The 71713-nt window shown below is 46.2% G+C and overlaps 2 protein-coding genes across 4 annotated transcripts; one reads left to right on the top strand and one right to left on the bottom strand.

Annotated features, from left to right (window-relative positions):
- Nucleotides 1-5796: 5796 nt before the first annotated feature.
- Nucleotides 5797-31163, bottom strand: LOC119953750 (E3 ubiquitin/ISG15 ligase TRIM25-like). The gene is made up of 6 exons (XM_038778333.1): nucleotides 30318-31163; nucleotides 30135-30230; nucleotides 28269-28502; nucleotides 15688-15710; nucleotides 10453-10601; nucleotides 5797-6495 (listed from the first exon to the last, which is right to left on the bottom strand). Exons 1-6 carry the CDS (start codon nucleotides 30873-30875, stop codon nucleotides 5951-5953), a joined length of 1605 nt encoding a protein of 534 aa, XP_038634261.1. The 5' UTR covers nucleotides 30876-31163; the 3' UTR covers nucleotides 5797-5950.
- Nucleotides 31164-47347: 16184 nt separating this feature from the next.
- Nucleotides 47348-64694, top strand: LOC119953428 (cystinosin-like). Of its 3 annotated transcripts, none has more exons than XM_038777694.1 (11): nucleotides 47348-47474; nucleotides 48778-48854; nucleotides 51312-51387; nucleotides 51486-51570; nucleotides 56090-56190; nucleotides 58826-58963; nucleotides 59906-60005; nucleotides 60594-60713; nucleotides 61650-61820; nucleotides 63251-63368; nucleotides 64201-64694. In XM_038777694.1, exons 2-11 carry the CDS (start codon nucleotides 48794-48796, stop codon nucleotides 64362-64364), a joined length of 1134 nt encoding a protein of 377 aa, XP_038633622.1. In that variant the 5' UTR covers nucleotides 47348-47474; nucleotides 48778-48793; the 3' UTR covers nucleotides 64365-64694. The 3 variants fall into 3 exon arrangements, with proteins under 3 accessions (XP_038633622.1, XP_038633621.1, XP_038633619.1); XM_038777693.1 differs by having other exon boundaries at nucleotides 51309-51387; nucleotides 56090-56187; nucleotides 58823-58963; nucleotides 64201-64693; XM_038777691.1 differs by having other exon boundaries at nucleotides 51309-51387; nucleotides 64201-64692.
- The last annotated feature ends 7019 nt before the right edge of the window (nucleotides 64695-71713 follow it).

Consider the following 71713-nt stretch of genomic DNA (forward strand, 5'->3'; position numbering starts at 1 on the left):
CTACCTGCTTCACCATTCTCGGCTACGTTGTGGAAAATGGAGTCCTAGGGCCCGACCCCGACTGCATGCGCCCCCTCCTGGAACTCCCCCTCCTGCACTGTCCCAAGGCTCTGAAACGACGCCCAGTGGGTCCCTAATTATGCGGACAAGGCCCGCCCACTCATCAAGTCCACCATTTTCGTCCTGACGGCTGAGGCCTCCCGGGCCTTCAACCACATCAAGGCGGACATCGGCAAAGCCACGCTGCACACGGTCGACAAGTCCCTCCCCTTTCAGGTGGAGAGCGACGCATCGGACGTGGGTCTGGCCGCCACCCTCAACCAGGCGGGCAGACCTGTGGCTTTCTTCTCTCGCACCCTCCATGCCTCCGAAATACGGCACTCCTCTGTCGTAAAGGAGGCCAAAGCCATTGTGGAAGCTGTGTGACATTAGCGGCATGACCTGGCCGGCATGAGAGTCACTCTCCTCACTGACCAATGGTCGGTTGCCTTCATGTTTAGTAACTCACAGCGGGGCAAGATTAAGAACGACAAGATCTTGAAGTGGAGGATCGAACTCTCTACCTATAACTACGAGATGTTGTATCTCCCAGGGAAGCTCAATGAGCCCCCAGATGCCCAATCCCGCGGTACATGTGCCAGCGCTCAAGTAGATCGACTTCGGGCTCTCCACAATTCCCTCTGTCACCCGGTTCTTCCACTTTATCATGGCCCGCAACCTGCCCTACTCCATTGAGGAGGTCAGGACTGTGACCAGGGACTTCCAAGTCTGCGCGGATTGCAAACCGCACTTCTACCGGCCGGACAGAGCGCATCTGGTGAAGGACTCTCACCCCTTTGAGCGCCTCAGCATTGACTTCAAAGGGCCCCTCCCCTCCACTGACCGCAATGTGGACTTCCTCAATATCATTGATGAGTACTCTTGTTTCCCTTTCTCCATCCCATGCCCTGACATGACTTCTGCCACGGTCATCAAGGCCCAACACAGTCTCTTTACTTTGTTTGGTTTCCCCACCTACATCCGTAGCGATCGGGGATCCTCCTTCATGAGCGATGAGCTGCATCAGTTCCTGCTCAATAAAGGAATCGCCTTGAGCAGGACGACCCCCGGGGAAACGGGCAGGTAGAGAGGGAGAATGCGACGGTCTGGAAGGCCATCCTACTGGCCCTTCGGTCTAGGAGTCTCCCGGTCTCCCGCTGGCAGGAGGTCCTCCCCGATACGCTCCACTCCATCCTCTCGCGCCTGTGCACTGCTACCAATGAGACCCATCACAAATGTGTGTTTGCCTTCCCTAGGAAGTCCACCTCCGGGGTCTCGCTCCCAACGTTGCCGACAGTTCCTGGACCCGTCCTCCTCCGGAAGCATTCCAGGAACCATAAATCAAATCCTCTCATCAAAAAAGTTCTCCTCCTCCATGCGAATCCACAGTACGCCTACGTGGCACACCATGACCGGTGACAGGACACAGTCTCCCTCCGGGACCTGGCACCCGCTGGTTCCCCATTCACAATCACCATCACCCCCGACCTGGTACCATCCCCTCTCCCTCCGGTTGCCACCCCCACTCCTGCACCGTTCACCCCCCCCCCCCCCCCAGCAGCGACTATCACCGCAACCCCCACCCCAGCAGCGCTCACTCCCCCACCGGATCCACTACTGGGTGAAGAAGGAGAGGACAACAAGCTCCCGGAGTTGCAGGTACCCACATCGGTGCCCACACCACAACAGGGACTGAGGTGAGCGCGGCGGAGGATCAAAGCCCCCAACAGACTCGACCTGTAACGTTGCTTCACCCCCGCTGGACTCTTTTTAAAACAGGGGGTGAATGTGGTAAACACCACTGGTCATACACTACATATATTACGGTACTGCCATTGTACTACAGGCATTACAGTAAATGCCGGCCTGCTGGCTCCACCCAGTTCACCATTTCATCTCATAGTCATTGATGGTACATTAATTAGTTAAAAAATCTAATTAATTTTTATCATACCAACTATTTACTGGAGAGGTTAAAATCTTCAGTTTGGTCTATGAGAGACAAGCTGTCAGTTGTAAGAAGACACCCAAAGGGCACCATCTGCTTGGGGCTAGTTCTCAGGCAAAAACTCCACAGGTGTTAGCTCTCAAGGCCTGTACTAACAATGTGGGATTTTCTACCATTTGCTCTGGTGCTGGAGTGTATGGAGATACCGGAAGGGAGGCGAGGATCTCATAGAGCTATTTATCTATTGCCGCATTCATACCTTGAGAGGAGCCATTAAACAGCAGGGCTACCTGGCAGGGAGGGTGATTGATAGGCACGAGCCAGATAACGGACCATCAATATAAATGATTGGATATTGTAATTAAGTCAGTGCGCACTTGCTGTAATTGTTTCTTTCCTAATTGATGCTAATTTCTTGTAACGGAATCTGAAGTATAACTGTCTGTACAATCCTTGAATCAGGGCTCTCTGGCGTGATAGCGTTGAATGTTATTAGCCTGTGCTATAGTTGTATTAAAGGCTTTGTTCATTACCGGGGCTGGTTTAGCACACTGGGCTAAATCATTGGCTTTTAAAGCAGACCAAACAGGCCAGCAGCACGGTTTGATTCCCGTACCAGCCGCGCTGGAATGTGGTGACTAGGGGCTTTTCACAGTAACTTCATTGAAGCCTACTCGTGACAATAAGTGATTTTCATTTCATTTTTTCATTTCATTACTCCAAGAGTCTTCATCTGGTTTCTTGTGAATGGAAGAGTGAAGTACACTATAGCCAAATAGCTATAATTTCCCCTCAACAAATAAAATGGATCGTAAACTTTGTTTATAATGACCCCGTTGTGGCTCAGTCAGAATCAAGAGATCATGGAATCACACTCCAGAATTCTGACCACATAATAAAACTCCAGTGGAGATGTTGCACTGGGGGCGTGCTGTGCTATCCAAGGTGCTGTGAGGCTACATCTGCAGAAAATTGAAATTATCCCTGGTGTCTTGACCGATCTACATCTCTGAATCAACATCACAAAAACAGATTACCTGCTCATCCTCTCGTTTCTGTTTGTGGGTTCTCTGTGTGCAAATTGCTTACCACATCTCCAGCATTATAACAATGACTATGCTTCAACACCACTTAACTGGCTGCTAATTGCTTTGGGACGTTCCAAGGTGCTATAAATGCAAGCCTTTCAGAAATGTTGACAAACCCAACTTCAAAATACCACAGAAGCTTTATATTTCAAATTTGCAAAATGTTCACCATTTCAGCAGCTTCTTAGTTCATTAGCAACAATACCCGAGATTACTGTTGCCATTCAGGCCATTCCGTAACAGAATAAGCGTGTAACAGGCACCAACACTGCAATCTGAGGAATTGCTATAACAAATTGTTGCACAGGCACTGAGAGATTACAGAATGTAAAGTCAGCATTTTTACAGATTCCAGCACATGATCAGCAGCCAAAAGATATCAGCTTTGCAATTAAAGAAAGCCACAACAGATGTACGGTGCAGAGCCCTGAGTGGCACCCATCACAACCAAAGCAAAATAGTCAAGATGTCAAGTAGCAGGGTTGGGTTGGAGTGGGTGAGGGGTGAAGGGTGGTCAACCAGAGAAGGAAAGTTAGAACACCTGGATGGAATAGGACAATTGGGAGGACGCAGGATTGGATTTCCCTTCAGTTTGTGGCTAGCCATGAGACATGTCCCCTGCCCACGCCTGTGGCAGCTTCAGTAGCCCACCGCTGTGTAGTCTGAGCTCTAATTGGGTGCATGGAGCAGCGGTTCCAATGCTGCTGGGAAGCGAGCGTGAAATTGTTTCCGCAATTAATGAAAGGCAAGCCTTGATTTTTCAGGAGGCCCAGAACCACGACAATGGAGTGACGAGCCGCTTCAAAGGAGGTGGGAGATGTGAGAGTGGGATAAGCAGTCGGAAGCAATCGCAGATACATCTATGGATGTTCCTCTGACAGAAGTGACACCCTTGAGGGTGGTTCCGGATGTCTGGGGACATCCACCGTCCCAAGAATTGGCACAGAGGGAGTGAAAATGACTTCACAAGGTCGGCCGAGGCAAAGTAAAGCTCTGTTGTAAAACCACGTCCTTTGCTAATCACACACTCACCTCCTCACATCTTGTACTCTTTTTCTTGTCAGAACTGCAGAGGGCGACCCCTGACATTTACAAAGCACAATCTGAACTCACAACACTCGGCCTGTCACAGGATCCACTGCTCGTCTTCAGGGACACCTAGTTTAACAGGATGATGCATTTGCACCTCTCACTGAGGTACTTTATATGGAAACCAAAGCAGTAAATAAATATATCAGTGCCCAAGTTCAACAGTAACCTTCAAAAGGGAGTTGGATAAATACTTGAAGGGGGAAAATGTAGTGAGCTATGGTGCAAGAGAAGGGGACGGGATTAATTGGATAGCACATTCAGAGGGCCAGCATAGGCCAAATGGCTAATGTAACATCCCTGGTCAAGAAGGAAGAGAGGCTGAAGACGGGAAATTATAGGCTGGTTAGCCTGACTTCAGTCCTTGGTAAGACTCTTTTGAGTCCATTATTAAAGATGGGATTGCGGAGTACTTGGAAGTGCATGATAGAATAGGACTGAGTCAGTATGGCTTCGTCAAGGGGAGGTCATGTCTGACAAATCTGTTAGCAGTCTTTGAGGAGGTAACACAGAAGTTAGATAAAGGAGAACCAGTGGACGTGATTTATTTAGATTTCCAAAAGGCCTTTGACAAGGTGCCGCACAGGAGACTGTTAAATAAGTTAAGAGCCCATGGTGTTAAGGATAAGATCCTGGCATGAAGAGAGGCACTTGGCATGGATAGAGGATTGGTTGACTGGCAGAAGGCAGAGAGTGGGGATAAAGGTGCCTTTGTCAGGATGGCAGCCGGCGACTAGTGGTGTGCCTCAGGGGTCAGTGTTGCGACCACATCTTTTCACCAGATACATTAACGATCTGGAAGAAGGAACTGAGGGCAATGTTGCTAAGTTTACAGACGATACAAAAACCTGTAGAGGGACAGGTAGTCTTGAGGAAGCAGGGGGGTTGCAGAAGGACTTGGACAGGCTGGGAGACTGGGCAAAGAAGTGGCAGATGGAATACAATGTGGAAAATTGTGAGGTTCAGCATTTTGGTAGAAAGAATGGGGGGCATAGACTATTTTCTAAATGGGAAAAGGCTCAGGAAATCAGAAGCACAAAGGGACTTGGGAGTCCTAATTCAAGATTCTCTTAAGTTTAATGTGCAGGTTCAGTCGGCAGTTAAGAAGGCAAATGCAATGTTAGCATTCATGACGAGAGGGCTAGAATAAAAGAGCAGAGCTGTACTTCTGAGGCTGTATAAGGCTCTGGTCAGTTCACAACTGGAGTATTGTGAGCAGTTTTGGGCCCCATATCTAAGGAAGGATGTGCTGGCCTTGGAAAGGGTCCAGAGGAGGTTCACAAGAATGATCCCTGGAATAAAGAGCTTGTCATATGAGGGGCAGTTGAGGACTCTGGGTCTGTATTCATTGGAGTTCAGAAGGATGAGGAGGGATCTTATTGAAACTTACAGGATACTGCGAGGCCAGGATAGAGTGAATGTAGAGGATGTTTCCATGAGTAGGAAATACTAGAACCCGAGGGCACAGCCTCAGACTGAAGGGACGATCCTTTAAAACTGAGATGAGGAGGAATTTCTTCAGCCAGAGGTGGTGAATCTGTGGAACGCATTGCTGCAGAAGGCTGTGGAGGCTAAGTCACCGAGAGATGGACAGGTTCTTGATTAATAAGGGAATCAGGGGTTATGGGGAGAAGGCAGGAGAATGGGGATGACAAAAATATCAGCCATGATTGAATGGTGGAGCAGACTTGATGGGCCGAATGGCCTAATTCTGCTCCTATGTCTTATGGTATGATGGGCTGAATGGACTCTTTCTGTGCTTTCTGTGTGGTTCTATGATTGGAAATTATTTGAGTGCACATAGGTTCAGTGATGTGGTAAAGTCACCAATCTGCAGGGCAGGATAGAGAGCCTCAGTAAATGTTTGCTCCTGGAAGGTGTGTGCCAGAGTGAGCTTCCTGTCAGACACACTGTAAAACAAGATTGTTCCAGCCTCAAAATCCACGTACACTCCCACCCTGGAAATATCCCCCACAGTCAGCTTGGTGTCGTTGTCATCATGAAGAGCCAAGACAGAGCCCACCAGTGAGTAGAGACACCATGACTTGCAGTTCCTCCCCAGTAAACACTCGGTCCCCTTGCCCCTGCGGCTGATGCTCCTGTAACAAAGCCCGACTTTCCACACTCCGCTGTCGCCCACTATTTCCACCTCCCAGTAGAAGCGGCCGGCCTTCACTCCCTCTGTACACAGTAGCTGCTGGCAGCAATCAAATCGCTCCGTGTTCTTGGGTAGCAGCTGCCTTTTGGGCGATAGAGTCAGAGTCCTATTACCGTCAGACAGGATGAACTGGGCATGGGCCGTGTCCAGATCCGGGGTCAGCCTCTGTCCATCTGTGAATAGAAGGAAATGTGTTACTGCTTTCTGCCATTCTGTCCCTGGGAGAGAGACCGTGGATATGTTTTTTTGTATTTGTTCATGGGATGTGGGCATCGCAGGCTGTGCCAGCATTTATTGCCCATCCCTAATTGCACCTGAGGCGGCAGTTAAGAGTCAACTACATTGCTGTGGGTCTGACCAGGTAAAGGTGGCAGATTTCCCTCCTTAAAGGACATTAGTGAAGAAGGTGGGTTTTTACAAAAATCAACAATGGTTTCCTGGTTATCATTAGACTTTTAATTCCAGATAAGTTATTGAGTTTTTAAATTCTATCACCTGCCATGGTGGGATTCAAACCCGGGTCTCCAGATCATCACCCTGGGTCTCTGGATTACTAGTCCAGTGACAATACCACTATGCCAGCGCCTACCCTCAAACAAGCTGGAGTGAACTAATCCTGCACTACGATGGGATAATTCAATCATATTTATTGATGGTATTTATATTCCTCCTGAGCTTCTTCCCTTCTTTCCTCATCCCAATCTATCAAGGTAATAGGCTCAGCAAGCCTCTCCTTAAATGCGTCTGTACTGCTCGCCTTCTTGTAATGTGTTCCACATTCTCGCCATATTCTGGCAAAAGACGTGTCTTCTGAATTTCCTATAGGGTTTCTTCGGGTCTATCTTATATCGATGGCCTCTCATTATGCTCTTCCCCCAGAAGAGAAAACATTCTCTCTGTATCCACTCTATCAAAACATTTAATCATTTCATAGACCTCAATTATACTGGGTGCTGGCTTAGCTCAGCTGGCTGGACAGCTGGTTCATGACACAGAGCTTGGCCAACAGCTCGGACTCAATTCCCGGCTGAGGTTATCCATGAAGGCCCCGCCTTCTCAACCTTGCCCCTCACCTGAGGTGTGGTGATCCTCAGGTTAAATCACCGCCAGTCAGCTCTTCCCCTCAAAGGGGAAAGGAGCCTATGGTCATCTGGGACTATGGTGACTCCACTATTACATCACCCCACAGACTTCATTTTTCAAGAGAACAGAGATCCAGCCTGCCAAACCTTTCCTGGTCGAAATAACCTTCCACACTCTGGTAGATCCTTTCAGCACTCTCTCCAGTTTTGCTACACCTTTCTTCTAAATTTTTTAAAACATATTTGTTCAGATATGGGTGTCACTGGCTGGGCCAGCGTTTATTGCCTGTCCCTAGATGTGCAGTCCAAAGATGTGCAGGTTAGGTGGATTAGCCATACTAAATTGCCCTTAGTGTCCAAAATTTCCCTTAGTGTTGGGTGGGGTTACTGAGTTATGGGGATAGGGTGGACGTGTGGGGTTGGGTAGTGTGCTCTTTCCAAGAGCCGGTGCAGACTTGATGGGCTGAATGGCCTCCTTCTGTACTGTAAATTCTATGAAATCTCTAATTGAGGTGGTGTTGAGCTGCCTTCTTGAACCGCTATAGTCCACATGGTGTCGGCACAGTGCTGTTAGGGAGGGGGTTCCAGGGAGACCAGAATCTGTTAGACAACATACTGCTCTAACTGTAGTCAAATTAAGTCTCAACGTAATTTTTGTTTCACCCCTTCACTTTTGTATCCCTCTAGAAACAAGTTCTAGTGCTTGTTTTTAATGGCCTTATCAACCTGTGTCACTTTTACTGTATTTTTGAATTTCCAGATCCTATTGCCGCTTTTGAAATCATGCTGACTATTCATTATTGTATACTTAGTTTTCCTTTGTCTCCTTTATAGGAAATGCATTATTTTCCCTGCCAGCTGTCATCAGATGGACTGTATGCAGAACAGTACTTTTCACTCGGTACACAACAATAATAACAATCTTTATTTTTGCCACAAGTAGGCTTACATTAACACTACAATGAAGTTACTGCGAAAGTCCCCTAGTTGCCACACTCCGGTGCCTGTTCGGGTACACCAAGGGAGAATTCAGAATGTCCAATTCACCTCACAAGCAGGTCTGCTGAGGCTTGTGGGAGGAAACCGGAGCAATAAATCTAAATCTAATCTAAATCAAATCATCAGCTTATTTAGTTTATAATTCTCTGTGTTTTAGCAACTCCAGCCAATATAATTCCTTGCAGGAAATGAATAATCACAGATGAAATTTGTTTGTCTCCACAAATTCAGCGATTTTGATAAAGGACAATTTGCTCATCCAGTTGTCTTCACTTTGTTTGTAGCTTCCACTCTGGTGAGTGCGATCTACCGGCCGTGTCGCATCCCCATTCGCAACAGGGGCGCAACGTGGTCGGTAGATGACGGGAGATCCCTTTTCCGGATTTATTTGGCCTGCCATGTCTCGTGAGATCTAACGGGATCTTGCGAGATGTCGTGATCTGAATCCCGCCCTTTCTGCGGGATCAGTATTTGGCATATCTGCATATTAGATTGAGTAGCTAGTCCCACTCTAATATGCAGCTCACCTGATCTTCCCGAGGTGTTGGGATCTAACCTCTTTGCCTCAGCGACCTTAGGCGAGCACTATTCAGTACTGGTCCCAACAAAAGGGGACCAGGTGGAATGGCACGGGGGGGGGGGGGGGGGGGGGCGGGTCTCATAGGGGGCTTGGAGGCCCCCCAGGTGGTTACCCTCAGAAGGGTGGAACCCTAGCACTTCTGATGCCACCTGGACACCTTGGCGCTGCCAGCCTGTCATCCTGGTAGTGCCACCTGGGCACTGCCATGATGCCCAGATGGGTTGGCAAGGTCAATTCCAGACTGGCAGTGCCAATGTGTCAGGTTATAATCATGACTATGCTGGGGATCGGCGCTCCCCTGCCCGTATTAGGTTAGATGCTGGGGGGCCCCAGGATTCCCTTATAGGTGAGTTGGGGCTTTGGGGCATCTAGAGGATACCTCAGGGTGATCGAGAGATCGGTGGTTCCTCAGGGCAGAAAATGAGACTAAGTGTGGCCTTGGCAGGTCGTTCCCCACGGAATCCCTGGATTGCAACCAAGTCCTGTTCAATGCCGTGGTATTTCTCGGTGCTTGCAATTTGGTTAGATCGTGCCTTTAGCTCAACGTACCATTCCTACAAGGAGCTTGCAGATCATGTTGCCATGTTACATTCACATTCTGAATATTGGGCAGTATCACTCTTTCTTTTTCTCCTGTTGTTTCACTTAACATAGTTTTCTGGACTCATATTTTGCTTTAGATTCCTTCTTTCCAGGTGCACAAACAAAAGTCTCACCAATCTTTCTCTTCCCCACACCAGGGATCTGTCCCATCTCTCTACCTTGCATTACCGCCAATGATTCAATGTCTTCCTTGTTCTTGGCGAACAGAACTGGACACAATTGTGGTCCCACCAGAGCACAGTGGATTATAACTTCAAATTTTACAATACAGAAGGGGGTCATTTGGCCCATTGTGGCCTGCCCACTCTTTGCAAATACTATCCAATTATTTCTACTCGCCTGGTCAATACCTGCAGCTCTGCAGATGTTTGTGCAGTTCAAGAGTCCACTGCCTTTGGTGATTGTTGCTCTGTAACAGTCGGTCATGTTTAACAACTATGTGATCATGACGTCTGGGTACCTTAAATCTATTTCAAAGGCATAGGTAAAGGATTTAGCCCCACGAGTCTAGATGGATTAGACAGCTTCCTCCTGTGCCCCAGTCACTCTATATTGTAACTCATGTGGTTCGATATTAGCATCATTGTTCATTTTGACATATTCATGACATGGACTTGGGTATAGGCAGCATACATTCAAAATCAGCAGATGGGATGGGTCTGGTAAACACTAAAGTGAATAGTTTCAAAAGGAATTGGATATAGACTTGAAACGGAAACATTTGCAGCGCTCTGGGGAATGGGACTAAGTGAATGGCATGAAGAGCTAGCATAGGCATGATGGGTTGAATGGCATCCTGAGGTGCTGAAAGCTCCCGTTATTACAAAAACAAGGCAACGCATGACCACTCATTTCATCCTACTTACACAAAGAGATCAATCTATCTCTGTCCCTTTTCACCTTGGAAACCAGCTCGAAATTCTTCTGTGTGTGATTCTTTATCCTATCCAGTTTTATTTTATCCAGGCAAGGCCCGGGATGAGAGGAGGTCAATGGTTCTGATGCATTCTTTATCCTGAAACATAAACACAACTTATTCAAATGAAATGAAATGAAAATGAAATGAAAATCGCTTATTGTCACGAGTAAGCTTCAATGAAGTTACTGTGTAAAGCCCCTGTGAAAAAATGAATAATGATCAACAAGATTGGCCATGATAAAATTGCCCTTACTGTCCAAAATTGCCCTTAGTGTTGGGTGGGGTTACTGGGTTATTGGGATAGGGTGGAGGTGTTGAACTTGGGTAGGGTGCTCTTTCCAAGAGCCGGTGCAGACTCGATGGGCGGAATGGCCTCCTTCTTCACTGTAAATTCTATGATAATTCTATGATAAAAGACCTACTGGTTAAAGAGACCTATACCACAGGTATGATGTATTTTACATCACAATATATAATCTCACAGGAGAGGCGAAAAACCAGATTAAAAACCAGTGTGGGGGTAAAAATATAGGAAAATGCAATCTGTCCCTATTGTAGTCAATTAGGAACTCCGAAAAGGTGAGTCAAAAGTAGTTTATTTCCTACTCACAGCTGGGAAATACAGCAACTAAGCAACAGTCCAAGTCCCATTTGGGACCATCTTAGATGCCGGCTCCGTCCTGGGGCGTCTTTTATCTTGGGGAATTAACAAGCCCGCTGTTGGGCCTCTGCCTCTTACTCCACGAGCCCCACGGGGCGATCAATCGGGTTGTCCCCTTGAGTCTCGTGAGGGTTATACCAATCCCCTTAGGTTACTCATGAAGGCCCACCTTTTCAATCTTGTCCCTCGCCTGAGGTGTGCTGATCCTCAGGTTAAATCACCACCAGTCAGCTCTCCCCCTCAAAGGGGAAAGAGGCCTATGGTCATCTGGACTATGGCGACTTTATACTTTTACAATACCAATCCTCCTCAGGCAAATGAACATAGTTCAGGAGATCACTCTAGTCATGATAGTTTTCTGCTGTGCCTACCTTTTATTGGTGATATGGTGCACTGGCAAGTGGGTGAAGCCTGGATTATCAGGTATTGTTCTTCCTTTCCTCATTACTGACTTTTGTAGAGTGGCTTCAATGGCGTCTGAAATATTCCAAAGAGCTTCATGGAAATTCATTGGATATAAGGAGATACAGGGAGGAGCGGCATGGTGGTGCATTTGTTAGCACTGCTACCTACGACGCTGAGGACCCAGGTTTGATCCCGGCCCCGGGTCACTAAATGTATGGAGTTTGCACATTCTACCCAGACTCTGTGGGTTTCACCCCCATAACCTAAAGATGCGCAGGTTAGGTGAATTGGCCACGCTAAATTGCCCCTTAATTGGGAAAAAAAAATGGTTGGGCACTCTAAATGTATTTTTAAAAAATGAGATACAAGGAGGTGACAAAATGCTTGGTCAAAGACATAGAGGATTTAACAAGCTTCTTTAAGGAGCAGAGTGAGGAAGAAAGGATGAGAGAAGGAATTCCCAAGCTTAGGTTGAGGCAGCTGAAGATAAGGGTCACCAATAATGAGGTGAAGGAAATTGAGGGAGAAGCTAGAATTGGAGAAGCGCAGAGAGAGCTAGGAGAATTTTAGGGTTGACAGAGCTTACATAGATAGGGAGGACTGAGATGAAGGAATTTGAACACAAGGCCAATAAATCTAAATCTGAGGCGTCATCTAAGACAGCACAGGGTGACGGGCAGCAAGATGGTGAGGATGTTCCAGGGAGCCGGATGGTTGGGGTGACAGTACTGGGGATCTGGTGTGTTGGTGGAGTGTGGTTAGTCAATGATGGTCCTTGGTTTTGGAGTATATGAAATAGAAATTAGGAAGCACGAAGGAATGTCAGGATTTGGAAAGATTGAAACAGCAGGATCAGAATGATGCCTTTGCACTGTGGAAATGGTGGAAGAGGAGTGAATGATGGTGTTATGATGGAGACCCTGCCCACGTTACACAGGAGGGCTTCATAGAGCTTCCTGCTCCTCCTCTGGATGATCAATGGAGTGCCGTGCTATGCCGCGACAAACTATTCCCAAGGACATGCCCGTGTTGATGCACAGTTTGGCGGCACGTTAGCACAATGGTTAGCACTGCTGCTTCACAGTGCCAGGGTCCCAGGTTCGATTCCCGGCTTGGGTCACTGTCTGTGCGGAGTCTGCACGTTCTCCCCGTGTCTTTGTGGGTTTCCACCGGGTGCTCCGGTTTCCTCCCAAAAGGCGTGTTGTTAGACAATTTGGACATTCTGAATTCTCCCTCCGTGTACCCGAAGAGGCGCCGGAATGTGGCGACTAGGGACTTTACAGAGTAACTTCATTGCAGTGTTAATGTAAGCCTACTTGTGACAATAAAGATTATTATTAAAATATGACTGAATGATGTAACAGGCCGGAGGGGCTGAATGGTACACCCCTGTTCTTTTCTTCTGATGCCACCTACCCCTAAATCACTGCGCAATTGGTGGGTGGATCAACTTGAGGTGTGGCAACATTAGGTGGGGGTGGCATTGTGAATGGTGCCACTGGGTGTGGGAGTATAGGGAGTGGGAGACATGTGTGAAAATCAGTTCACTCTGTTTAAAACGCACAAGTGGACTCGGTGTAGGTAGATTTTAAACAATTATTCCCTTTAATGGCTGTAGGTGGTAGACTGTAATAGATGAGATCATGTGATCTGAACTAAAACAGCGCACTGCCAAAGTGCTGACTATATTTCTGTTGCTAGGAAACCGCAGACCCTGTGAACATATTTCATAACAGCTCACTAGAAACCTTCCGTGCATTACACCGTCTCCTTACTGAGATATGAAACCCAAAGGGATGCCATATAACACACCATGGCCAGAACTTTACACTTTACACTTCCCCCATCCCTCAGCCGGTTCTGGACAGTAGAGGTGGGGGGGGGGGGGGGGGGGGTGCATGAAATTGCATGGACGGGATTCTCTCTGGTTTTATACTCACCCCAACCTGGTAGAGATTTTATGCTGGGACTCAGACAGAAAGTCCTCCCTTGCCGCAATTAAGGCCCTCAAAATGATCACTTCTGCCTTTTCCTGCCCAGCCTCAATTATGAGACTGACAGGTGGATAACAGCTCGGGGGAGGTATTTGGATCTTGGGGAGGTAGGGAAGGGTGGATGCCTTCATCAAAAGTCCTCTTCTGAGTGGAAGCCCCTCCCCTTCAGGCCTGGTGAGCTCCCACTTCCACTCCCTAGCTTATACCCCAAGACCCCAATCATGCCCCCTCGTGGGGGCATTCCAGGCGTTCCCTACCCTCCCCGCCCTGGGAATCCTGCTACTTACCTTGTCCTCCAGTTGCTGGGACTTAGTTCCAGACAGCTCCCTGTAGTGCCTCTTCCGGCCACTGCAGTGCTGTGCCTGGAGGGACTGGAGAGCTGCCAGCCAATCTGATTGACAAGCAACTCTCCACAGCGGGACTGCCTCCTGGATGAGGGACGGAGGTCCTGTCTTATGCCAATCAACGCTCGTAATATGGCATGAGGCTGCTGGAGCCAGTGGGGATGTGTTCCCTGCCAACCCTCCAGATAACGGAGTTCCAGCCCAGCCCAGCTCTCCAGCACCCTGAAAATTCAGGCCCATAGCCAAAACACTCTTTTGCACGATTATATAGAACGGTCTATCCTGAATCCCAGTATCTTAATTTCCTGAAGTATTGGCCAGTAAAGGAATGAGCAATATAGATGAGGAGAAAGGAATTTTGGGGCAGCACGGTAGCATTGTGGATAGCACAACTGCTTCACAGCTCCAGGGTCCCAGGTTCGATTCCGGCTTGGGTCACTGTCTGTGCGGAGTCTGCACATCCTCCCCGTGTGTGCGTGGATTTCCTCCGGGTGCTCCGGTTTCCTCCCACAGTCCAAAGATGTGCAGGTTAGGTGGATTGGCCCTGATAAATTGCCCTTAGTGTCCAAAATTGCCCTTAGTGTTGGGTGGGGTTACTGGGTTATGGGATAGGGTGGCGGTGTTGACCTTGGGTAGGGTGCTCTTTCCAAGAGCCAGTGCAGACTCGATGGGCCGAATGGCCTCCTTCTGCACTGTAAATTCTATGAAACCTCCCAAGATATATGTTGGTAGTCAGAACAAACATGAATAGAAAAAGGATTTGAATAGGGTTGCCAACTATGATTAAATGTAGTCCTGGATGTTTCATCACATGACTTGCTCCCCACATTCTAGTCATCAGTCGGCCCCACATCCAGCCCTTGTGATGTACGGTCTTCCTTCGTCAATCGGAAAGCAAAAAGACTCTTTACACAATTGGATGATGCTTGACTGTCAGCCAAACAGCCTTTTATGCTCCATTGTAAATCTGTTTTTATCTGATAAAAGAAATGTTCAAAGACAATAACAAAAGAAAAAAATCAAGTCTGGCTGATGTTTCTCCAGGTTTGCACACATCAGTGTCCTGGAGATTGATGTTAAATCCCAGGAGACCCCAGGCCAATCTGGAAGGGATGGTAAATCATCTGAATAATGGATAGGAATTCCCACTAAACATAGGAATTTGTTCCATTTTAAAGCACAGCACGAGCATTGTAACATTTTAAACGTGAAGAATTCAAGAAACCTATTGCAGCTGTCTCAGAAAATCTTACAGTGGACTAGGCCTCAAACAGATCTTATAGGTCCCTTATTTCCCTGTCCATAGAGGGCCGAATGCTTGTTTCAGGTGTGAACTTGACAGTCGGCACATCAATATTACTGTTTTTACCAGTATGATGGGCCTGTCATTTCCAATTAATGTATGCTTCCTGCCTGCCATATAGGCCATTTTAGCAGCTGATGTACCAGGCCCTGCATGGACAGATCTCCAGATTCAAGACTAAATCCAGGCATGAATAGACCCCAGAATGTCAATGAAGAAGCTAAAGTAGAACTGTGATTAAGGATTCAAAAATTGATCATCACACAGAGGAGAGCTTTGATTCTCAAGTAGTGGTGTGTATGTATTTAACACTGAATATGTGAAAATAAGAAATCAAACCCAATAATGACTCAATTATTCAGAACTGAAGTCTGCTAAGTGCCAGAGCCAAATCAAAGATAAATATTGTAAGGCTATTAATGTCAGGCTTTGTCTGCATATTTAAATAAATTATGTTAATATTATTGCCACTTACCTGGTTACCACTGAATTGAAGCCCTGTAAAAAAAAGACTGAATATGTAAATTTACAGGTTATAAAATCAGGGGCTGCAATCCTTGAAAACACATCAAAAATTCATGCAAGAAAGCAGATAAGTTTTTATTTATGATAGATATGTCCTCGATCACAGAATGCAAGCTGTAGATCGGAATTGCATTTCCCCCATGAGCCTGTCTTCCCACAACAGAAGCATTTACTCCATTCCAAGTATACGTCACAGTTCTGTTGTGACACGTTAATACCTCCTGTGAGGGTACTGAGTCTGCAGAATTGGCGTTTTACAATAGCAGACTTGGATGAGCATTCTACAGTAAGACATGGTTTAGCAACTGATTTACTAATACTCAACCACCCACGGTTGATGGGTCCGCCACTTAGAATGGCAGTAATATACTTATTCTGAGTATTTCTGAAATATCCTCATCAACATTTTCTCCATTGATCTACCCTCTCTAGTCTTGTATCCCAGTTCCTTTCTGAAGAGATGCTAATGATAGAATCCTGACAGTGCAGAAGGAGGCCATTCGGCCCATCGAGTCTGCACCAGCCTTCTGAAAGAGTATCCTATCTCGGCCCACTCCTCGCCCTATCCCTGTAACCCCATAATCTCACGTAAACTTTGGACACTAAGTGGCCATTATAGGATGGCCAATCTACCCAAATTCACTACCTCTAAGAAAATAAATTCTTCCTCAAATTCTGTGTCTTAAATGGGCGACCCCTTTGTCATGGGAGTGTCCCTTTAAGAAATGTTTAGTCTTATCACATGGCTTCAGTGATGTCATTGTGTGGGTGGAGCTGGGCTGTGGCTCTGAGTTTTACGTTCGCTTTAGTTTGAGGCTTGCTTGTGGCTCTGAGTTTTTGCTTTCGTTTTCACATTTGGCTACTGGATGCAGACAGAGAAGTCTTGTCCTGTCTCCCTATCCTCATTTTAGAAGCTGTTTCCAGATTGCTTGATAACTTGAAAAGAAATAATGAAAATGAAATAAAAAATGAAATGAAATGAAATGAAATAATAGCTTTCTGGAAGGAATTCAAACCTGCTGTTTTGGAAAGAAAACAAGAGCATACAGGTCTTGAATGCTGTGTGCTGGGCCACACCTTTGAAAAGGGGGTACTAGTTTATGGGATCTTGTTATTAAATTGGAACAGCTGAAGGGGGAAATTTATTAAAGGTGATACATAAATTACTGTAGCTGCGTGGGGTATTTATGTTTGCAGTTGATAAAATGCATATTGTGTGTGTTTATAAAAATATTAACTGAATTTGTAGAATAAAGCTTGTTTTTGATTAAAAGTGCTGAAGGCCTCTGTTGAATAACTCCTGAAAGGCAGGCCCTTGTGCTCATCGGAACCAAATTAATAAACAGTTGTAGGTCAGGTGAACTCCATGATATACTTTGGAGTTTTCTAAACCTTGGCCCATAACACCTTACTTTGAGATTATACCCTCTGGTCATAGGCTCTCCCATAAGGAGAAACAATCTCTCAGCGTCTAGCCTGTCAAGTCCCCCGAGAATCCTATATGTCTCAATAAGGTTGCCTCTCATTTTTCTAAACGCCAATGAGTACAGGTCCAACCTTCTCAACCTCTCCTCATAAGAAAATCCCTCCATCCCCAGGATCAATCTGTGAACCTTCTCTGGACTGCCTCCAATGTCAGTCTATCTTTCCTTAGATAAGGCAGGTTTTTTAAGCTTCAGCTGACCAGGGCTGGATCAGATAATGTTGCATCCTTGCATTGAGCCAGCGATAATAGTTTTCCACTGACAGGCAGGTCTGATAGTGTCTTCTCATATGATATGAGATGTCTTGCACCTAATCTGACTACACTGGCTGTTGATTTCACTCTACCGAGCCTCCTGAGAGCAGTGGGTTATTCAAACCTTCCCAAATCACAATGATGCCATTGAGTGCATTATGGCTCCGACATGTCTTGGAGCTTCTTCCTGCACAATTGTTTCACCAAAGTAAGATGTGCACAACTCTGTCCAGTGCTCGTATATGTGAAGGGACCAGATGGGTCCTGAACATCTCTGGTACCATCAAACACGTCTGGTATCCTTCCATTGGTCCTCAAATTTCAGGCTAACTCTGTACTGGTTTTATTGGGTTTTTAAAATATTTGTAGCAAATACTTAGTAAACTTTACGGCAATTAAGAGATGGTGGTATTGTGATAATAGCACAGGACCAGCAATCCAGACTCCCAGCGTCTGGGGGACATGGGTTTAAATATCACCACCGCAGTGGGGGGGGGGGGGGGGGGGGGGGGGGGGGGGGGGGATTAAACTCAATTAATAAAGTCGGGAAGTGTCAGTAATGGTGACCATGAAACTATCATCAAATTTTGTAAAAACCCATCTGGTTCACTGATGTCCTTTAGGAAAGGAAATCTGCCATCCTTACCTGGTCTGGCCTACATGTAACCCCAGACGCACAGTGGTTGACTCTGAAATACTGGCTGAATTGGCCGAGTCAGTCACTCAGTTCAATGACAATTAGGGATGGGTAACAAATGCTGGCCTTGCCAGAGATGACTACTTTGTATCAAAGATTAAAGAATACTATTCTGTCACTTGTTTTATTCCCATAGCTGACCTTTGATACTTAATTCCAGTGACCCTGGGCAACTAACACTAACATATGTGCAGAACACTGTGGATCATACATCCAGGTTTATTGGACATTGGCTGCTAATTGAAATGATGCCATGTGATCTGTTATGCAAGCTAACATAGAGAGCGGTAGAGGCAGGATCACTGACTCTATTTAAGGCAGAGGTTCATCAAGAATCGAAGGGTATTGAGGAAAGTGGTGTTCAGGCCACAGTCAGATCGGCCATGATCTTAATGAATGGCAGACTTGTTTCGAGGGGCCAAATGGTCCTATTCCTACTCCTAATTTGTATGTTCATGTTGCCATGGATCTGCTAGTAAGAGCAGTAAAGTGAATTTAACAAGGCAGCATGGGATGCAATCTGCCCAGCAATACGTCTGCCCAGAAACAGGTAAAAATCTGCCCAGTAACATCAGTAATACAATTGTAACAAGGCATAGTGGGAAGCGATCTGCCCAGCAACAGGCCTGCCCAGCAACAGGTAGAAATCTGTCCTGTACCAGCAGTAACAGTAGGCGGCAGGGTGGCGCAGTGCTTAGCACTACTGCCACACGCCGCTGAGGACCCGAGTTCGATCCTGTCTCTTGGTCACTGTCAGTGTGGAGTTCGCACTTTCTCCCCATGCCTGCATGACTCTCCACAAGCCAAAGCTGTGTAGGATAGGTGGATTGGCCACACTAAAATTGCCCCTTAATTGGAAAAAAATTAAAAAAGCAATACAATTGTAACAAGGATAGGTGCTCAGCAACAGGAATCTGTTTAGTGACAGCAGGAGCCAGCATTCAAAAGGCATGATGAGATGTGATTTTCCCAGCAACAATATTAGCAGGAATCCAGAACAATGATATAATTGCCGATACCCTCAGGAGCAGAAGGACCAGTTTACACTAATGGCGAGGGAGGTCAGTTTTACATCTAACAGCCTACCAGGCCAATTCACAATCTAACAGCCAGGAAGCTAGGCTAGCGTCTAAGTCCAAGAGCCGAGGTAATACAGAAACTGTCATAAAGGCAGTTTAAATATCTAGGCTGAACCAGGAAAAGATGTTTCCTAGCCTTGACTAATAGGCCTATATGGTGTGGTAACTGTAATCTGGATTTGACATAGATTTATTTAATTTGGATGTTGTTTGGGGAAAGGGGAAGTCTTAAGAAGTTCAGAGATCGTAGATATATATCGGAACAAGGGTGTGTTTAGTTATTCATAGTCTTGTAGTCCTGTTTGTGTGTTTTTGTCTTTCCTTTAAATTAATAAATAGTCTTTAATAATTGTTCTACGACGACTGGGCTTGTTATTCTAACTGGACTCCTCAAACCATTCCAAAATCAAAACTATACATCCTCAAGAATCGGTGTTTGAAGTTGGTACCTTTGTAGATACCATCAGCATGATACGTGACGATGTCAGAATGATCTCCGCCAAAATATTAATTCCAGTATTCCCTATAAACTTGCATAATATTTTTTTTGCTTTGTTCTTTCATGGAATGTGGGCATCACTGGTAAGGTCAGTAGTCTCCATCCCTAATTGCCCCTGAACTGAGTGGTTTGCTACGTCATTTCAGAGGGCAGCTAAGAGTCAACCACATTGCTGTGAGTTTGGAGTTACATGTAGGACAAACCGGGCAGGAGTGGCAGATTTCCTGACCTAAAAGACATTAATGAACTAGGTGGTTTTTTGTGATAAAAGGTTACTGAGATTAGCTTTAATTCCAGATTTATTAATTGAATTTAAATTCCACCCACTGCCGTGGTGGGATTAAAAATCATGTCTCCAGAGCATTGCCTTAGTCTCTGAATTACTAGACATTAACAATCAGTCTTCACCACCCCCATAAATGTGGCAAAATAGAGACAACAATGGTTTACACAATGTGATAGAACGATGTGGCAAATGTGGTCTCAGAGGAGACATGATAGAAGGGGAAGAGTGAGAAATGAAACCCTCCTTGGCTGTTACACTGGCAAAAAAGGGCAGTGCCTGAAAGCAGCAGGTACAGTAGAGAAAGGCATTAAATTTAGATTTATTTCTACATGTACCGAGGTACAGTGAAAAGTATTGTTCTTCGTACAGTCCAGGCAGATTGTTCCATGCATTAAAAAACATAGGAGATTCAATAAATATACTTTATGTGGCATTTATGTGACACAAAGATTAACCCGACCAAAATCGGATCGCTCATATAATGACTGAGTGGACCTGTACCTTCTGGCAATTTCCTATGGCAATTATAACAAACCTCATAGATTGACATCATTTGCATGGACAGTTCAAAATTAAGACTTGGGTTTTATTTATCCATCAGTATGAGGTAGGCAAAGGGATAGCAAAGGAAGTATAATCAGTGAGGTAATACAGGTTATGCAGAATGGTGGCACAGTGGTTAGCATTGCTGCCGCACAGCACCAAGTTTGAATCCAGCCTTGGGTCACGGTCTGTATTCTGTCTGCACATTCTTCCCACGTCTGTGTGTGTTTTCCTCTGGGTGCACCGGTTTCATCCCACAGTCCAAAGATGTGCAGGTTAGGTGGATTGGCCATGCTAAATTGCCCCAAGGTGTCCCAAAGGCTAGGTGGGGTTACACGGATAGGGCGGGGGATTGGGCCTAGTTTGGGTGCTCTTTCGGAGGGTCAGTGAAAACTGGATGGGTCGAATGGCCTCTTTCTGCACTGTAGTTGTTCTACCTAGGTGTTTATAATATGATAAATACAAAGAAACCAGAGGCAGTATCCCGATTGTGTGGCTTTGGCATCCTGGTTTGCTTCGTAAAACATTCCCATTTGTATCATAATATGTTTTTATACAGTCAAAGAAAATTCAAGCGTAGTCAAATTCTCATAATTAACAATCCCCGCTTCCCAAATCTTCAAGCCTATAAACCACAAGGGACTGTGAATTATCCTAATTGATTTAATTAGTGTCTATGTTGAGTTAATTAGGAGCTTCAAAAATGTTAACCCAGAAATTGTAAGTGAATGTCGTATCCTCGTTACACATGACTTTGCTGTTCTCCTGGCCAGTCTTATCCCATGGGCAAGGTTGCTCAGAGTCAACTGGAAATGTCTAGTTGGGCTGGAGGCCTCCCTCAGAGTTGGGAGCACTGCAACTACCTGGAGGTGGCCTCAGGACAAGAGGGCCATAGTGCTCCGGAGAGGTTTTGGGGCCATCCTGAATCTGGTTACAGCTGCTGGCTGACCTGAAGGGAGTGGCCTTTTATTATTCCAAGGGCGGGATTTTGAATGGGGGAGGGAGGGGTGGGAGAAGGATTGTATTGCTCCCCATCCACCCAGTAAAAAGGTTGGTTGCAAAGTGGCTGACTCAATAAACTAGGCGAGTGGAGGACATCAGTGCCGGAGGTAAAGGAAGCCCTGCCCTCATGAGCTGCCAACCAATCTCACTGCAGCATCGGAGGCAAGTCATGGGCATTACTGGGCCTACAAGGGAGGCTACATGAAGGAGTGTCATGGATAACAGGCTAAGGAAAGTCATGGTCTTGGGTGGGGAGGAATCGGGGACCTTACAGAAGAGGCGTTGAGTTTTGGGTGCCAAGGGAAAACACAGGGGTGGGGAGGTGCGGTGCGGTATGATCCTGGGTGGGAGGTGTCCTGGTGTACAGGGGTGCTCTTTTGGAGGGTTAGTGCAGACCTGATGGGCCAAATGGCCTCCTTCTGCATTGTAGGAGTTTTATGATTCTATGAAATGACCTGGAAATATATATATATATATATATTATATTTAAAGTGTCCAATTCTCTTTTTTCCAATTGAGGAGCAATTTAGTGTGGCCAATTCACCTACCTTGCGCACCTTTGGGTTGTGGAGGGGGGAAGGGGGAGGGGGGGGGGGGCACTTAGACACAGAGAGAATGTACAAACTCCACACGGACAATGACCCAGGGCAGGGATTGAACCCGGGTCCTCAGCGCTGTGAGGCTGCAGTGCTAACCACTGTGCCACCATGCTGCCTGTGACCCGGAAATCATAACTGACACCACAGTGTCACTGTCATCTTCTCAGCAGGAAGCCACGACTAGATCGGGAATCTGTGCTCCATTGTTGTGACTCAATTGCCTTGTAGGTGTGGTATCCACGGTGGGATCGTGGGGCTGTGCGGTCATCCCTGTAATGCCATCCTACTAAATGACTGTCACACGAAGCACGCTGGAGCTGAGGAACCTCACCGTTTCTGTGCAGTGGAGATATGTGGGCGGCTGAGGCAACAGTTCTCTTCTGTTACTTTCTTCCAGCTTGGAATGAAGGACGATCAGCAAACAATTCTGCAGCTCGCAACTGACTGTGTCATAAGCAGCAGATCAGCCAAGCAGTAGCATGCATGATGCAAATAGCGAGGTTAAGGAGGTGGCTCAGGGTTGACTCACTGTCTTGCTGGTATAAAGAAGTGAGTGGTGTTCGCTGATCAGAGACAGGCACTTAACTGGCAGGGGGTCCTGCTGCAGTACCAGGACTTGTTCACAGTCAGAGAATGCTGGCTGAGCCGATTTTAACCTCACTAATCCATGCAAATACATTGCTAGGTGTTGGGAAGACAAAAAAACAATCCTCGACCCAGATTTACTTGGTATAGGACAAACAGTTATACACACTGCTCAATGGAGAAAGACTGCAGTAAACTGCAACGCAGAGGGATTTAGGGATCCTTGTACATAAATCACAAAAATCCAACAAGCAAGTTCAGCAGGTAATAGGGAAGGCAAACGGCATGTTGGCCTTTATTTCAAAGTGAATGGAGTGTAAATATAGGGAGGTCTACAAGACACTAGTTAGACCAGGCCTGGAATACTGTAAACAGATTTGGTCCCCTTCTATAAGGAAAGATATACTGACATTGGAGGCAGTCCAGAGAAGTTAATTAGGTTGATCCCGGGTATGGAGCGAACTTCTAATGAAAGGTTGACTTGGTTGGGTCTGTACTCATTGGGGTTTAGAAGAATGAGAGGCGACCTTATTGAGACATATAGGATTCTCAGGGTGCTTGACAGGATTGATGCTGAGAGGATGTTTCCTCTTCTGGGAGAGTCTCGGACCAGAGGGCATAATCTCATAGTAAGGGGTCGTCCATTTAAGACAGAGATGAGGAGGAATTTCTTCTCTCAGGGGGTAGTGAATCTGTGGAATTCTTTACCACAGAGCGCTGTAGAGTCTGGATCATTAAGTATGATCAAGGTTGAAACAGACAGATTTTTCATCAGTAAGGGAATCAAGGGTTATGAGGATAAGGCGGGAAAGTGGAGTTTAGGGTTATATCAGATCAGTCGTGATCTTCATTTCTCCTCTTTCACTTGGCCGGACATCGTGACAAGCAACTGGGCTGAATAGCTACAAGGTTGAAATGTAGCCCTGGTGATGTACTCTCCCCCAATACTGCAGAATGGATAGGGTAGGATATTGACCAGAGTGGACTTTGCATATTGCAATGGAAACACAAATGTAATTAAACTTCATAGCCAGAGTCACCACGGAGTGTGTGGCCACTCCATGGAACCTGCAGCCCATGCTGACAAGAGTCATGGTCACAGCATCCTAGAGATACTTGGACTGCTCTTATAGAGGCTGCGACCTTTGGACTGGTTGGAGATTGGTTACAGACAACCTTGAGCCAGGGATTATAGAATTAAATTCCATACGTGGTGACTTGTCACCATCACATTCGAGACAAAAATAGCACACTGGTAATGTTACTAGCGAGTAATCCAGAGGGCTGGAGTAATAGTCCAGGGACAGGAGTTAAAATCACACCACTGTAGCTAGGGGAGGGGGTGGATTTAAATGCAATTTATTAAATAAGCAGAGAATAAAAAGTCGATCTCAGTAACGATATAAGTACTGTTGTCAAAACCCATTTCGTTCACTAAAGTCCTTCAAGGAAGGAGATCTGCCATCCTTACCTGGTCTGGCCTGCATGTGACTCCAGACCCACATGTGGTTGACTCTTAACTGCCCTCTGAAATGGCCTAGCAAGCTACTCAGTTCTATCAAACAGCTACAGAAAAATCATTCAAGAATAAAACCAGATAGAATACTTAGCATTAGTCTAGGAGCCAGGAATGGCAAAGACACATCCTGCGCAGTTGATCCTGCAAAATACTCCTCACTGACATCTGGGGACGTTTGCCAAAGATGATGGGCCTTGGCAACATCACATCTCTAGTGCTTAAAACTGGTGCTCGGGAATTAGCCATACCATCCAGCACAAACTAGCATGTACCCAAACATATGGAAAATTGTCCAGGTATTCCTTGTCTCCAAATCAAATCCAACTTGGCCAATTACAGCCCCACCAGTCTACTCTTGATCATTAGTAAAGTGACAGAAGGTGTTGTGAATGGTGTCAAGCAGCACTTACCTGCTGGTGTCATGGTTAACACAAAAGAATATTATGGTTGATGCAGACTACAAGGGCAAGTCATTGCAGGCGTTCATCAGGGTAGTGTCCAAGGCCCAACCATCTTGAGCTGCTTCACCAATGATCTTTCCTCCACCATAAGGTGAGAAGTCGGGATGTTTGCTGATAATTGCACAATGTTCAGTACAATTCGCGACTCGGCAGACACTGAAGCAGTCCATGTCCAAATGCAGCAAGACCTGGACAATATCCAGGATTGGGCTGATAAGTGGCAAGTAATATTTGCGCCACATAAGTGCTAGACAATGACCCTCTCCACAAGAGAGAATCAAACCGTCTCCCTATAACATTCAACGGCATTACCATCACAGAATCCCCCACTATCACCATTCCAGGGCTACTACTGACCAGAATTGAACTAGACTTGCCATATACATACTGTGGCTACAAGAGCAGTTTTGAGGCTATGAATCCTGCGGCGAGTAACTCACCTTCTGATTCCCAAAGTCTATCCATCACCTTCAAGACGTAGGTCAGGAGTGTGATGGAATACTCGCATGGAAACACCACTATCTCCAAGGTCCCCTCCAAGTTACTGACTATGCTGGCCTGGAAATATATCATGATGTGGAGATGACAGCGTTGGACTGGGGTGAGCACAGTAAGAAGTCTTACAACACCAGGTTAAGGTCCAACAGGTTTGTTTCAAACACGAGCTTTCGGAGCACTGCTCCTTCCTCAGGTGAATTCGTCACCATTATATCACCAAATATATCACCATTCCTTCATCGTTGCTGGGTAAACTTTCCTGGAACACCCTCCCTAACAACACTGTGGATGCACCTACACTACATGGACTGTTCAAGAAGGCATCTCACCATAACATTCTCATGGGAATTTAGGGGTGGGTAATAAAGGTTGGCCTCCCTTGCCTACGATGCCCATATCCCATAAATGAAAAAATATATCACTTACATCGCATAACATCTGAAGCACCTGCTTCAATGTAAGTTTAAAATTTTTTTTTCACATTTTCATCCAAATTTACACCCATCAACAATCACGGTAACAAATACAAAGTCAATCCCCTCGCCAACAATTCTTTAATCCCACCAACCCCCAAACAACCCTCAACAATTTTGATACAAATATCAAAGAAAAAGAATCAGGAATCCACCATCACCCCATACATAGTCACCAACAACATACACAGTCCAAACCCCCCCCCACCCCATCCCACCACCGCCCCCACAATGTTCAATGTCATCCAATTCTTGAAAATGCATAATAAACAAAGCCCGTGAATTGTAGAACTCTTCCAACCTTCCCCTCAACTCGAACTTCACTTTCTCGAGTGTTAAGAATTCCAGCAGATCCTCCCGCCACGCCAGAGCACAGGGAGGAGCAGCTGACCTCCACCCCTACAGGACCCGCCTTCGGGAAATCAATGAGGCGAAGGCAAAGACATCTGCCTCCGCACCCGCTTCCAAACCCGGCCAATCCGATACCCCGAATTGGCCTCCAGAGGACCCGGTTCGAGTTTCTTATGCACCACATTCGAAGACCTCCCTCCAAACCGTCCAGTTTTGGACAGGACCAAAACATATGAATGTGGTTTGTGGGGCCTCCACCGCAATGCTCATAAGTATGCTTTACCCCCTCAAAGAGTCGGCTCATCCTCGCTTTTGTGAGGTGCGCCCTATACACCACCTCCAGCTGCATCAGCCCCAACCTTCCGCACGAGGTTGAAGCATTCACCCTCCGGAGCACTTCACACCACAACCCCTCTTCCATGCCCTCCCCCAACTCTTCCCCCAACTTCGTCTTAAACCCCTCCAGCGATACCTTCTCTTCTCCCAGAATCACCCCATAAATTGCCGACACCACACCCCTCTCCACTTCCCCTGTTGTCAGCACCTCTTCCAATTAGAGAACCCCAACGAGCATCATGGAGTTCACCTGACCCACAACTTTTAATAGATTGTGGTATGGGGAGCACACGGCCCACTCTACAGGTGTGATACAGCAGAAATTGAAAAGTATCTTTTAAAGCAAAATAATGTTTATTCTATGAACCCAAGTTAACCTTTTTAAAACATACAGTGACCATCTTAGCAACCATTAATTCAAATACAGCCCCCAAAGAATACAACACTAAGTAATCCTTACTTTCCTTTTAACATCCATAAGACTTTAAAAAACCTTTTAACAGAAGCACATCAGGTTTAAATTAACTACTGAGAACAGTTATAACTCTGAATTGACCAAATGATCAAGAGATAGTCTTTACATGGCATAGAGAACAACATTACACATTCTGTGGTTGACTGCAGCTCCAATACTGAAACAAAACCAAAACAAATCACACACACCCAAGCTTTTCTCAAAGTGAAACTAAAAGCTGACAGACAGCCCAGCTCCACCCACACTCTGACATCACTGCAGTAATAAACACCCATTTCTTAAAGGTACACCCACGACATTTATTTTATAAAAAACACTCATTTCGTAAAGGTACTCTCACATGACAGGTGCTTCAATGTAAGCTTGATAATTATTCTACTGGCCTTGCTGTATCTTCACTTCTGCCCATGGGTCAAGTTTTCATTTCCCAGGAATCTTTCTCCCTTCAAATAAAGACGCCAATGATGACTGCCTTAAAAACAGGCCTTGTAGTTGCTTGGGAAGCAAACATTGATCTGTGCCATTATGGGCTGCTAGTTGCATATCAGTGACATATTGCTGGTCAAAGGCCTATCTTGTCAATAAAGGGCATAATAATGTGTACAGTGGCCCAAAAGGACTCTTGGAAACCAAGCAAATGGTCTATCGTACCCTTGCTGATGAGCGGTTATGTGGGGGAGTTGTTGGCTGTGGGTAATTCATCTATGAGTTCTTTCCACATTTTTGGACAGCAAACTTGTTAATGCTGCAGATATCAGCAATACGAGACTAGAGAACCCTGGACACAATAACAGCTAGTGGCAATGGCTTTGAGCAAGTGTTGTTGTGCTTGCAGGTCTGCAAAGCACATTTGCTTCACAGCTCCAGGGTCCCAGGTTCGATTCCCAGCTTGGGTCACTGTCTGTGCGGAGTCCGCATGTTCTCCCCGTGTGTGCGTGGGTTTCCTCCAGGTGCTCCGGTTTCCTCCCACAGTCCAAAGATGTGCAGGTTAGGTGGATTAGCCATGATAAATTGCCCTTAGTGTCCAAAATTGCCCTTCATATTGGGTGGGGTTACTGGGTTATGGGGATAGAGTGGGGGTGTGGGCTTGGGTGGTGTGCTCTTTCCAAGAGCCGGTGCAGACTCGATGGGCCGAATGGCCTCCTTCTGCACTGTAAATTCTATGTCAATGTCTATCTCCGACACACCTTCGTCTCTTCGACCTAGCCTCCTACATTGTGAACACAGCACAGCTTGAAACACATTATCAACTTATCCTGCGCAAATTTAATATAAATAACTACTTACACAGGAGTAAATCTGATTGTGTATCTTTTATAAAATAAAGATTAGCCTGTAAACATGTTGTATGAGCTGTATAAACATTACCCAAATATAAATCGCACATTACCTGTATAAAGGCAAGCTTTTCTTTTTTCTGTGAAAGGCCAGCGAGATTGACTAGACACATCTCAAAGAATTTAATTTCCTTTTCTAGTTTTTGGATGTGGCTGTCAATTGCTGTTGTCACACGGTTCTGCTCCTTATCCAGACATAGGCAAACATCTCGCTCTTCATTTTCAATATGTTTCTTCAATGCATCATATTTTTCCTTCACTTCTCTCTTTGTCTCTGTTATCAGATTCTTAGGAGATGGGTTAGCTTTGGTTATTCATTATTTAATCATGCCTTGTACATGTCACATTACACACCACTTTAACACTAAAACTAAAATTGAGATCACTAGACTATTGAAAGAATGAAGTGTATATACTGGGTTTTATCCTTTCCTCTTCCAAAATAAGCAACATGCCGGCATACTCTATTGCCATGTTCAGATAGCCACTGTTGGTGGGCAATTTGACTATAATGGTCCAATACAGTCATTGTTGAGTTAATGCACCAGTTCTCAGGATGAATTGTCAAGTAGAATTTGCTACAATATGACTAATTAAAAATGTAATTTTGGTAGCATTGGTGTCAAGGACAACAGCATCCATTTTGTGTCTTTGACACAGCGTAACGTCCAGAGCACACTTTACAGGGGCGGAAGGAAAAATAAGCAGTGAGCCAAATTAGGAGCGGTAAGGAAGGAGAAGCAAATTCCTGGTCAAAAGAGGTGGGTCACAAAGGAGGTGGGAGGGGAAGGGGCTTCGAAAGGGAATTTCACCAAAGCGTGATCGTGGTGTCAAAATGCATGCTGTCGCTTTTGAGGTGATAGGTGGGGAGGATGTACTGAGGTCAGAGGCAGGGGAAGGGAGATTTTAGGATGGGTAATGGGGTTAGGAGAGAGGGAGGAGGCAGGACCTTTTTAAGATTTAAACACAAAGAGGAGATTTGAAAATCTTATGCATTATTTGAGGTTGGCAAAATGAGATGAGTGGGATTTGGTATGAGATAGGATAGGAGGAAGAGGTCGTGGGGAGGAGAGGAAGTTGGAGCACAGGAGTAATCCATAGAGTCCCTCCAGTACAGAAGGAGGCCCTTTGAGTCTACACTGACCCTCTCAAAGAATACCGTACCTAGGTCCAATCCTCCGCCCTATCTCTGTAACCCCACGTAACCTTTTGGACACTAAAAGGCAATTTTAGCATGGCCAATCCGTCTTTGGACTGTGGGAGGAAACCGGAGCACCTGGAGGAAACCCACGCAGACACGGGGAGAAAGTGCAAACTCCACACAGTCACCCAAGGCCAGAATTGAACCCAGGTCCCTGGCGCTGTGAGGCAGCAGTGCTAACCACTGTGCCACCATGCTGCCCTATGAGGAAGTGCTAAAGGTCTGGATATCTAATAGGAGGAGGTGAATGTGGAGGGTGAGTGATGTTATGGAGGGCAGAACTAGTCAGTCTTTGTGATGGAGAAGAAATAGGACAGGAAAGCTCCGGTTTGGGCTGAACATCAAGCTGATGTTGCGAATGGACTGGTTCACACCCAGGTGGGGCCAGAGTCAATGGCAACGGTTTCGGGTCTTGCATCAGGGGTTTGAATTTTCTTTATATTTGCCTGACTGACTCTCCAGCTCCTCCACATGTGGGACTTTCAGGAATGTTTTGACTGGAGGGCGAGGCCAAGGGATCGAGCATCAGAAAAAAACGATCTCCACAGAAAAAACAAAATGAATGAGATCCTCACAATTGCTGAGAGGCGATAACAGGGGGGGGGGGGGGGTGTTTAGGAAAGTGGGGAAGTGGGGAGGTTATTTGTGTCAATTAACTGAGCTGAAGTAAATGACAATGAGAAGGGTTTATCTGAGAAACTGGAGAGTTCAAACCCACCTGAGTGTTTCTCTTCTGAGTGTGAAGATCACAGAGGGAAGTCTGAATTGAAGCAACATTTTGCTGTATGGTCTTCAGCTTGTCTTGTAAATTAGCCTAGCATAACAGACATGGAACCACCGTTAGTCTGACCGACCAAGGGAGCAATGCAGGGGTCGAGCCAGGTTACTGACACACACTTACCCTCAGCTCCCTCTCCCCTTCACTGATGCTGCCACAGCGATGGTCCTTGTGTCTCCCGATCAGAGTGCAGAGGGTGCACACGCACACTTTATCATCCTTGCAGTAAATGTCCAGCAGCCTCTCGTGTTCCGAGCAGCGCCACACAGAGGGGTCTGTGGATGTGTCCACCAGGGGGTGGTTTTTGAAGACCCCGTTGCCCGTGTGCAGCCTCAGGTGAAGGGGGCACATGGAGGCTTCACATTTCAGGCAGGTCTTCACGGCTGCCTGCTGTGTGCGGATGCAGTAGCTGCACAGGACCCCAGTCTGAGCTCTCTCCAGGGCCAGGAAGCCGCCAGCCACCTTGGCCACCTGGAAGTTTCTCTGCACAGGGGGCTGGGTCCGCTCCCCAGCTCGACACTCGGGGCAGCTGGGAGGGTCAGAGCCCGGCCCCAATTCCTCAAGGCAGGAGCGGCAGAAGCTGTGCTTGCAGGCGAGGGTGACTGGATCGCTGTACAACTGCAGGCAGATGGAGCAGGTGAACTCCTCGTCTAACCATTGCTGAGAGGCAGCAGTTGCCATGGCTGAGCCCGGAATAGCAAAGGGGAAAGTATCACCCACAATGTTACACAGCGCCTCGGTCACATTGAAACATCTGAAACGCCGGCTTGAATCTCAGCAATGTGTTCGAGGGCAAGGCAGCGATTGGCTTCTTGCGCTGATGAATAATAAATGCAAGCAACCTTTCAAAAAAAAAGAGCAACTTTCAGATGGAGGAAAACACTTTCATAGCCATTAACTTGCAGATTTCCTCTCTTAGCTTGCTGATGCGCAGAAGCAGGTTTAACTCCTTCCAGACCAAATCCTGAGCAATCTATTCCTGCCCTGTTTTTTTCCCTGGATAGAAAGGGTGCATTTGTTCCCTGTGTGCACAGCCACCACTTACCCGAGGGCAGAACTCCCCGGAATAAGCAGGAAGAGGGACAGACCAGTGCCTCTGACTCCAGAGGAGCCTCCTCCCACTCTAATGGTCTCCTCCCACCCTCACTCTCTTCCACCTCCTCAAATACTAGTTCTCTGCTTCAGTCACTCCCTGAGGCAGCGGCCACTTCCACATTCTCTCCTAGATCGTGGGCCATGGAGCACCCATTTCACATGCACTGTTCCTCCAAGGCCGGAGATTCAGGCTGAGCCCTGGAGGAGGCAACCCTGGCCCCGCGAGGGTGGATAGAAAAAGACCCCGTGGCTCAATTTTAAAAATCAAGCAGGAGACTTCTCCCCAGTATGTTAGCCAATATTTATACCTCAATCAACAGGACAAATCTGAGCTTTGCGATTCTGCTGCGTGTGGGATCTGACTGTGCCCACATTGGCTGCTGAGTTTCCTACATTACAACACTTAGTTACCGCATTGGCTGCAGAGTGTGATTTGGCCCCGAAAAATGCCATACAAATGCAAATGTATCTTTCTCCACAACCACCTTATCAAAAGTCTATCACTGTTTGATAGATCTCTCTCAAGAGCCCCAGCCTGAGACATTTTCCTAATTGTTACTTTGCTAATTGTAACAGCCATTCTAACACTTACAAAATCCAACCTATCCAGGACAAAGCAGCCCACTTGATTGGCACCCCACCAACCACCTTCAGCATCCAATCCCACCACCAATGCACAATGGCCGCCGTGTGTCCCATCTACAAGATACACTGCAGAAACCCACCAAGCAGTGGCGGACTGGCCAGGGTGTCAGCTTGCCCGATGGCAAGTGGGCCCCTGATTAAGTGGGCCCCCTATATCAAATTAAAATGCAATAAAGAAACAAACACAGACAACTGTTTTAGTAATAAAAAGGAATAAGAAAAAAAAGAGAACAGGACACAAATAAGCAGTGCATGAAAAGGAACGAAGCAGGGGAGGTAGTGGAAGGATGTGGAATAGGGGGGCTCGGGTCGGGCATAATTAAGGAAATTCCATGTTTTCAGCAAGAGTGTGTGAATTTAAAGATAAAGTTACAATTCGTGATTTGAGATGGTCGGCAACTTCAAAGGATATCAAGCAGTAGTCTTGGTTCAGCCGGTACATCAGTCCGAGGCCCGGAGAGCCAAGAAGGGGCCCGTGAATCTCTGAAGGGCCCTTAAAAATTATAATTAATTAGATAAATAAATCTCCAACTTCTTTCCTGAGATTTGTATTCTAACTTAATAAAATATAATTGTTTTTAAAAAGAGCAATACCAAATAAAAATGCAATAAAGAAACAAACAAATAATCACTCAGTGTATGAAGGAACGAAGCAGTGTTAAACGGATGTGAAAAGGAGTGGGGGGGGGGGGAGGGGGGGGGGCTGGTTCACCTGGGTCGGACATAGTTGGAAATCCACGCTTTCAGCAAGAGTGTGTGAATTTAAAGATAAAGTTACAGTTCGTGATTTGAGATGGTCGGCAACTTGAAAGGATATCAAGCAGGACATAGGGTCGTGAGGTCACCGAAAAGGAGAAGCGGTACCTTTGACCGTGTATCATGAGGTCAAAGATATTGAAGTGATAAGCCATGATCGGTAAACTTAAAGGGTTGCGACTTGTAACACTACACTGGTATCAACTGGACATGTTAACTTTGGTCGTGGGACCATTCTTAATGTCTTACTATAGTCGGACCAAACTTCTAAGTTTCAACAGTTGTCTCAGTTGCTTGCTGGTGTGAACACTGGACAGTGGATTGTCTCCTCTTCTGAAGCTGCATAGGCCACAGTAGTATTGACTAATGAACATAGCCTATTGAAGTGTAAGTAAGTTATTTTATATTTTTTATCAAGTAGGGGTTTATCTGGCGATCCTTCAAGTTATTCTTGCAATCATCAATATTCATTTTCCCAATGTGGGCTATTTTTAATTAAGTTTTTATTTCAGGAATATTACCCCTACCAGCATGGAAAAGAAAAAGCAAAAATCTGGGTCACTAATACGCAAAGAACAAAAAGAAGCAGAAAGGAAGGAATCAGCCAAGCGATGCAGGCCTATTACAGAGTTTATAATACCACAAGCACAATCCACATCAATATCCAGTTCTGCAACAAATAATCAAGAAGCAAGAAACACTGCTCATGGTGATGATGCAATGACATGCGGGTTACAAGAACAAAGAAGAGCTACTTTGAATGTAGAGACAAATACAAGTGCATCCATTACTAATCTTTCTTCTGGCTTCCTTGTTCCGGTAGCTCTACTGCCTGTAGTTGCAACATCTGAACACATAGCTTCAACTAGTGACAGGGAATCAGATATTCCTTCAAGCATAAATGACTTGGTTTCTGAAGCACATCCTGTAAATGAACCTACGCAAGAAAATGAAAGATCAATTTCTGGAAACTTCCAATATCCATCACGAGCAAAGCTAAAACAGTTTTTTGCTGAACATCCACTTCAGCCACTTGATGATCTGCCATTTGATGCTCGTTTGTATGAGAAGAAAATTATGAATGACTCAGTCCCAAGAAAATGGCTAACATATAACAAAGAAAATAGATGCTTATATTGTTCATACTGCTTAGCCTTTGCGTTTCCCAACACTTGTAATCCATCACCCTTTGTACGTGGCGTTAGTGACTACAGGCGTATTAGCCAGAGCTTGACTTTACATGAATCGACAACAACACATGCCGGAAATGCTCAGCAATATATCAGTGTGGTTAATGATGGCACCTTAGATAAATTTTTTGCAGCATCACTAATTAAAAGGAAAGAAGAAGTATTGAAGCAGAGAAGAATTGTCATGAGGATTATAGACATCATAAAGATGTTAGGCAAGCAAGCACTTCCTTTTTGAGGTCACAGAAATGAATCGGCCTACACTCTAGATAATGAGGTTCTGAATCATGGCAATTTTTTAGCTACAGTGCAGTTGATGGCAAAATATGATCCCATTATGGCAGCTCACGTTTCTGCAGTGCAAAACAAGTCTAAACAAAGAATCAAACGATTAGAGCAACAAGGAAAGGCTCAAAGTAAAGGTCGTGGTGGACTTGTTACATACCTGAGTAAAACAACTATAAACATGTTAATCAAAATTATGAAGAATATGATACAAGAAAGAATTAGTCATGAAGTTTCTCAAGCAAAATATTATTCTATTCAGGTTGATTCAACACAAGATAATTCATCCATCGATCAGTTTAGCATTATTATTCAGTATGTGCTTAAAGGTATTATCTGTGAGCGACTACTTTCAGTTGTGCCAAGTAATGATGGTACAGGACAGGGACATTTTGATATTGACTGAATATTGATTGAAACATTACAGCATCTTAAAATTGACCCCCAAAAATGTTTATCTGATAGCACAGATGGTGCTGCAAGCTACCATGGCCAGTATAATGGTTCACAAAGTAAAATTGCTGATGTGGCTGATCAACATGTTCATATATGGTGCTATGCCCATGTCTTGAATTTGGTGATAACTGAAACAACAAAATGTTGTGTGCCTGCAGTTTCTGTTTTCAATTTGCTCCAGAATATAGCAGCTTTTGTGAAAGCATCATACAAGAGAATGGCAGTATGGATAGAAGTTGTTGGAAAACATCTAGGACAAGAAGAAATTAAATGATTAAAGCTAATTGGTGAGACCAGATGGTCAGGAAAATCCAATGCAGCAACAACTATATTTGGACGTTTTGATGATGCCGCTGCCAGTACTTTCGTAAATCTATTGACAAGCTTATCAATGATACAAGATTCAGAAAAGTTTGATGCAAAAACAAAACATGAAGCAAATGTTTTACTTCAAATTCTTCTAAAGTTTGAAACCATATTGACAGCATTTACTTACTTGTATATATTTGAAACTACAACCCCGTTATCAAGTTATCTACAGACAAGTGGTTTAGATATGTTTACTGCATGGAGTTTGGTAGATTCAGCTACAACAAAGTTGAAGGAACAGACAAGAACATTTGATAACGTTCACAGCAAGGCTTTGGAATTTGTAAATAAATGTAATGACAGGATTTTACAGATGAATATGGATGAAAATCAAACATTGGAAATTGGTGCGTTGGAAATAGCATTGCCAGTTAAGAGGCAGAGGAAGAAGAAAAGTCAGCCAGAGTGGAAGCGAGACCCCAGAGATGGACTTCCTGGGGAAGACAAACAAAGAGCTTATTGATGATGAAAGAAATTCCTCAGATTCTCTAGCTGATTTTCGAGTAAATGTGTTTAACCTAATAATGGATCGCATTGTCCAGTCACTAGAATCACGCTTTGTACAACACAAACAGTTGTATAAAGATTTGTCCTGCTTGGACTCAGCAAAGTTTAAAACTATTGCAGAGAAGGGCCTTGAAGATGAAGCATTGGAAGGTATTATTAAGCTGTTTCCACAAATCATCAAAGATCAAGTAATATTGGAATTGTTTTCTTTTTCTTCAAACTTTGATGTATTAAAGCTATTGCTTAATGATGGTGAGAATATGGATTCCAGTTGCAAAAATTGTAAAATTTGCAGCACTTGCCCATCGTGTGTACTAAAATTTCTGGCATCCAACAGACTTCATAACAAGGCATATGATAACCTTTATGAACTTTATAAAGTCATCTGCACACTATCAGTTACTCAAGTCCAATGTGAGAGGACATTTTCAAAGCTAAAGATCATAAAGACAAGGTTAAGAAATTCGCTGTCTGAGGAGAATTTGGAATCATACATGTTGCTATCCATTGAAAAGGAATTGTTAGATGAATTGGATGCAGAAGCAATTATTGGCAGATTCGCACAATCATCTAGCGAACACAAACGATTGTTCTTAATATAGTGGATTGCATGCAATGCTCTATTGTGTTTTTGAACTATCTGTTAATGTGTAAATTGTGCAGTAAACTATTTAAAAATATCAACCAATTACTTCAAATTTTTTTTTAAATTAAAAATTCAATTATAACATTCTGTATTTACATTTGGTATCTACTGCCAGTAATATGTACAGTACATGTACACTGTAATTACTAAGAAATACACATTTTTTCCACAAAAATTTTAATTGTACCCTTTTTTCCATATGTATTTTTTGAAAATTTTATTTATTCGTTAAGAAAATTAAATGATAGCATTGTAGTTGTGGGTGGGCCCCCTTTGTCTCCTGGCAACCAATATTTTTAGACCCAGTCCGCCACTGCCACCAAGGCTCCGTTCCTGAGGCTAAGTGCCGGCTCGAATGGAGAATCCGCGAGTGTCACAATAGGAATATCGGCGCGAATCCCTCACTGATTTCGGTTGACCGTTGAAAAGCCTGTTGAAAAGAATTGGCCACAGAATGGCCGTTCCCGGGCCGTGCATGCACACGGCTGACGAACTGCACCGGGCGCACTGGAAAACATGGCGCTGGCAGTGCCGAACCCTAACTCACCCACCACAACCCCACAGCCCACCCCCTAGCCCTAGCAGAAGCCTCCCCCCCCCCCCACCCAGCCAGTGACACGGATCCTGTATGAGTGTGGCGGCACTTGACACAGTTCGTAGCCGGCACACCGCTGGGACCACACGTGGTCTGCACCATCGGGAATACGGTCTAGCAGGGGAGGAGCATCGCAGGTGGACCTGCCAATGATGCGGCAACGGCATGCGTCCCGATGACGCCGGTTTGGAGGAGGTGGAACATGGCGCCGGCCCCGATTCCGGAACGGAATCCATTCTCCCCCCAATCGCCGATGCCGATTTCTGCGTCGGGACGCAGAGAATCCCGCCCCTGATCTTTGAACTGTGCCCCCAAATTCTAGATTTCCCCAGGTGAGGTAACATCTGTTCAGCATCTAATCTGTCAAGCTCCCTCAGGATCCTGTGTTTCAATAAGATGACCTCTCATTCTTCCAAACTCCAATGAATATTGGCCCAACCTGTTCAAACTTCCCTCATAAGACAGCCCCCTCATTTCAGGAATGTCTAAAATAGGTGATAAACAGAGAGCGAAGAAGAGATAAAGGCTTCACAGACAGATATAAATAGACTAGGAGATTGGGTCAATATTTGGCAGGTGGAGTTTAATGTCGATATGTGTGATGTTATCCATTTTGGCCGAAAAAAAAAGGCAAATTATTCTCTAAATGGAAAGCAGATTGAAAATGCGTCTGGGCAGAGGAATCAGGGTGTTTTTGTTCATGAATCACAGAAAGTCAGTCTGCAGGTTCAGCATGTAATTAAAAAGGCAATTGTAATGTTAGCATTTATTGCGAAAGGACTGGAGCATAAATGTAGAGAAAGCGTTGTTGCAATTGTACAGAGCATTGGTGAGACCACATCTGGAGTATCGTGTCCAGTTTTGGTCTCCTTATTTGAGGAAGGATGTGGTGTCATTGGAGGCAGTTCAGAGGAGGTTCACCAGATTGATTCAGGGGATGAAGGGGTTGATGAATGAAGAGAGATTAAACAGTTTTGATTTATACTTGCTGGAGTTTAGAAGGATGAGAGGGGATCTGATCTAGGTATATAAAATATTTGAGATACATATATTTCTGTTTTATAAGATGGGTTAAGGGGATATGGGGAACAGGCAGGGAGGTGGATTTGAGACCAGGAAGAGGCCAGCAATGATCTGATTGAATGGCAGAGCAAGCTCGAGGGGCTGAATTGCCTATTTCTGCTCCTAATTCCTATGTCTTCCTTGACATGCTCGCATGCCAAGAGGGAATATAAAAATGGTTGTGAGGCACCCTCAATTACGACGCGAGAGCGAGGTCGGTAATCAAAAGGCTTTAATCTACAGAGAACTGAACAGCATCCGAGAGAAGTGTGCTCACCACATGGAGCCTTATCCTACATACCGTTTCCTGGGGACGTAGCCAGAGGCGGAGTCCCCCAGGGTTCCAAGCATCTTAAAGGGGCAAGGTATTAAAGGTCAGGTACCGTTTACAGCCGTTATTAATACCGTTCATCACATTCACCCCCTGTTTTAAAAAAACACAGAGTCCATCGGGGGTGAAGTGGAGTTATAAGTTCAGTCTTTGTGGTGGTCTGATCGTCCGTGCTGACTTTCGCTGCTCCGGTGGTGGCGCCGTGGATGCGGTCGGTTCCGATGGTGGTATATCCAGGAGGACGGTTGACTGAGTCTTTGCCCGCCTTGGAGTGGGGGGGGCGGGGGTATCAGGGGTGATTAGGGTGATCGGTGCCGGCGCCGGCTGGGGGGCAGGGGGCGCTATGGGGGGGGGGGGGGGGCGCTGTCGGAGTCGGCGGTCGGTGCGTGGCGGGGAGCGTCGGTAGAAGGGGAGGGGTCGGTGGGGTCGGTGGGAGAGCCAGCGGGTGCCAGGTCTCGCAGGGAGATGGTATCCTGCCTGCCGTCAGGGTGCTCGACGTAGGCATATTGAGGGTTTGCATGCAGCAGGTGGACCCTCTCGACTATTGGATCCGTTTTATGGCTCCTCACGTGTCTCCGGAGTAGGACTGGACCCGGAGTCGTCAGCAGAGTGGAAGCGAGACCCCAGAGATGGACTTCCTGGGGAAGACAAACAAACGATTGTGAGGGGTCTCGTTCGTGGCCGTACAGAGGAGTGACCTAATGGAGTGCAGGGCATCGGGTAGGACCTCCTGCCAGCAGGCGATAGGGAGACTCCTTGACCGTAGGGCTAGGAGGACAGCCTTCCAAACTGTCGCGTTCTCCCTCTCCACTTGCCCGTTTCCCCGCGGGTTATAGCTCGTCGTTCTGCTCGAGGCGATGCCCTTGCTAAGCAGGTACCGACGCAGCTCATCGCTCATGAACGATGTACCCCGGTCACTGTGGATATAAGCAGGGAAACCAAACAGTGTGAAGATGCTGCGCAATGCCTTGATCACGGAGGCCAAGGTCATATTGGGGCAGGGGACAGCAAAAGGGAAGCGGGAGAACTCATCGATGACGGTGAGGAAATAGATGTTGCAGTTGGTGGACGGGAGGGGCCCTTTGAAGTCCACACTTAGTCGCTCAAAGGGCCCAGAGGCCTTTATCAGGCGGGCCTTGTCTGGTCGATAGAATTGCGGTTTGCATTCCGCACAGATCTGGCATGCCTTAGTCATGGCCTTGACCTCCCCTGTGGAGTAGGGTAGGTTGTGGGACTTGATGAAGTGTGCAAGCCGGGTGACCCCCGGGTGGCAGAGGTCATCGTAGATGGATCTCAGGCGGTCCAAGTGCGCGTTGGCGCACGTGCCACGGGACAGGGCATCTGGGGACTCGTTGAGATTCCCCGGGCGATATTTAATATCGTACGTATAGGTGGAGAGCTCTATTCTCCATCTCAGAATTTTGTCATTCTTTATTTTGCCCCGTTGTGCGTTATCGAACATAAAGGCGACCGACCATTGGTCGGTGACGAGGGTGAACCTCCTACCAGCTAGGTAGTGCCTCCAGTGTCACACGGCCTCCACAATGGCTTGTGCCTCCTTCTCGACTGCAGAGTGCCGGATTTCCGAGGCGTTGAGGGTTCGGGAGAAGAACGCTACTGGCCTGCCTGCCTGGTTGAGGGTAGCAGCCAGGGCGACGTCTGATGCATCGCTTTCTACTTGGAAGGGGATGGCTTCGTCCACCGCGTGCATGGCGGCCTTGATGATGTCGGCCTTGATACGGTCAAAAGCCAACTGGGCCTCAGCCATCAGGGGAAAAAACGTGGTCTTAATGAGTGGCCGGGCTTTGTCCGCATATCTGTGGACCCACTGGGCGTAATAGGAGAAAAGCCCCAAGCACCATTTGAGTGCCTTGAGGCTACGGGGAAGGGGAAGTTCCTTAAGGGGACGCATGCGGTCGGGGTCTGGGCCTAGGACCCCGTTTTCCACGATGTAGCCGAGGATGGCTAGCCGGGTTGTGTGAAACACGCATTTCTCTTTGTTATATGTGAGGTTGAGGGCCCGGGCAGTCTGGAGGAACTTCCTCAGGTTTGCGTCGTGGTCCTGCTGATCATGGCCGCAGATGGTAATGTTGTCCAAGTACGGGAAGGTGGCCCGTAAGCCGTACTGGTCCACCATATGATCCATTGCTCTCTGGAAAATGGAGACTCCGTTTGTGACACCAAAGGGGACCCTGAGGAAGTGAAACAGCTGACCGGCTGCTTCGAAAGCCGTGTAGGGGCGGTCCTTTGGTCGGATAGGGAGTTGATGATAGGCCGATTTAAGATCGACCGTGGAGAATACCCGATACTGGGCGATTTGGGTCACCATTTCTGCTATGCGGGGAAGTGGATACGCATCGAGTTGTGTAAAGCGGTTTATGGTCTGGCTATAATCCACGACCATTTGCTGCTTTTCCCCGGAGCGGACTACCAATACTTGAGCCCTCCAAGGGCTGTTGCTGGCCTCTATGACGCCCTCTTTTAGTAGCCGCTGAACTTCTGACTTGATGAAGGTCATGTCTTGGGTACTGTACCGGCGACTCTTGGTGGCGACGGGCTTACAGTCGGGAGTGAGGTTCGCGAAGAGGCGGGGTGGCGCAACTTTGAGTGTCGCCAGGCTGCATACCGTGAGTAGGGGCAGGGGCCCGCCGAATTTCAGTGTCAGGCTCCGGTGGCTGCACTGAAAGTCCAGACCGAGCAGCAGGGGGGCGCATGGCGAGGGAGGATGAAGCGTTTAAATCGGGTGTATTCAGCGCCTTGAATTGCGAGGTCAGCGACACAATACCCCGTGATTTGTACCGAGTGGGACCCTGAAGCGAGTGCGATAGTTTTGGAGTCGGGGTGGATGCGCAGGGAGCAGCGCCTTACCGTGTCTGGATGGATAAAGTTCTCCGTGCTCCCGGAGTCGAATAGGCAGGGAGTGTCGTGGCCGTTGACTTGAACCCGCACATCGAGTTCCGCAGATGCTTTGGCCGCGATTGATTGAGCGTGATCGCTCCTAGTTGCGGGCCGTCAGAGTCGAACTCACAAAATGGCCGCCCGGAGTCACAAGATGGCTGCCGCCGCCGGTCGAACGTGTCGGGTTTTGAAGATGGCCGCCACCAAGATGGCTGCTCCCATGACTCGCACGAAGTCGATGACGCGTCGGAAATGGGCGTGCCCGGCCGCAGCGCGGCTGCGTTGAGGGGTCTGTGAGACCGGGAGCTTGATTTCTGGGCCTGGTGAGGGTTTCGTTTGTGGCCTTTGGGCCCAGCCAGGCAGACTTTGGCGAAGTGCCCTTTCTTCCTGCAGTCGTTGCAGATCGCGGAGTGGGCCGGGCAACGCTGATGTGGGTGCTGGCCTTGCCCACAGAAATAGCATGGGGAACCCCCGGTGTGAGTGGATCGCTGCGCAGCACAGGCCTGTAGCGTGGCCGAGTCTGGAGGGGATCGAGAGGGGTTCGTAAGGTCCGCGGAGTACGTACGGAGGTTACGGTGGGCCGTTTCGAGAGAAGAGGCGAGCGTTACTGTGCCCTGGAGATGCTTTGCCCCGTCTTCTAGGAGCCGCTGCCGGATGTACGAGGACCTGATACCGGACGCAAGGGCGTCGCGAATATGTAAGTTCCTGTGGTCTTCTGCCATCACTGCTTTGTGGTTGCAGTTCCTCGCGAGTCCAGTGAGTCTTTCCACGAACTCGTCCAGCGTTTCCCCGGAACGTTGGCTGCAGGTTGAGAGCAAATGTCTGGCGTGTACCTCGTTAGTAGGTTTTGTGAAGCGTTTCTTCAGTATTTCGACCGCCGCATCATAGGTCGTAGTGTTCTCGATCACGGCGGAGAGTCGGTGGCCCACCCGGCCATGTAGTAAGCGCAGCTTGCCAGTGCTGTCAACATCAGTAGTTAAGGAGTCCAGATAGTCCTCGAAACACCGGAGCCCATATTTAAACATTTCCGGGGCTTCCGGCGACCTGGCAACCAGGTTGGGTTTCTCCGGTTTTAGAGCGCTGTCCATCTTGATGTGTCTGTAGATTAAATTGAGGCACTCTCAATTACGACGCGAGAGTGAGGTCGGTAATCAAAAGGCTTTAATCTACAGAGAACTGAACAACATCCGAGAGAAGTGTGCTCACCACATGGAGCCTTATCCTATATACCGTTTCCTGGGGGCGTAGCCAGAGGCGGAGTCCCCCAGGGTTCCAAGCATCTTAAAGGGGCAAGGTATTAAAGGTCAGGTACCATTTACAGCTGTTATTAATACCGTTCATCACAGGTTGATTTAGCTGAAGCAAGGCTCTAAGGAAATGCACAGCAAGTTGATGGAGTTTAGCTGCTAATATTAGTCAAAAGCAGTCTGCTGCTAATCCAGCAAAGAGCTATGATTCTCCATTAGGGCACTGGTTGTATATGTTTATATTAAGCCAAGTGGAAAGAATTCCAGCTGATCCCATCAATGGCCCTGACTAACTAGACAGCCACGAATTGTGTGCTGGATGACTATACCGTTGCCTGAGATCCTACACTTTTACTGCAATTGTATAGGGCATTAGTTTTACTGCAATTGTATAGGGAATTGGTGATGCCACACCTGGAGTATTGTGTGCAGTTTTGGTGTCCATATCTGAGGAAGGATATTCTTGTTATTGTGGCCAAATGGCCACTTAAGATGGTGGCCTGCATAGGATGCTGGAAGAATTGGCTAAGTTTAAGGACAAGCAGGCTGCAGCCCTGATGAATAAACGGCAGCCCAGACTCTCCAATACACAGGAAGTAGGCCATCTCCAGGCCATCCCAGGAACAACAGAACTATCCTGTCAATCACACTTGTTTACCCGACACAGCAGCACCGTAACTCCTTATTTGGAAGGGTCTACCTGCCCCCAACTACTTGCAGGCATGATAGCTGGGAGCCCACCCCAAAATTGGCCTATGCAAGAAAGACCAGCACCAACTGAATGAAGGGAGACCAGAGCCAGAAACAGATTAGACTAAGGACTGAACATTGAGGACTACAAGATTCAGGATACAGATAAAGGCCAATATATGTGTGTTACTTGCTAGTCACTCTGAAGTTAAGTTTTAAAAAAAATATTTTTATTCTCCTTTTTCACATTTTCTCCCGAATTTACACCCACCAGCAATCTATAATCAGCAACAAATATGTCAATTCCTATAACAATAACAACGATCCCATCCTCCCACCAACCCCCAAACATCAGCCCGCATGTTTACATAAACAAATGACAAAAAGGAATCAGAGATTACCCATAGTCACCCTTAATACACACAGCCCCCCTCCCCCCCCCAACCCTCCCACCCATCCCCCCCCCAACTAATGTTCGATGTTATCCAGTTCTTGAAAGTACATAATGAATAATGCCCATGACTTGTAGAACCCCTCCATCCTGCCCTCAGTTCCAACTTACCTTCTCACGGGTCAAGTATTCCAACAGGTCCCCCCGCCACGCCAGGGCACAGGGTGGAGAGGCTGCTCTCCATCCCAACAGGATCCGCCTTTGGGCGATCAACGAGGCGAAGGTTACGACATCTGCGTCCGCATCCGTTTCCAACCCTGGCTGGTCCGACACCCCGAATATGGCGTCCCAGGTCCAGTTTCACATGCACCACCTTGGAAATTACCCTATAAACCTCCTTCCAGTACTCCTCTAGCTTTGGACAGGACCAAAACATATGAACGTGATTAGCTCCACCGCCCCCCCCCCCCCCCCCCCCCCCCCACCGCAACGCTCACACACATCTTCTACTCCTTCAAAGAATCGGCTTATCCTCGCACTCGTGAGGTGTGCTCTGTATACCGCCTTCAGATGTATCAGCCCCAACCTCGCACATGAGGTGGAAGCATTTACTCTCCGGAGCACCTCACACCAGACCCCCTTCTCTATAACCTCTCCCAACTCTTCCTCCCACTTTGCTTTGATCCCTTCCAGTGGTGCCTTATCCTCTTCCAAAATAGCTCCGTACACCGCTGACACTACCCCCTTCTCCAGTCCCCTTGTCGTCAGCACCACCGGGAAGCTCTGTATCTTCTTTCTGTCAAAACTTGAACCTGCATGTATCTAAAGATTTCCCCCTTTTCCACCCCATACTTCGCTTCCAGCTTCTTCAATCCTACAAATCGACCCCTAAGAATCAAATCTTTTAGCGTCTTTTCCTTTTTATGTATCTATATTGCCTTTTAAAGTTCATTTATATGTTTCTCGCTAGTTTACTTTCATATTCTACTTCCCTTTTTTTTTTACCAGTTTCGTGGTCCTTCTTTGCTGAACTCTAAAATGTCACCAAACCTCAGGCTTACTGATTTATTTTGTCAACTTTGTAAGCCTCTCCCTTTGGTCTCATATAATCTTTAACTTCTCTTGTTAGCCATGCTTGGATTTATTTTCCTGTTAGGTTTGTGCACCTCAAAGGAATATATATTTGTTGTAAACCATGTCTTAATGTTTTTAATGCTAGCTATTGCCAATCTACCATCATAACTTGCAATGTAGTTTTCCAATCTACCACAGCCAGCGTGTCCCTCATATCTTTGTGATTTTCTTTATTTAGATATAAGATTCCAGTTTTGGATTGAATGGCATCACGTCGAAACTTAATGTAAAATTCCAACATATTATGATCACTCTTCCCTAAATGCTCATTTACAACACGATTATTAATTAGCCCTTTCTCATTTCACAAAACTAAATCGAAAATAGCTTTCTAGTTGGTTCCTCAACATACTGTTCTTGTTTACATTCCAGGTACTCATCTTCCACAGCATTAGTACTAATTAGGTTTATAATAATAATATTTATTATTGTCACAAGTAGGCTTACATTAACACTGCAATGAAGTTACTGTGAAAATCCTCCATAATTACTGTACCTTGTTACACATACCCCTAATTTCCTGATTTGTACCATGCCTTATCTTATCACTATTGTTTGGTGGCCTACAAACAACTTCCAGCAATGGTTGCTGCCCCTTGCTGTTTATTATCTTCTCCCAAACTGATTTTCCATCTTGATCTTCCGCTCTAAGATCCTGTCTCACTAATGTATTGATCTCATCCTTCATTAACATTACTACCCCACCTCCTTTTCTATTTCCCTATCCTTCCTAAATGTCAATATCCTTGAAGATTCAGTTCCTAGCCTTCGTCACCTTGCAGCCACATAGCCATAATTGAAATTAGATCACCCATTTACCTATATTTGTGCCATCAATTTATCTGTCCTATTGCGATGCATGTGTGCATTCAGTTGGAGTGCATTTAATCTTGTCTTTTAAACAATTTCTATGTTTTTACCCGGTTTGATGTTGGCCTTTGTTTCTGCTGTCTTCCAATTTTTCCCACTACTTTTCTTCCTATCATTACCTGCTTTGTTTCTCTCCTATCTCAATTCCTTCTCTGGATCCCACCCTGTCAAGCTAGATTCATCTCTTTCCTGGTTCCCGAAAATCTGCTGTCGGGACCTCATTCCTCTTTCTACTTATGTTATTGCTACCAATGTGGATCATGGCCTCTGGTTGTTCACCTTCCCCCATAAGAATGTTATGCTCAGTGGCACCTAGAAGGCAACAAACTATCCCAGAGTCACATCTACGTCCGCAGAAACAGCTGTCTCTCTCCTTAACTATTGAAACCCTTCTCACCATTGCTTTTCCACCCTTCTTCCTTCCCTTCTGTGTAGTTGAGCCACCTGTGCTGCCATCCAGCTGCAATCCTCTGAGGAATCATTGCCCTCACCATGATCCAAAACAGAAAACCAGTTAGTGAGTGAGAGGGACTCAGGTTGCTCCTGGATTACCTGCATTGTCCTCCTGATCCATCTCTAGCTGCTCCCTCTCATTCATGATATCCATATTGCTCTCAGTCTCATGGATGTGCCTCAATAATCCCTGCTGTAGCTCGAGTTCGGAAACCTAGAGCTCCTGTTCCTGCAGCTGGTACCACGAGTTGGCTGGGCCAGGGAAAAAGTCAACAACTTCCCACGTGTCACAGGATGCACTTACCACACGGCTGAGCTGCCGTGCCTTGCCTTATCTTTGTGCTCAGTCTCATCAGTCTTTTCCCCACTCTCGTTCATTCCCACTGCTCTCCAATTAGCTAATTAATGATTTTTAAAAGTAATTTTGAACTTAATTTATGCCTCTCCTCACCATTACTGAGCATAGAGAGAGTCGGTTGGATTAAAAACTCAGTTCAGGGTTAAGAAGGATATCAAAGCTCTGGAAATAGTTCAGGTTGAGACAGTGGCCGTGGCGAGGGAGGGGAGTTCATGCTAAAATGATGCATTCAGTCTTCCCAAAGTTTATCTGGAAGTTAATGGACAGGGGACGTAGCTTCGCAAGTTGCCTGGAGAAGGTGCACAATTCCAAATTTGCCACCAGGCCACACACCACCCTGACTTGAAAATATATCGGTGCTGCTTCGTCACTGGATCAAATTCTTGGAACGTTAACAGTAGTGGGCAAGCAAGTTATAGCTCAGTTGCCAGAACAGTTGGTTTGTGATGCAGAACGAGGCCAACAGCGCGGGTTCAATTCCCGTACCGGCTGATGTTATTCATGAAAGTCGTGCCTTCTCAACCTTGTCCCTCACCTGAGGTGTGGTGAACCTCAGTCTAAATCACCACCTCAAAGGGGCCATCTGGGACTATGACTTTACTTACCTTCATCACAGGGACTGTGCTAACTCTGGGAAGTCATTCACCACCATCTTCTCATGGGCAATAAAGGCAGGCATTGCTGGTGACGCCCCTATCCTGGGAATCTGTACCTCAAACTAACTCTCAGCTCGGGAGATATAAGCTGGCCTCCAAGAAGCAGTTGCAAGGTGGCATGTGGAGAAGGTGGGGTCTATCTAAGTGAATTGGCGCACCTCGATTGATACCGTTTAGGCCCACGGGCGGGACATCAGTTTATGCTGTTTCTGGGCGAGCAGAGCAGGAAGTTATCTGTGTGTGGGGAGAGCTGTCTCTGGGCCTGCATGGGCTGTCCCATCCCTCTCAGCTCGGCCATAGAGCTGCTGACCTGTTCCCCAGCTACACTCAAACCCAGCAGTGTGATCCCCCCCGCTCAAGCAACTTTTAATATTTAAGCTACTGCGAACCCTGCTCTCCAAGCCTCTGTTACAGACATTAAAATACCATTTCCACCAATAGACATTCCTTTTAAAGTTCGGTATTTGATAAACCTCATCATCCTGGCCCCGCCTATGGGCGGGTCCTAGGTAATGGAGTCGGGCGGATACTATAAAAGCTGGCTGGAGGTGGGATAGGGATCAGGTCTTTCATCAAGCTTTGCATTTTTTCGGAGTATGTGAGGACGACCTCATTTGCGTCCCTCTGTTTTTCTTGTTGAAGTTCTGTAAGTATATTTTTCTCCTAGTTAAGTGTTTATGCGTAGTTTGGAGCCCCTTTAGTCATCCGTTGTTGTAATGTGACCCTCCAATCTACTCCATGTCTCTGGGGTTGTGCGGTTGTCTCCGTGGGTTTGCTCTCATCTGCAAACCTTGTTGTTTTTCCAGTTGTTGCTGGTCATAATTTGTGATTTAAGTTTGAGGCTAGCTTTGTTTTGAACTAGAGAATGCTGAAGGAAATGCTGCATATTTCAATGATGTATCCTTCTGAAATATTACAGTAATGGGGTTGATATGACATAAATTGGAGTTGGTTCCTGAACAGTTCAAGCACTTTTGCTTAGCAAAACTTGAGGCATTGGATGATGTTTTGTCTCTTTGCTATTTTAGTTTGACTTTACTTCATTGGGCTGTTGGACTACAACACTAAATTATATAATGTTCTTGACTTCTACTTTAAAGCTTGCATGGAAAGCAAAATGTTTAATCTACAATTGGACAATTCTGGTCATCAGATGGCCATTTGTTAATTGGGAATCTTTTAAGGTATTTAACCTATTGACTGCTAATAGATTTGAGTTTAGTAGGGCTGGTGTGCCTTTACTGCATGTGCCTCTGCAACCTATAAAAACATACTGAGTTCTAAATGTACTCATGACCTGTAGCTCCCATTGTGCTTCATCTGACTTCTCTTTAATTTGTTATCTATCACTCAATACTGGATGAGTAGAAACTTTAACTGAATAGAGGGGAAGGACTTGCTTGTCCCCATATCACATCTGCTTCTGCTGAAATCCTGACAGACTTGACTATTCCAAGGTCTCCTGGCCAGTATTCATTTAAATGTTACTGCCTCTATTCTAACTGTACCAAGTTCTGTTCACCTGTGTTTCTTATGTCAGATCAGGAGCCCAGTTAAGGTTTCCCAACTAGACCTAGAAATTGAGGGTGGAGGGGAAAGAGAAATCTAAATGTGGGAGAGGAGAGAGAGAGAGAGACAGACTCTTGAGATTGCTGTGTTTCTGCCAGTTTTGAGCTGATTATCTCTGGAAAAAGCCCAGGCCTCACCTGGCAGGGGCATGTGTATATAATCCAGAATTGGGTGGCCATCACTGAGCTCATCATCTCCTCAACTGATATGGGTTTTATTTAAGACTGAATGAATATGAGCTATGTAGCTCAAATGTGCTTTGTTTTGGGTGTAGTAAGCTCCTGAGCTGATGGGCTTTGAATGGGAATAGTAATTGGTGGTGTTTTTCACTTTTTTCAGTTGTGGGTTAAAACTAATCTTGGTTTGGGTTTCCATTACAGCTGTAAAACCAGCAACATGAAGCTGCTGATGTTCCTCTTGGTTACTGCTTACAGTCTGGTCAACTTTCTACAATGTGGTAAGTCTGAGGGAGGTGTAACCTCCTATCCTCAAAGCAGAGTGGACATTATTGACCCAAGTGCTTTTATCTCTTTTTAAGCTACTTCAAAAAAAAAGCAGTCCCATATGATTTGTGAATGTGAGCACAGTACTCGAATTGGTTTGTAATGACTGCTGCAATTATAATATCAAGTGTTTTCTTGTTGTCAGTGTAGAGGACCAATGCTGAAACATTCATGACAGGCCCAAAGTGCTGTGTGGATGATCCATCTTGGTCTTTTCCAGTAGTCTCCAGCATCAGATGCCAGTCTTTAAACAATTTTATTCATGTCATGTGAGATGTATGTAGAAATGGTGGAAAACACAGGGACTTCAAAGGCAATGGGTCCTGACAATAGTACAGGAGACTTTTTGTTCCAAAACTTGCCAATTCCTAGTCAAGCTGATCCAGTGTTACTGAAACTGGTGTGGGAAAACTGCCAAATATTATTCTGTGGAGGCAAATCCCAAACTGACCAATTACAATGATGGCAGGGATAGAAGAGTTGCATTTGCTCAGCGATAACCTGCCTACTGATATAGTTTGGATTCCACCAGGGTGACTCTGCTCCTAATGTCATTGCAGCTGTGGCCCAAACAGTGGATTTGATTGAAGGATTGTGGCATCAAGGAGCCCTCCTAAAACAATCTGGATTTTGGCATTGAAGAGCCCTGGTAAAATGGGTACAATGAGGGGGTTGGTGCTGGAGAATCTCTGGCTTTTGAGCCATACCTGGTACAAAAGATGGCTGTAGAAGCATCAGGGCATTATTACAGAGTTCCTCTGGTCAGTGTCTGAAGCCAAATGGTCTTCAACTGCTTCATCAATAACTTTTCTTCCATCTTCAGGCTGCAAGTGATTGTACATATCAGCACCATTTGTAACTCCTCTGATACCAAGTGGTCCATTTGCAAATGAAGGCAACTTGAACAGTAAGCTTTGGGTGGAAAGTGGCATTTGCACTAGTGCAAGGCACTGACACAAAGGCATTGCCATCATTAAATCTCCTGCTATCAACATTCGGGTGGGTGGACTAGCCATAGAAATACTGTAGCTACAAGAGCAGGTTAAGGGGCTCGGAATGCTGCAGTAAGTAACTTTCTGCCTGTCTGCCATCTAAAGGCACAAGCCAGCAATGTGATGGAATACCCTCGCTCCACTTAATGCTGGTCCACTTAATGATGAGTGCTGGTCTAAGAACACCTCAGCTTGTTGGCATTCCCTGACTACTGTTGCTGTGAATCATCTACAAGATGCATTGCAGTAACTCGCTAAAGCTCCTTGGGCACCACATCCAAACCCATATCTGGATACCATCTAGAAGGATGAGGGCAGTTGATGTATATAGACATGCCATTTGGCAGTTCTCCTCCAAACCACCCACCATCTGTCTGTCTGGGCTGAACTCCCTCCCTAACAGCACTGTGGGTGTATGTACACCACACTGCAGGGTTCAAGAATGCAGCTCACCACCATCTTGAGGGCAGTTGGTGTTGGAGCAATAAATTACCATTAATACCCACCTGATCAATGAAGTTTCCATGTTGGTGTTGCCCTTGAAGTCATTCCAAACCATTTATTTTTTTAATCATCCTTTCATAAATTATTTCCATCTCTACTTCCAAGGAGAGAACCTCCAGTCACTTTGGTATTGCCCCCCCCCCCCCAAAAAAATATTGGAACAAGTAGCAGATATAATTCTTTCAGCAAGGCGAGTAAGCATCCTTTCTACAAGGTGGTAGAGAATTCTAATTCTACACCCCTTTGCTGCTAAAATGGAACTTGATTAGGTGAGTAGATAGTGGGAAGTTGATATCTGAACAAACACCTAAACTCCTTCATTCCCATAAGAACTATCCTTTGATCTGTCCTGTAAGGGATGTCATTCTCGCTGTGAATTAGAAGCTACTCCTTTCACAGCCCCAGCTGTCTGGCATTTCCATTTAAAATTCGCTAGAGTTGAACCCTTGTGTCCCTGGAATTTAGCAAGTGGAGGAGATTTTGATGGCATTCCATAGGGTGCAGGAACCTTTAGAATCTGGGCTGGAATTCTCCAATCATTGCTTTCAATTTTCCTGCCAGCAGGTTTCATGCTGGGCTAGTTAAAATGGGAAATCCCATTGATTTGGCAGGAAGATCGAATCACTAGATAGCAGACATAAGGTTAGAGGCCCCCACAGGCATGTGGCTGGAACCCCCAATAACATACCTTGTTTGAGATCACTAGATAGCAGACATAAGGTTAGAGGCCCCCACAGGCATGTGGCTGGAACCCCCAATAACATACCTTGTTTGAGATTACACTTAAGCACTTCTTATTATTTTCAGAAGTATTTGAATGTTGGAAGTCTTAAGACCTCAAGGCTGGTAATTGATAATCTAGCCTCGTGTTTATAATAGGTGGTGAATTGACATGGTTGTATTTGCTTACAGAAGCCTCCGAGACACTAATTGTGCCAGAGGTTGTTAGCTTGGAAATCCACAGCTTTCAAGATGTTGGAATTGCTTTGAGGTATGTTCTGGGGCAATTTGAAGGTTTAAATTACAATAATAGCTACTCTTAGTGTGAGGCTCTTGGTAACTGGTTTAACTTTTGTCTTGCTCTCCCAGTGCTCCCCTGCAGGAGACCATAATCATCACATTCAATGTGACTTTCTCATCCAAACAAACCTGCATTGTTCAACTACCTGAGCAAGTAAGTATATTGTTCACTTTGTTCACTTTTGGGAACTAGAAACAAAAAATTATTGAAATGTTGGACCCCAATTAACTTCAAATGGCCAGAGGTTTTGAATGTGATTCAGATTGCACGGGCTCCTTTATAAACCTAGGTCCATATTATCTTGAGGGGATGATGCTGGAATGAAAGAAAATTCTTGTTTGAAGCTAGAAATCCTTGGGTGCTGAGAAAGGTGCCACAAACACTACCTCTGTGCTCCTCCTCTCTGACTGAATTCCTTCGAGCTGGTCAGTGACTGTTGCCAGTAGGCCAAATACTATTTGTTCTCCTAGTCAACTACTGTAGCTTGGATGTATTGGTAATTTGTATACAACCAGTGACAGAACTTAGTGAGATTTTATATAGTTTTCATTTTGTTGTGGTGACCTAGTTGCTGCCACCAACAATATCACGGAATCTTAAGCCACATTTTTCCTTCTGTTGCATCAGGTCCATCACACATTGTTATACACTCACTGGACTTCCTATGACTGAATTGGTTTTTGCTTGTTGGCAATTTATCAGTTGCTCCTGTCTTCCACATGCGCACAGCCCTACCTTGTCACTACTGCTGGCCCCCAATTCTGAAATGTGCCACTGCAACTTGATAAACTAATTATAAAAAAAAAATCTTTAACCTTTCTAATTAAGAGGCAATTTAGCATGGCCAATTCACCTGCCCTGCACAGCTTTGGGTTGTGGGGGGTGCAGCCCATGCAGGCACTGGGAGAATGTGCAAGCTCCATAGACAGTGGGCTGAGATTGAACCCAGGTCCTTGGGTGCCATAAAGCAGCAAGTGTTGACCACTGGGCCACCATGCTGCCCTTTGGTCAGACCAATTAAATATTCTCTGCCATCACCATTTCCATACTGCACTTGCACAAGCAGTTTCCCTTTAAGGGACTGTCCCTTTATTTGTCCCTTGGTTCATTTGATTTCAGTGGTTGTTTAATGTCTTTGAATAGTTGATACTTGAGCAATATGTCTTTCCATCTTAAATATTACCTGCTTCCATATCTGCTGCACATCCATTTATTTACTGTGAAAACATCCCATGCCTTGACTTAATACAATCCTATATAATGCATGCAAACTCTGTTCTACATATTTGTTTCTGTAATTATGAATCTCTTTTTATGGGCTTGCACTCCTGTAAATTTAACCACCTCTATTCCCTCTTTACTGTTGGTAATGCTACATAAGCCCAATCTTCAATTCCTTTAAAACCAGCTTCCTAATGTCTGTAAAAGAGGTACAATCACTCATTAGAGCATTGAGGAACTACTCCTGAAGGGGCAGTCTCCTCTGTTGATGTTGGGTGAGGGCATCACGACTTGGAACATATGGTTTGTGGGGATGTCTTGGGTGTGACCAGTCACATGGGATCCTAGTGAGAATAACCGGCCCAGTCGCCTAACAATTAAGAAATGTAACTCCTTCACCTTTCCCCAAACAACATATTAAATTAAACCTGTATAAATCAAATACTGCTTGTTGTTACACCCCATACAGTAGTCCAAGTCTGGGAAACATCAGTCCAGCAAAGATATTTGTGCCTTGGCTCTGACTTCAGTGTGTCCTGGCTGAAGCCTCAGGCTAGATGTAAGCTCCCTGGAGGGTGCTGGAAATTATACTACTGTTCCCCTTTGATTCTGTATTTGACTACTTTTCTCATTCTTTGACTCCTGATATTAGCATAATGTATACTCTACTGATCTCCCAATCGTCTAAGTGAACTGTAATTTTCTCATCTTACTACTCATTCTGACTGGATGCCAGCTAATCTTTTTAGTAGTAAAGACTGGTGCAGAAGCCATTCCCATGGGGCATTCTTTTTAAGGAGTTCTCAGTGGGGCTGCTTTTGTGGCAAAACTGTCTATGACTGCGGCAATATCCTACTAAACCTAGAAATGCCTAGAGAAAATCATAATCCCCTACTGGGAGCATAGCAGGGGCCTGAGCTATTTTGGCCATTCTCCATACACACACTTGTTGACTGGGTCAAACAAAAAGTTATGGGAGATCATAAAATTGATGCCTAGAATGTGCTCGGCTGTTTGGGGCAAGTCAACTAAAACGACTGGGTGCCTGGTGCTAATGTTCTCTATTTGAATGGTACAGGAGCTGTGATGTATCCTTGGTGTACGTGACCAATAAATCCACTAAGGGTGATGGTGGCTGTGGTGGGCCGTTTGTCACATTGAAACAATTGTGGTGGTGGAGGAGTAAGTGGTGCAGGAACCTTCCGAGTCCCAGAGAAATTCGACTGGTTGTCCCCAGGCTGTGCCTGTGACTACTGGTCTGCCTGATTTGCCCTGTGTCGCAGACTCTAGTTGGGAGTCCAAACGCCATCAATCTATGGTGTTGACTGCTGAATTGTCTGAACGGGCACTAACACTGTGTATGGGCCTAACATTGTTCCTAGGTGGGGGGTTTGATGGTGTTGCTGCTGGTTTGGGGGGGTTTTGTCAGCATTCGCAGGCGTTATGTCCACAATTATAGCAACCTCCTGGTGCCTGTGCTCTGGGTGCTGTTCTTCATGTCTACCCTCATTTATCCATGCTGGGTCCTGGCTAGTTCGGACTGGGTGCATAATTGCTTCTATCTGTTCCTGATCTGCCTGTCTGTGTAGGCATTGTTCCCACAGGGATTGCCCTGGAGAGTCTCTTTAAAACACAAACTTCATTGTGTGTGGTCTACGGGGTCATAATTCACAAGCCTTTTGGCCTGCTTCTGTAACATGTGAGACTGAGTGCAGGACCATTTAGTGGTGTCATCCTCATTCTAAATGTGCGCGATTCAATTCCCCCAAATACTGCCTAAATGGATCCAAAGGCGACCTGCAAATGCAGGTGGATGCTCTCCCTTCCAACTGTTCAAACCCTCAAATGGATCCCCTTGTTGTATCTGATTGCATCTAAAATGGTTGTTTACATCTCCTGTAGGGTTGCTCCTGCTACATTTTGGGTTTCAGGCAAAGCTGATCTTGCAGACTGGCTAAGGCTCATAACGGAGTTTAACTTCCCCTCTTTTTTCGTCTAGACTGTGCATAACTTTCTGTTGGTGCACTTCCTCAAAGTTGTGCAGATCTGAAGTGGGCTGAAATGGAACAATTTTGGTGCAAGCATCTCCCAACTGTTATGGATAGTGAGGTGGTGTAAACAGAATCGGGCTCCTCCTGGTCTGAGGACTTGCGCTGTGGTGACCAGGGGTGTGGGGGGGGGGGGTGCTGCCTGTGCAGTAGGTGGGGTGAATGCTTTCTTTGGGGCATTTCCTGTATCCTCAACATATCTCTGGGCGCTTTCATTTAAACCTTGCCAATCAGGGGCACCTTCCTCATCCAAATTTTGTCCAAAGGTATACTTAAATCCATTCTGCAGGAAAGCAGTGACTGTAATTTGTCTCTGTCTGCATTTCATGTGGTCTACTGTGCTCTCTGTTCTGCTGTGGAACACTCTCAAAGATGCTTTTAAATCTGCGCATTGACTCATTAACTGCTATCTGCTGTTTTGTCATCTCATACCAAGACTGTGCTGTGTGTCTTGGTAGGCTTTATCATACCGGGTCTGAAAGCTGCTAAGGTTAACTAAACAAGATTGGTGTGCTTGTTTTGCATCAGTATCTCCTTATCTTTAGCTTCTAACTGTTACTGGAGTTGCTCAATCTTGCTGTCAGTTTTCCCTCATCATCTTCTTGTCTTAACTGTCTGCAGAGCATCTTCATGACCTCTTGTGCCTCAACTGTGCCAAAAAGCACATCAGCTTTTGGACTTATTCGCTGCATTTTTTTTCTTGTCCACCAAGTTTGTCCTATGTTCCTGGACCTGACTCATCATTCACACAGCAATTGGACGAAAGGAGCCATCCTTTTCCCCTTCAAATAATTCCTCAACTCTTCCTCCCAGATGGAGCATTGCTCTGCTCTGTTGGTTGCTGCAACCTTAGGTTCCTGTGGGTTCATTAAATGTTCCATCACTTTAGTGGCCATTGCTCCAAACTTCTCTTTTTGCTCTATCTTTAATCTTGCTCTACTTTTAACTTTTCTTTCCTTACCTTTAATTTGGGACAGGAGAATAAGGTGGTGATTTGAACAGCAGGTATGGCCTAAGCTATTTTCTGGTTCACAATTCCCTTGATCTAATGAGTTTACCGTATATCCCTATTAATACGTATGCAGTGGTCCTTTGCAGGTGGCCATCTTGGATGGCTACAACATCCATGGGTCTTGTTTAAATTAATTTTACTACTAGGCAAATTCATGACAAACTCCTCCAGGTTTTGGTCAGTAACAATCTATCGTGCCAACATTTATTAAACCTTCATCCAAAAGCTTGTCTGTAATCTTCGAGCTTCTAAAGTAAACCTTGTTGGTCAGTTCGGCTCATCTCTGGTCCTTGAGGTATTGCATTTGATTATTGAATCTATTTCCCTCTTTGATTATACCTATTCATTCACCCTTGTATCTCTTAACAATATCATTTTCTATTCTAATCAGATCAAGTTGCCTAAATCTGTAAACTCGTCGTCTTTCACCATTCAAGGAATTGAAGTTGGACAGGTCACTGCCTACCTCCAGAGCAATCGCAATCTAATTGGGTATGTATGACAATATGCAGCTAATTAGAGTTCTTTTCCCCAGTCTCATGTTAGTATGTGACTGCATTAACTCTGACTTCAATCACATTGTATAAAAGTAGTTTGTCTTGATTATGGGCAAACCAAATCCTCTAATGTTAGCCCTTTGGATATCAAAGACTTTAATGTTTCTCTTGGCTCACTCACTAGCTTCATAATATGATCCTATCTCCAGAACCTGCTGCATTGACCATCACTGATTTAATTTATTCTGCATGCAGGTCATTCAATTGCTGTGACACTGGAATTGTACAGGCAACATGCTTCAATCTCTAGCTGTGATGATTCCAAGGCCATGTCCCATGTATAACCCAAATCGATTCTCTTATTGGGGGGGGGGGGGGGGGGGACTACTAATTTATCATGGGTGGTGCAGTGATTAGCACCATGACCCAGTTTCAATCCTGGCCCTGGGTCACTATCTGTGTGGAGTTTGCACATGTCTGCATGGGTTTCACCCACACAACCCAAAGATGTGCAGGGTAGGTGATTGACCACATGAAATTGCCCCTTAATTGGGGGAAAAAGTGATTGGGTAACAATTTTTCACCTTTCAGAATAGATGAAACCACTTGTCCAGGTATTTTTTCAAAAGACAAAACAAAACCACCGTGTGTGCGTGGGTTTCCTCCCACAGTCCAAAGATGTGCGGGTTAGGTGGATTGGCCATGCTAAATTGCCCGTAGTGTCCTAAAAAGTAAGGTTAAGGGGTGGGGGGGGGGGTTGTTGGGTTACGGGTGTAGGGTGGATACGTGGGTTTGAGTAGGGTGATCATGGCTCGGCACAACACCGAGGGCCGAAGGGCCTGTTCTGTGCTGTACTGTTCTATGTTCTATAAACCCTAACTGCAATTTCATCAGCATTTTAAGTGTCCATACCCAGTTAGGTGTTGGCATTGCAGCTTAAAGACTCTTCCTTGTGTTTTTTTTTTTGCATATTCCATTCCTAGTTCCAACTTGTCCTGACGTTTTCGCCCAGGGATGGCTAGTTGGTGAGTCGGGTTCAATTCCTGCCTTGGGTGATCTGTGGAGTTTGTACATTTCTCCCCATGTCTGTGGATTTAATCTGGTTTCCTCCCGATATGCAGGTTGGGTAGGGGTTACAAGAATGGGGCAAGGCTGTGGGCCCAGTGAGGCCTTTTTGGAAGGGTGAATGTAGACGTGATGGGGCCAAATGGCCTCTTGGCACTGTAGGGTTTCTATATTCCTATGTAGCTAGGTGGAGTTGCACCAATATTTGTAACTTGGGTAATATTGGGAAGCAGGGGAAGGATTTGAATATCTTCTTGTGGAAGAAAGCTGTGGCTGATGGTTTAAGGAATCCTTTTCCCTGCTGAAGCACTTATTTGGTCCATTTATTTATTCCTTTGTAGGCATCACTGCAATACAACTATTTGTTTCCCATCCCTAATTGCTCTTGATAGTGAGCTTCAGCAGTCCATGTGATCTGACTTTAGCATATTAATATCTTGCTTTTTGTATTTTTGGAGGGCACTCCACCACATTGCAATGGGTCCATAGTTGCATGTAGGCCAGACCAGGTAAGAACAGCAGATTCCCATGAGTGAACCAGATTGAGTTATTGCACCAGTTGCTGTGATGGGAACCAGATTGAGTTATTGCACCAGTTGCTGTGATGGGATGTGAACCAGTGTCCCTAGCACATGTGAACTGCTGTATAATTGTGCTCATAGCTACACCAACGAATTAGAATTAGAACAGTACAGCACAGAACAGGCCCTTCAGCCCTCAATGTTGTGCCGAGCAATGATCACCCTATTCAAGCCCACGTATCCACCCTATACCAGTAACACAACAACCCCCATTAACCTTATTTTTTAGGACACTACAGGCAACTTAGCATGGCCAAACCACCTAACCCGCACATCTTTGGACTGTGGGAGGAAACCCACGCACACACGGGGAGGACGTGCAGACTCCACACAGACAGTGACCCAGCCGGGAATCGAACTTGGGACCCTGGAGCTGTGAAGCATTTATGCTAACCACCATGCTACCGTGCTGCCCTAATGCAGTCCAGTTTATAACTTTGCTCAATTTATGCTTGGCTGGAATCAACGCTGTTGCTTCCTTTGACACCCAGGAGCTTTGTTGGCTAAAGGTTGCCATGAAAGTTGGCATTTTTCTATTTGTCCTGATGAGTGCAAGATTAAAAACCTTGGCAACCATGTCTCAAATATAATCCTTCCAAAACTTAAATACTTCAATGCCTCACCTGAGTATTTCCCGCATTCTGTTTTCTATTCTACCCTCTAGTTCTCCATTCCTTTCCTGGTGCAATCTCTGATCCCTTCTGAACCCTGTAGTGTGACCAGACTGTGGTGTTCTGGCTGTAGTGGTTATACAATTCTAGCTTAACCTCATGGCGTGTACTTGCCTTGGCCATCCTGCCTGCCACTGACCACTAGTGTACCTGTTCTGTGTCCATGCACTCCAATGTTCCTTTGTAATTCAGTACTTGTTTATTGCATGTGAATTCCCTTTCATCTTTCCCAAATATGCCATGCCACATTTTGCCTGTCCATCAACTACATAGTCCACTTATTCTGTACACATTGGTCTGAATTGTTTTGCAGGAGTCCAACACGAATGCGTTTCCTTGTGGTGCACAGCAATGCCCTGAAAATCATAAACCAAGTGATTGGCTGGATTTATTTTGTGGCTTGGTCTATTTCATTCTACCCACAGGTTATTGAAAACTGGCGGCGCAAGAGGTAAAGCTTCAACTTTTTGTACATACGTAAACTTCCTGTTCAGCCCTTTGCTTTAAAACATGGGCTGACGGGGTTGCACAGTGGTTAGCCCTGCAGCCTCAGTGCTGAGGTCCCAGGCTCGATCCTGGGTCACTTGTCCATGTGGAGTTTGCACATTCTCCCCGTGTTTGCATGGGTTTCACTCCGACAACCCAAAGATGTGCAGGCTAGGTGCATTGGCCATGCTAATTTGCCCCTTAATTGGACAAAATAATTGGCTACACTAAATGTATTTTTATAAAAAAAAGTAAAAAACCAGGTTGACTTGTGAAATGTGGTGGTGCTGCTGGACTGCTTGATGTTGATAACTATGCTACAAAAAAAACTAACCTTCAAGCAGCTGGATATGAGGAAACAACATCTCCATTTGGAGTAAATGACATCACATTTCATTGGCTGTTAATCTGCATTTGGGAAAGAATCCCATTTTGGTCTGCCTGGAATTCCATGTGCAAATGGTCATACAATGTGTTTTTTCTGTTTTCCAGTCTAATTTCCTTGTCATGCATGATCTGTTGGTGTTTCTGGCTTTGCCAAGTGCAAGGTCAATTTAGTTGTCTATACTTAAATTTAACTATCTTTCTTTGACTTTGCACTTGTTTATGGACTGAAGAATGTGTTGATGACTGGAACAAGGCACAGACCAGAAATAGTTAACTGGCAAAGAATAGCTAACCATTAACTTGCTGTGCTAGTTTGTTTTCAGCATATGGGGACTCTACTTTTTGCAAACCCTCTTGCAGGATAGAACATTAATTGTCAGGTCGTGAAGGGCAGAAATTCTGCTACGACTCTGACCATGGTGTTCAATGCTGCTGCAGTGTAACCACTGGCCTTATTGTCATGCTCACCTGTTTGCTGAGCCACTTGACATGATCTGTTCAATATTTCTGTTCTCAACAGTGTAATTGGATTGAATTTTGACTTTCTGGCTCTGAATCTGACTGGTCACTTGGCATATGGAGTTTTTAACGTTAGCCTTTTCTGGATTCCTAATATTAAGGTAATTCTCTTTTTTTTTTTTGTTTACATGTCTGGCTGTAGAAGTGGGCTCTTGCTAATTCTTCATGAGCTTGTAAATTAGTTCCTCTAGATCTTGTGTACTACATACACACACTGCAGTGTATGGTCCCGATTAAACATCTTCTACTAGACTTTCTATTGCACATGAGCACTGTGGTTTCCCATTGACACTAGCCCCAAACCCCCTAGACCATTTAACTCCAGTTAACTGCAAGGCATTAGCAACCTATACTAAACTCCATTGGACTACACATTAACAGATTTGGCAACTGTCACTGATCCCACATTAATTGGAGGAATTTGGTTGCTCGATCACTCTCTCCTCTCCAACTACTGTCATTGGTATCTTGGCAAATAACTGGACTCCCAGCTGCTACTTTAGACCTTGATCAGTGCCCATACAGGAAATATTCAGCAGCCCAAAATGTCTGATTATTATCTCCATACACTGCAAGCCAGAAGGCCAAGAAGCTGCTTCATGGCTTGTATCATCTGAATTGTTTGCCTATCACTAATTTTCAGTAAACTGATTTTTTGACTTGGTCAAAACCCTAAATTCTTTTTCCAGAAACAATTTCTTGAGCATAACCCAGAAGGAGTGAACCCAGTTGAAGCAAATGATGTATTTTTCAGCCTCCATGCTATCTTGCTAACCACAGTTACAATCATCCAGTGTTCCATCTACGAGGTTAGTGTGCCCAGTGCTTCTGTTGCATGAAAGAATAAGGAAAATGTCCAAACTTGCTCCTCTACCCTGCCTGGGACATCATTGCACACCCAAGGCAGGCTTGAGTATTGAAAGAAGCTGCTTCCAGTAAATGTTTCAATTGTTTGATCTTTTCTAAATTACTTAATTTAGGCCAATAATTACACTCTTCAGGTCTGCTGCACCATTGCCATTTTTATTAAAACAGTTTGTGGTGCGACAGAACTAACTTGTGAATAGAACATAGTGCAGAAGGAGGCAATTTGGTCCATCGAGTCTGCACCGGCCCACTTAAACCCTCACTTCCACCCTATCCCCATTACCCTTTTGGCCACTAAGGGCAATTTATCATGGCCAATCCACCTAACCTGCATATCTTTGGACTGTGGGAGGAAACTGGAGCACCCGGAGGAAACCCACTCTGAGATGGGGAGAACGTGCAGACTCGGCACAGTGACCCAGTGGGAATTCAAACCTGGGACCCTGGCACTATGATAAAGCTCAACCATTTTGCTTCATTATGTATCCCAGCATAAAAGAAACTGCCTCTCCCATTTAGAAATTAGCAGATGTCTCTGTTCCTTACACACTTGTCCAACTTCACCCCTTTTTTTTGCATCACTGTCTTCCAATTGTAGCTCTTCTTTTTATTAGAGTATTGCACCCCTGTTTCACTTCTGTTGACCTAGAGCATCCTTGTTTCCATGCCTGAGGCTTAATTTATGCAAATTTTAAATTCTGCCAACTTGTACATTTTGACTATGAAATTCATCGCTACGGTACTGGAGCTATTTCTTTGGTCACCAAGCCTAATCTCCTCTATCAACTTTGTTTTACAAGGTAAATTAAGCGAAGGTTTAAAGATTGGATAAATGCCTATTACTGATCAATCCATTTTCTATTTTTCTGCAATAAAAGCAAGGGGAACAGAAAGTATCCAAGATTGCTACTGGACTGGTGATCAGTGCATGGCTATGTGCCCTTGTCATTTCCATCACGGCACTAGCTGGCCAAATAACATGGCTTCAACTTGTCTACTATTTCTCCTATATAAAGCTTGGCATCGTACTTGTGAAATATATCCCTCAGGTAAGGGTTCATATTTTCTATAACCTTGAGAAAGTTAGGTTGAACTGTCAGCAGAAATATTCACACCGGCCCTTGGGGTGGCCCAGGCAGTCACTCACAGATCCCACAAACTAATAACCCTAATGCCAAATGGATGAGACTCAATGTAGTGGCTTGGTCGATACTTATCCCTCCTAACATGGATGAAGTGTGTTTCTCACCCTCATCAAAACATAAGGATTCTCCCCAAAAATTTGCATCTGTGGTGGGTTGAGTTTCCCACCACTGTTCGGATACTGTCCTGGAGTTTTTTTCACTGGTTTAGCCTGCAATTTGAGTTTCCCTGATCTCTGCTTGTGGCTCATCCTCCCTTCCAGGATCCCCACCTGTCACCCCCTCCAACGTCCCAAAGGCCACTGCATACCCACCCAGTATATGCTCCCTTTTCATTGGCATGGCCGCCCTCTGGCCAGGGCAGTGTCACCCAGGCAGAGCTCCAGCCAGCATGACAGTACCAAGGCACCCACATTTCAGGCAAGGGCCAGGGATCTAGCCTGACCACCCATGGCCTGGAATACCCCCAGGTGCCATCTGACTAGTCCACATTCTTGTGGATTGATTGGCACCCAGCTGCAGCCTCTGGGGTGGAGGGAGGGGGCGAGGAGAAAGACAGGCCTACCTGCCCAGGAAATACTGGCTGTCAGTTTATGACCTACTTCCATGAGCGTTGTTTGGCCCCCTTTGGGGCAGTCTTCAGCAGCCCACGAGGGAGCTCTCCTGAGATTCTGTTGCACAAGCCCAATGTGACTAGAGAATTGCACCCATCACTATTGGAGCAGGAGGCATTTTGGCCCTTCAAGCATGCTCTGCCATTCATGATGATCATGGCAATTATCCAGCACTCATTCCTGTCCACCCTCCCAGAACCCTAACTGCTCTTGAACACACAAATGCTTTGTCTTCCACAGCTTCACCATTTTATGGGGTGAAGACATTTCCTCTTCATCATAGAATCATAGAATTTACAGTGCAGAAGGAGGCCATTCAGTCCACTGGCCCTTGGACCTCACTTAAGCCTAAAACCTCCACCCTATCCTCATAATCCCACCTTACATAGCCAATCCACTTCACCTGCACATCTTTGGACTGAGGAAACCAATGCACCCAGAGGAAACTCGCATAGACAGTGACCCAAGCCAGGAATCTAATATGGAGCTGTGAAGCAACAGCACTGTGCCACCCCCCTTGTCCTTGAGTCTTTTTAAATTAACTTTGCTGCATCTAAAGTGGAGTTCATTTCATTGCTTTTGTAGCTGGATTTGATTACCAGATACTGCCCTGCCGGAGTATCCATTTCCTAAACGGACACTGGAGATTTGAGCAAGACCAAATGTCTGTTCTCATTGTGCATTCACTCTTTCTCACTTTCAATACTGTGGTCTCTATTCCAGGCTTACATGAACTACCAGAGAAAGAGCACTGTTGGATGGAGCATTTGGAATGCCCTGCTGGATATTACTGGAGGAATTTTCAGCCTGCTGCAGATGTTCTTGCAATCATATAACAATGGTAAGGCATCATGTAATATGAATGCTCTAGACCAGTGCTACTCCGGTGGTACGCGTGCTGGTACGTGAGCCATCGTTTGCCAGTACGTGGAGTGTTTCCAGAAAAGAAAGACAGTAGTGAGTTCAATGCCACAGGAGACTGCCGGTCCCCGGCACATTGAAAAAAAAAAACTGCCGGTCTGCCACATCAGATAGTTTGAGATGCACTGCTCTAGACTTTTGTTGTGCCTCTGCTGGCTGGAACTTACAAATGCAGACAGAATTCCAGGTCAGGTTGATTTGCCTTTTAAATACAGCAACTTTATTTTTCTCTCACCCCTTTAAGCTTCTCCTTGAGAGAATCTAATCTCAAATGTTCTGTAACTAAGGTATTGTTTTTCTGTGAAATGCCCAGCTGTCAGTCACTAGTGTTGTCTGTTCCCAGAATTATTTCACATGAGGCATTCTTCTCGTGCAAGTCTATTGGTACCTTACCATCATGCTTCATAATCCAATGTTGCCCATTGTCCTTTTTATCATGTCTTCAGCTTAATATTGGCAATCGTCCCACTCTGCATGTAATGAGGGATTTTTCAGTTTGTCACTCATTTGACAGTACAGAAAAAACCTACTCTAGGAACCAAATTAGGAGGGTAGGGAATCGGTGTAGTAATGTTTGGGGACAATTTGGCCATGCATTCTTTGCCCTGTCCCTGACAGTGTATATTATGTGGTGTTTGTGATGTACACTAATTCTACCAGGTACCAAGATTGGCAGGCTTATTTTGTTGGACATAGCTTGTGACAGTCCTGGTCAACAAACTGGTTCTAATCTGATCTACTTTCTATTGCAGATGAAGAGATGCTGATTTTTGGTGATCCAACTAAGTTTGGTCTGGGATTGATATCCATGTTGTTTGACATTATCTTCCTGGTGCAGCATTATGTTCTATACAGGAAACACAAAGTTTATATGTCACTAAATAATGATGGAGCATCTTCTGTGAGAGGACACTGAACACAGCTGCTGGTTAATTGTTGCAATAACTTTGTTGGCCAGTATGATTTCAGAATGGAATTGCACCACAACCAAATTACTGTCTGCTTTTAATGGCTATTTAACTGAAGATTGCTGCTTTAACAACCCTCTTTCTTTCCCCCCCCCCCCCCACACCACTCCAATTGGATATTTACTGTTACAAATTCAGATTTTTCTTGTAGTTTGACATAGTTTATTTTTTGTACCGTGCACTTCAGGTAAAAGTTGACTACGTGGGTGTGTTCACTTTGTATACTCACTCTTGTCAAATATTAAATATTTTAGCTCTTAATTAAAGCCTTTTTGTTTCCTTTTGGGCTAAACTTGGTTTTGATCAGCCATTACTCTTATACTGCACAGTTGGTAAATATCCAAAAGTTAGTATTTTCATTTCTAAGCTTCCTGACCCTCAGCCCACCGCTGCTAAACTAACATTAATTGGCCCACTGGACAAAATCATGGCTTCGTGCTGCAAATGAGGTCCCAGATTCACCAGGACCATGCTCACCAGCACCCCCTGGGAGAGCAGCACTCCATCCTGCAGTCAAACTCACCTGGGTCCCAGCCATGCCACTGAGACAACCAGCCCTCTGTTTGACTGGAGGACCAACACCCTAAAAGGTCAATACCCCCATCGGGTACCACACCTGGCCTGCACATGTCCTGCAGTTACCCTCCTGCAATGAGCCGCACATACAGCTAACTATGCCCCTGTCCCCGTCCCTGTCCCCATGGGGAAGTTGACCCACAACCAACAGGAGGGGCCAGACAGGGGAGGAATGAGTCATGGGGGTGGCAGAGGATGGATCAGTGACAACCATAGAGGTTGGCACAGAGGTGGTATCATAGAATTTACAGTGCAGAAGGAGGCCATTCAGCCCATCGAGTCTGCACCAGCCCTTGGAAAGAGCACCTTGCCCGAAGTCAACACCCCCCCCCCCCCCCCCCATCCCCATAACCCAGTAACTACACCCAAGGGCAATTTTGGACACTTGAGGGCAATTTATCATGGCCAATCCAGCCCCCACCCAGATGGAACTATCAAATGACTTGTTAATGCCACACACTGACCCACTGATCACTTGCCTATTTTCCTGCAGCTGACAGCACCAGCCCACCTGCAGTGTCCGTCCCCCTGTCCCCCCCCCCCCCCCCCCCCGCTTTGCCTCACGGGATGCTATATTTTCACAGCACTGCTGTCATCCTTGCCCTCCACCAGCACAGACGACAAGTGGGCAATAGTGGTCCGGCTTCTGGCGTACATGAGTGCATCAGATGGAGAAGGGAATGGTCGGGCCTCCTGGGTCCCAGTCAGATGCTCGAGCCCCTCAAACAAGTTTACCCAGAGCTGATGCAGGCAGGGTGTGGCTGGGATTCTGTGGAGATGGTGGTGATGCTCCAGCAGGTACATAGCCAATTGGAGTCCCCAGGTGCAGGAAATGGCACCCAACAATGTTTGGCAGAGGCCACCACTGTTGGAAGCTGACCACAGTGGAGAGACTGGTGCATGATGTCCACAGCATAAGGAGTTGTCCAAGGAGTAGTTGTTGGTGATTGCCATGCATGTCTGTGTCCCAGTCAGTGGGGAATATCACCCAGTATGAGCTGGGCATTGCTAAGGTGCTGCAATACATGTCCTAGTCAAGGTGTTGAACGGTCTCACCATGCTGCAGACATTGGGGGGGCTGGCTGTGCCAGCCATCCCTGAAGTTTGGTCTTTTCTATCAGTGAAGCGTCTGACTGTCTCATCCCTTCCTGCCCCTTGGACAGTGGCTCTCACTGGCAGTGCTGCCAGTCCCACCACCCTGGAGTAATGTTACAGACTCAGTGGGTGTAATGGGGAAGGGCTGACAAGACTGTCATAATATACATCTATGTATATAATGGTGTGTAGACAGGCAGTGATTGACACACAGGATGACCAGTAAACGCACAGAACAGAGCAGCCAATCACCAGACAGGACACTACCACTATAAAGCCAGAGGGCACCAGGTTTCCTGCTCTCTCTGGACCCAGCTGCTGAGACGGTCAGAGTCCGTGAGCTAGCCAGTGCAAACACCATGCGGTAGCTAGTAAGTCTGGTCAGGCTATCATCAGGTCTCCAGTCAAGTCAGCATAGTGTCAACCCACAGTTGAACAAGTATAATAAGATGTTAAATAAATAGTGTTGCATCTTAGTATTGGAGGTCTGTCTCTCACTACACTGCATCAAGTGCAGTCCACATTGACCCAACACATCAAAGGCCATATCCTAAGTGAAGATGAAGGCCTCCCTGGCCCTGTAGGCTAACTAGACCCTCTCTGCTCCCTCCTGAACTCCATCCACCTGCAGGCCCTCCCAGGCTCATCTTACTCCAGCACATTGTCCTGCTTTGGCAGGTTGTGGAGAACTCAGCAACCCTGTGGGGGCTATACTGCAGTGTGCCACCAGAGCAGTTGAGGCAGCAGAACTGCATCTCTAGTCCACTGACAGTCCAGGTGGCCACAGCATGGTCCTCATTGTATGTGATCTTGGCATTGGTCACCAACCACAACCTCCATTGGCCAGGTCCTCACCAGATACCCCTTGTCTGCCCCAAGAGTGAACCAGCCATCCTGGGGTGGATGTCTTGAGTGCCCTAGGATGTAGTTGTCATGCACACTCCCTGAGAAGCATGCACTCGTGCATGATCTTCAGGTGGTAGTCAAATTGATGTTCAGGGACTGGAACCCTTTCCTGTTATGCAGAATACTCTCTGATGGCCTGGTGAATGCAAGGCAACATGTGCCATCTATTAGCCCTTGGACTCAGGGCCTCAAGGCTGAATACAAAACACTGCAGATCTGAATTAAAAACCATGCAGGAAACACTTGGCAGGTCTGGTAGTATCTGTTAAATGAATCATAGATTCTTCTTTCAGTCGTGCAAATCTGATCCTTACCTGTGCCACGGTTTGTCCAGTGTGTGAAGATGTTGGGGCTGACAAAAATTGAATCACAATGATCTAGCAACGTAAAAGTAGCGCTGAAGGCAGAACGTCGCCACCTGGGTGCGAAGGCACACCAGCGCCTGGCTACCCCACCTCAGCAGCAACCCAGTGAGTCTCTTATCCCAGAAGAACTCTACAAGCATTCTCTGGATCTTTGTGACAAAGTCAGGGGGTGGGTTCAAAATGACCAGGTACCACTACATGGAGGCTATCAGCTGGTTTAAGATGAGAACTCAACCCCTGTAAGAGTACTCTGAGCCATCCTGTCCAGCGTCTGAAGTGAGCAGTGACCTTGGTTTCCAGCTCCTGCTCGTTAGCTGGCCAGGACTCTTCAGCAAAGGTGGGCTCCCAAGTAGAGGAGGCTGGTTCTGCTCCAGGTGAAAGGCCTGAGCTCCTCTGGGAGGGTTTCCATTTGCCACGGACCATCCAGCAGTCTGGAACATTTGGCCCAGTTGATCCTTGCAGAGGACGTGACGGAGTACACAGCCTGGCATTCTCTGCAGGTCAGCAGCATCGGTGAGCATGAGAACATCAGTGTGAGCCGAAAGGACCACCCAATGCCAGGCCCACGCAGAAGCGGTCCCGACCACCACCACCTCCACTGGAGGCGCAGGAAAGGTTCCATACAAATAGAATAAAGTTGGCCAGACATAGGGCGGCCCTGACTCACTCCTCCTCTCCCAAAGCGAAGGAGCACCGTGAGGGACCCGTTAATCTTAACCAGACACTCTACGGCTGCACACAGAAGTCAGATTAGGGTGACATATTGTGTCCCGAACCTTTATGCTTGCAGAGTCCCAAAATATTCGTGATCCACCCTGTTGAACGACTGATCCAGGAACACAAAAGGCGTTTAAAATACCAGCCCTCTGGGAATGATGGACCAGGTTCTGCACCAGTTGGATGTTGTCGTGGATCGTGCAGCCTGAGACTGTTGGACTGGTCAGGGTGGATTATGTGGATTGGCGGAAATCTTGCAATCTGTGCTGAGGAGGGAGACTGGACGCCAGTTTTTAAGATGGCAGAGATCCTCCCCCCCCCCCCCCCCCCCCCCCCCCCTCCCTCTTTGGCAGCTTGGCAATGGTGACTCTGTGCCATGATTGGCATCTCCCCGGTCACAATACTTTCCCCCAGGACCCCAGCATAGTCGCTTCCCAGAACGCCCTAAAGAAGAAGATGTGCGGGTTAGGTGGATTGGCCATGATAAATTGCCCGTAGTGTAAGGTTAATGGGGGGATTGTTGGGTTGTGGGTTTAAGTAGGGTGATCATTGCTCGGCACAACATCGAGGGCCGAAGGGCCTGTTCTGTGCTGTACTGTTCTAAGTTCTAACTCCACGGTCAGCCCATCCAGCCTCGACAGGCCGTCAAGGGTGGCAGTCAGCTCCCGCAATCTTATTGGGATATCAAGTCTCCCGGTGCCCTCCGGGCCGACCTGAGGCAGGTCCTGCCACAAAACTCTGCAAGCATCCTCGTTGGACGGATCCGGAGAGAGGAGGGTGCTGTAGATGCTTCAAATCTGGGCCCTGAGGCGAGGGACTCGTCATCGTCCAGCAGCGTAAGGAGCTGTTGACGGCTCCCGTGCCTTTTTTCCAGTGAGTAGAAGAAGGGGGGACGCGGTCCATGTCAATGAGGATCTGGATCCATGACCTCACAGAGGCGCCCGGGACCCGACAATTTGCAGGTCCTGCAGCGTGCCCTTCTTCGCTCTGTATACCAGTGGCAGGGCCGGGACCTCATCTGGCTGACCGAGGATGTGACTCTGGGTCGAGCACCTCAGTCTCCAACTCCTCGACTCTGATATCCGCCTCCTTTGTCGATCCCTTCGCTTACTCCTGACAGAAGGTATGCACATGAGTCTTGCCCACATTCCACCATAGCCTCAAGGAGGGGAAGCCTCCCTGCTTCCTTCTCCAGCCGGTCCAGAAATGACAAAACTAACCCAGGAACCGCTCATCCTCCAGCAGCAGGTTGTGCCAGTACTCGGATGGCAACTGAGCATGAGACGGAGTCCTGCCTACATGAGACAGTGGTCCGAGCACGGCACCTGCTGCCCAAAAGCTGTCGGGACACGAGGCAGGGACGCCCTTGAAATGTAGAGGCGGTCGATCTGGACGCTCCGATTCCAGGCTTCTCAAAGTGAAGACGCTGGAGTCAGGATGGAGAATCCGCCAGCGTCCACCAAGTCAAAGAACATGACCAGGTTCCTTAACTTCACTACCGCGTGAGAGCTGTACTGGGTACCAAGGCCGCCCTTTGTCCCGAGGGTGCAATTGAAATCCCACCCCAGGACCATGCACTCGCCCGCGACGATGGTGCCAAGATGAGTGGACACTTGTTCGAAGAAAGCCGTCTGCTGCTGGCCAGCCTCAGGAGCGAGCGTAGACATTCACGAAGTGAAGTGCCTCAACCACCCCCCTTGCGGACCGTAAGGTGCAGCAACCGGCCTGGCACTGGCTCCTACAGCCTTCCTAGAGCAATTGGAAAGCAAAATGATTCATTGCACAATTGTCAGTCAGCTAAACAGCCCCCCCCCCCCCCCCGCCCAACTCTCTTGTGACAGTTGGGTGAGCATGGCACTTTACACCCAGCTTTCGGGTCAGCAACCAGAAACGTGGCGGGTCTGCGGGAGCAGTGGAGGCCAAAAGAGGCCACCACCCCCACATAGGTAACCCTGGTCATCCCCGCCACCGGTGTAAGTGGAGTGGCCATCAGGGCAAAGGGCCATGCCCACCCCAATGTGGGCTTTGTCGCATTGGAATTAATTGAAGAAATCGACAGTGGGAAGGGGGTGTTGGGGAAGAGCGAGGTGGAATGATGTACTCTTCCCCCTAGGAAGGTTTACGGGGGAGTGAGGCAAGGAAGGGAAGAGAGAACAAGGGACACAGTGGGAGGAGGTCAGCAACACAGGAAGGTGGGGCACCGTGGATGGAATGGTGCCTGAGGTGAGAGACTCCTGAGACTCCGGGTGAAGCTGGAGGGTGGGAGGATTGGGTATCTTTAGCCAGGAGGGGGCCCAGCAAAAAACAGTCTGTGCTCCCACCGTGGGTCATCACACCGAGGTAAGTGACTCTGGCTTGAAAACGTCTTTGGCCCAAGTAGGGCTCAGCAAAATGCAGTCTGTGCTCCTGCCCTGGAACATCCACCCAATGGAATCGACCTCCTCCCTGCTGGTGTATAGGGTCTTCAGCCAGGGAAGGGCTCAGCAACCAACCGATCTCCCCATCCTGGAACAAGCACACCAGATAAAACGAGGAAGGCATGACGTTGGGAGAATTTGGCAGAGTTGGGCCCTCAGCCTGGGTGGAGCCCAGCAAACAAGCAGTCCAAAAGGGCTTTACTCCCAACTTGTTGTTGCAGCCACCTTCCTGTTATTTTTCCTTCTCTCCCTCCTCTCTCTCCTTCCCTCTCTCCTCTCTCTTGGGGCAGCAGAGTGGTTTGCATTAAGTTGATATTTTCTCTCCATTCTAGTTATGACTAACATTACATTCTGTAGTCACTCCTTCCTTCCATATGTATGGTATGCGTTGTCTGGATAAGCGTGCAAGAAACAATATTTTTCACTGAATACTAATACATGTGACAATAGTAAATCAAATTAAAGTTGATTCACAGCTCCAGGGTCCCAGATTCAATTCCCGATTGCCTGTGCAGAATCTGCATGTTCTCCTCGTGTCTGTGTGGCATACCTGCGGGTGCTCCGGTTTCCTCCCATAGTCCAAAGATGTGCAGGCGTTATGGGCCAGGGTTTGGAGAACCCCAAAGTGTATCATGGAGATCACCTGACCCACAACTTTTAATAGATTGCGGTATGGGGAGCACACGGCTCACTCTACAGGTGTGGTACAGCAGAAATGGAAAAGTATTTTTTAAAGCAAAACAATGTTTATTCAATGAACTCAAGTTAACCTTTTTAAAACATACAGTGAACATCTTAGCAACCATCAATTCAAATACAACCCCCAAAGAATACAACACTAAGTAATCCTTAATAACTTCCCAAACAACACCCAGAAGACAGAAGAAACACCTTTTAACAGAAGCACATCAGGTTTACATTCTCTACTGAAAACATTTATAATTCTGAATTCACCAAATGATCAAGAGATAGTCTTTTCATGACAGAGAGATCAACAGTACACCACACCTGCTCTGTCTGGCTTCAGCCCCAACACTGAAAACGAAACTAAAACACACCCTGGAGCAAACAGCCTAACATGAAAGTAAAAAGCTGACAGAGAGCCCAGCTCCACCCACACTCTGACATCACTAATAAACACTTTCTTAAAGGTACATTTCTTAAACACCCATTTCTTAAAAGTACTCCCACATGACACAGGTTAGGCAGATTGACCATGCT

Source organism: Scyliorhinus canicula, chromosome 18 (assembly GCF_902713615.1).
Source record: "Scyliorhinus canicula chromosome 18, sScyCan1.1, whole genome shotgun sequence".
Lineage (NCBI taxonomy): Eukaryota > Metazoa > Chordata > Chondrichthyes > Carcharhiniformes > Scyliorhinidae > Scyliorhinus > Scyliorhinus canicula.

Excerpts from the sequence above, each read along its gene's own strand:
- LOC119953750 (XM_038778333.1), bottom strand. The coding sequence starts at position 30,875 with ATGGCAACTGCTGCCTCTCAGCAATGGTTAGACGAGGAGTTCACCTGC. Across the intron at positions 28,503-30,134 it reads CTCAGAAGAGAAACACTCAG|AATCTGATAACAGAGACAAA; the intron begins GTGGGTTTGAAC and ends CCATCTCCTAAG. Across the intron at positions 10,602-15,687 it reads TTCAATTCAGTGGTAACCAG|GATAAAGAATGCATCAGAAC; the intron begins GTAAGTGGCAAT and ends TTTATGTTTCAG.
- LOC119953428 (XM_038777693.1), top strand. The coding sequence starts at position 48,794 with ATGAAGCTGCTGATGTTCCTCTTGGTTACTGCTTACAGTCTGGTCAAC. Across the intron at positions 51,571-56,089 it reads TTGTTCAACTACCTGAGCAA|ATCAAGTTGCCTAAATCTGT; the intron begins GTAAGTATATTG and ends TATTCTAATCAG. Across the intron at positions 61,821-63,250 it reads TTGTGAAATATATCCCTCAG|GCTTACATGAACTACCAGAG; the intron begins GTAAGGGTTCAT and ends TCTCTATTCCAG.